Source organism: Xyrauchen texanus, chromosome 1 (assembly GCF_025860055.1).
Source record: "Xyrauchen texanus isolate HMW12.3.18 chromosome 1, RBS_HiC_50CHRs, whole genome shotgun sequence".
NCBI lineage: Eukaryota > Metazoa > Chordata > Actinopteri > Cypriniformes > Catostomidae > Xyrauchen > Xyrauchen texanus.
In genome coordinates this window covers 60,459,902-60,531,990 of record NC_068276.1, presented here as the reverse complement: position 1 = coordinate 60,531,990, position 72,089 = coordinate 60,459,902, and the positions used below count along the sequence as shown (strand labels likewise).

Here is a 72,089-nt window from a genome sequence, read left to right as displayed (position 1 = left end):
GAATGCCACTTTGGTGAATTAAAATACCAGTTTCCTTCTGAAACAGCAAAATCTGTAAATGGTTCCAAACTTTTGGCCTTGAGTGTATATGTGGTCTACTCTGAGTAACAGTATACACAAAAGTGTTCGTAAGTGAAACCAAATTCCCAAATCACCTTGTCCACATGAGAGAACCCTGGCTTTGGACGAAAGAGCACGTACATACCCTTCACATATCACTATGTTCTTCACGCCCCCTCCCGAGTGTGTTTTATAAATACACTCTCAAGAGTTCAGATATGAGTGTAGGGCAGCTAAAGTGATCCAACTTAAGACTGGGGTATGACAAAAGCAATATCCTCCCAGTTTCAATACACCACATTTAGCAAAGAAGGTTGGTAACAAATAAAACTGGATGGAATGATTAATGGAGCGGAGACAGAGACTAGCATCTGTGCAAACCTGCCATCTGCTAAACCTCATATCCTGCTTGACAGTGTCGTATATCATGCTCTATTGAATACTGTAGCCTATGTCTCAATGAAATTCAAACACGGAGGTAAAGTTGATCATTTTGTGCTCTACATTATGTATAATGATGCTCCTTTTCACTCAATTGTTTCCCTGCAATGTGCAAATATACACCGACCAGCGACAACATTAATACCACCTGCCTCATATTGTGTAGGTCCCCCTCGTTCCGCCAAAACAGCACCAACCCACATCACAGAATAGCATTCAGCGATGACATCATTCTCACCACAATTGTACAGAGTGGTTATCTGAGTTACTACAGACTTTATCAGTTCACACCAGTCTGGCTATTCTCTGTTTGCCTCTCTCATCAACAAGGCATTTCCAAAACAAAACAAAAATACATCCAGTGAGCTGAACATTCAGGAACGTTTTAAACTGTGCAATACAATCCTGCGCCAAATTCAGAACCTGTTATAAAAAACATAACAAGATAACTTTTATAACATAAAAAGCTAGTATGTAATGCTAGTATATTTGGGCTTATAACAATGATGTTAATTCTCTTTAATTGACTGGGCCAGTTCTTAATGGCAAAACTGGCCCGACCAAATAAACAGTGAAGGAAGAATAATGAATTTAAGCTGCTATACCGAGAAGCCCCCTCTGTTGGTCAAAATAAGCAACACACGGTAGGCTTTGCTGCTCTTGCTTTCTTGCAATATAATATTTCGCTCTGAACAATGTCTTGAATGATCAGGAAAAATAGCAAAATATCTGGGGACAGGCCAACAGAAACCAGGACTGTCCCTGGAAAATGGGGACGTCTCGTCACCCTAGCTTAAAAACCCTTTAGAGCACAACGCATAAAAGAGGGATCTATCCATGCTAAAAAATTAATGTTTCAACAAGTCATACCCGTTCATGTGTGTTTATCGGAGAAGAATTTACAGCATTAATAAAGATCACAACAACAACACAAAACTAAACTGTTATGCAACGGTTTTCTGATTGAGTTTGGGTCAGCATAAATAAAATGCAGTATAACAAATACTACCATTATGCATAAAGACATTACAAATTAAATAATGTACCTGTGAGATTCACATATATCTCACATACATGCACACCAGTGAAATGGCAATATAAATATGGTCCTGCTTAGGTTCTAATGGCTTCAACAACCTGTTTTCAGTCCTCAATGAGCACAATATTTAAGCCCCAGTTATTTACATTAATCTAAACTTTTCCCCACCCCAAGATGAGATCATTACTGTAAGCAACAGAACCAGATCTACTTATGTAGTCTCTATAAATACACTGATTTATAGTAAGGTGTGAAACAGAGGTAAAGAAAGCAAGAAGACCAATTCAATCATTCCTGAGCCTTCAAAGATGTTCAATTTCTAAGATACCTTAGAAGGTTACCGTTACTTCAGTGCCCTAACAACCTTACATTCTGACATTTAGAGATACCCAATAAGCCTAAGCTCACATGACCAGACAAAGAAGCTCCTTCTTACTAGTAGGTCATTCCCACCAAGTTTGGGACCTCTATATAGTCTCTGACGCCCAGACGCTTTTTGGCAGAAAAAGAATAATAAGAACATCAGTATCCATCAATCCATCCATCGTCAACCGCTTATCCTGTGTACAGGGTCGCGGGGGGCTGGAGCCTATCCCAGCTAACATTGGGCGAAAGGCGGGGGACACCCTGGACAGGTCGCCAGTCCATCGCAGGGCCACACATAGACAGACATACATTCACACTCACCTCCACATCCACATCCACACCTAGGGCAATTTTTTTGGAGACACCAATTAACCTAGCCTGCATGTCTTTTGGATGGTGGGAGGAAGCCGGAGTACCCGGAGAGAACCCACGCAGACACGGGGAGAACATGCAAACTCCACACAGAAAGGCCGGGGCAAAGAACATCAGTAAAAATACAATAATAATTTCAGCACCTTTAGTTTTTGGACCCTTAATGATGCATTCCAGAACTCTACAGATGTACATTTCTGAAATCCAAAAACTAGGTATAGGTCTATATTATTGCACTAAATAAAGAGCCACGCGTGTCGCTTAGTCTTAATATGGTGTATTTTTTTACTCGTCAAGATTTTGACCAAATTTTTTGGTCAATATATTTAAGGTAAATTTCTAGTTTCAACAATATTTCTACTTCAGACCTTCGTTTTGTTGTATAAGAAAAACTAGCCCCATACCACGTGACTGATATTTGGTTTTCGACCATTGAAAATTGGAAAAAAATGAGCATGGGGCCAAATTTAGAGCCCCATATCTCTGGGATTTAACTATATCGGGCCTTAAATATGAGGATACCAAAAGAAAAGTTTGTTCTGAACCAGAATCTAAAAGGAAATGAACATATCTGTAATACTTCTGGAGTTATAGGCACTCCAACTTTGGAAAAAGCTAAAAAAAGGTGTTTTATTTTCCATTTTTTGGACTCGCACCAATGGCATATAGTGTAACAAGGGATGCTGAAGTCAACTTATTTTAGCAATAGACCTACCAATCTCTATGTAAAAATAAAATAATGATGCTGCCACCTTTATAACCTGTAGTTTTTTTCCAAATCCTAGGTGAAAATTGTCAAATTGTCATTTTGACCTCTACAAAACAATGGATTACTAAATAAATATGAATCCATGGCATTTAATATTTGGGCTTTCATCCTCATTTATGTTTACCTTTCTTCAGAAAAAATCATTAACAAAATCAAAACGTACATTTTCTGAAATTTGGTTGATTTGACAACGATTACCTCGCAAATCGAATAGATCGCAAACTCTTCTGTAATTACGACATGATTTGGTCAGAATAGCATGCATGTGATACCTAATATCCCGTGCCAAGGGCCACATAACCAGAGAGACATTCAAGCAAATATAGGCATGGATCCAAACCTCAGAAAGTTATCAAGTGAACCACAGAGAAGCTTGAATCAAAGGTGCACAAAGTGCAAATCTTAGATAAACCGTCAGCTCCTACAGTCCGTAATGGAAACTCAACTCAAATACAGCCAGATCGCAAACGTTTACACAAGTATAGCAAAACCTACCCACAAGGAAATACCAATATGCCAAAGCTAAATTCATTGGCAACATTTAAAGTAGAGGTAAAGAGCTAAATGTAAGCCAATTAGCCATATATAAACCAAAGAACATTATAATCGTATCAGCATCTGCAGGAAAAGGCATTATTCAGTGTGCATGCAAAATTCACATACAGGTTGCATGGTTTAAAGTTGCATTAGGATGAGTGGGAGAGAGATTAGCTATATATGGAAAAAGGAATGGCAACAGGGGAAGAAGTAGTTGCTACATTTTGTTTATTTGAAGATTAAGTGTATTATGAGGGAAACAGCTGACTGCTAGAATCAGTTGAGGTTATGGGATTGGGTCTGGGGTATCATGGACCAAATGATTGATCTCTCTTACCCCTTGGTGCTTTTGGTATAACTGCTTGAGCTCTGCTGGTATTGGCTGACCGCAGACTCGGTCTCCCGGCTACGGTAGCCACGATCATAGTGACGGTGGTGTTTCTGGTAGAATGGTAATGATCCCGACATTGTGTCCTCTTTAGATCAGACACTATCCTCTGCTCTGAAGCTCTCTTAGTCTGAAGTTTCAAAACTTTCTATTGACAAATTAAATAAATTACACCAGGTGATTTATCAGCAAATAAGCCTTACAAGAATTGCAGCAATTGCATCCAATGGCAATACCATGATACTCCAAGGTACTTCAAAGAATACCATGAAATAACTTAACAGATATGACAGGCACGTTATATATATTTTTAAGACTCTTTAATGAATTATTCAGTGATGTGATGTATGGGTGTTGCTTATATCAAAATGGTGCCTTTCTACCAATAATCTAAATAGTCATCACATGTCTCGAATGTAAGTTTTTTTTTTGTTGTTGATTGCAACACGCTCTGAATGTGGTCGTATTCATGGTTGGGCTGGTAATCTAGCATACCGGGCATTTTCCCGGTGGGTCGATGCACTTTGGGGCCGATCAGTGGTGGACTGGCCATCGAGAGAACCGAACGGGCCGGTGGGTCGTTTTTTTTTTGGATTGCAACAAGCTCCGAATATGGTCGTATTCATGGCTGGGCTGGTAATCTGGCATACCGGGCATTTTCCCGGTGGGTCGATGCACTTTGGAGCCGATCAGTGGTGGACTGGCCACCGAGAGAACCGAACGTGCCGGCGGGTAATTTTTTTTTTGATTGCAACAAGCTCTGAATATGGTCGTATTCATGGCTGGGCTGGTAATCTGGCATACCGGGCATTTTCCCGGTGGCCCGACGCACTTTGGGGCCGATCAGGGGTGGACTGGCCATCTAGAGAACCGAGCAGGCCGGTGGGTCGGCCCCGAAACGGGCCAAATGGGCTGCGATAAGCTAAAACGAGCCACCGCGTTATGCAGGACGGACCACAAATCGGCGCTGCAACATGCAGAACAGGACAGTGAACATCTAGTCGCTATGTAAAATCCCGGGCCAATTTCTCTTCCCAGTCCAGCCCTGGTCGTATTTGTGGTTAAGACACTGCATTTGATATTACATACCTATAAGTCCAGTGGTTATAAACCTTTTATACAACAATATAAGCGTCACAATCATCAAGTCAAGGCTGAAGTAGGAGAGACTGGGGCTAGTTGTCACATGGGGCTATATCTCAGTAATGATGTGTTTGAGTCCAGGTGCACAAATGCTTCTCTGGTACTCCTCTCAGAAACAATGGTACTGTTTAAGGTACAGCAGCTGTCATTGGGGTGGTACCCTTAAGGAGACAAAAATAGGTACACAGTAGGTCTTTATGGTGCATTTATGTACCCAAAACGAGTTAAAACATTTAATTAGAGGTACAGAAAAGGTTGACCCCAATGATGGCCCATGTACCATTTTTCTGAGAGAGCTGATTTGGGATCATTTTGTGAATTATTTTGTTAAATGCCAATATCATCTCAATTGTTTCTACACAAGTGAGGACAATAAAACCACACTGGTATAAATGCAGGCGAGAGACATCTATATAATGAAGGTGTTGAACTGTGTTCTTAGAACAAAAATATTATATTTATGTCTTATTCACTTTTTATTTGTATTTTATTTAATTTTAGTCTTGTTGTTGCATTGTTTGTGCACTGGAAACTTCCGTCACCAAGATAAATTCCTTGCATGTGTCAGCATACTTGGCAATAAAGCTCATTCTGATCCTAATTCTGAACAGGTATTTTTCATAAATGTCAAGTCGGGGTAAGTTGTCACGTGTTTTATAGGTTGTGGTATGATGCAACTAATTCATTACTATTTATTTTTGGCTAAAACTACGGTTTGATCATTTTGCTGGTTGCAGTTTTATGAAGTATTTTGCTCTTTAAATGGTTTACAAGTGAAATCTTTTCAATGCAAAGCCAAAAATGAGTTTATAACACATTTGAACCCTTTTAGATCATGAGTCCATATGGACATCACTGTTCTCTGGTGTTTAAGGTTTTTATAATTTGGTGCCACCCAAATTACAAATAATGATTATGTTAGATGCTGCGAACTAAGAATGTCATATCACACATTGTTGTAAAAAAAATATTATTATTATTATTTAAAAAACATTTTTACAACAATGTGTGATATGACATTCTTAGTTCGCAGCATCTAACATAATCATTATTTGTAATATAATAAAAATAAAAAAGGCTTTCACCTGGCCGAACTCATGCGTTCTTGCTGCTGATCGTCTCACCTTGCCAAACTGCGAACAGCGGAGAGCCGGAGCGGAGAGAGCAGCGCGTCCGGAAGACTGAAATCCACACGCGCACTGTGTCGGTGCACGGGAGCTGCTGTCCACACAACAGGAATAATATTGGCGCTGGCCGGAATGTCCGAGCGACTCTCACGACCTTTTATGGCGAGAGGGGCCGATAAATATAGACGTCTCACGTTATCTGCGCTTTACTGCCTGACCCTGGAGGAGTTAAAACGTCTCGTTTATGTTGTAGTTTAACCACAACAGTCGTTCAAGACCAATAAAACAAACGTAAATACAAACAAACACATTTTTTATTTTTTTGTATTTTTTTTTTTTTATAAATTTGAATGGAAAACAAATGATAAGTACAAATTAGCCATGTTTTTTGAGGGGTGAAATAATAATAATTATAATAATAATATTAATATTAATACAAATTTACGTTTACCAACAATGCATTAAACCTATTGCGCTGGATTAATTCATGTCTTAATTAGTTAAAATAAATATTTAATTCATAGCAATCCTAAATAACAACCTTTTTATCATTATGCTTATGGGAGGAAGTCCCATGATTAATTTGACCTATTTCAAGAATGAGGAAAAATACTTATTTGTCGATACAACTTTCTATTTATTTCTGTATTTCACACATTTCTATTACTACTACTAATAATAATATTTGTGCTAGTTTTATTAGTAGCTACTTTGTTACTTTAAACTGGCAAAATGTCTCTACACAACAGCATTAACTCATAGTTTTTATGCTTTTGATTTTTAAATTAAAATAATATCCCATACAGAAATCTAATATATATGGCAGTATATGCAGACTATGCTCATATGTTTTATTTTTTACTGATATATATAACAAATATCTATAACTTACATATATGTAACATTTCGAAATAGTACAAAAATGTAACAAATATGGAATTTGAATGTGTGCAAATATGTATGTGTTTACAGTATGTGAGATCAGTCTGGTGTATATGGCCGTATGTTATTTAATTATAATGATGTCCTTAGCAGGGGCAAAAATAATAGGGGCTTGGGGCAAAAATGCCACTTAAACTGGCAAAAATGCCCCTAAAAATAAAAATTAATATTTTCTTATTTTGATATATTTCCTCACATTTTATTCAAAGTCTAAATCTTATAACAAAATATAAGTTGATGCTGATTTTAACTAATAGGCTTTAATAAAATGATCAGGCATTTATTTGAATAAATGGACTGAATTATTATTTTATAATAATTATACTATATCACTACTTCATTATAGTTTATCATTTAATATTTAAAATCTTATTTTATTAGTATTGTACATACAAATACAACACACAGTGTATTTTATGCCCTCATATGGGTACAAAAAATATCTATTTGATTAGCATATTAGCAAATATTGCCCTAAAATAAAAAAAAGTACATTTCTAATTCTGATCTATAGTCCATATTCTGTATGGCAGGACTAACAATAATTAATCAGACCATTTATACTATTCCATGTCTGACTATTCGAAAGCATGCGGTATTCACTTGTGTACATTGCAGTTTGACTTTTTGCCATCTGATAGTGAGTGACTGCATCTGCAATTGTAGAATGACCCCTGTGTGTTTAGGATTCACCAACAAGCTAAAGCGTCATATGTTTCTGTTCTGTAAAGGAGATCTAGTTAGTGTGCCTTCATAAGACCCCCTGCTTTGAGCCTATAGTTATCAGCCTTTCAGGGGCCTACATATCAGCTGTGGTCAACACTAACAATAGCCATGCTATTGTTATCCCGGTGACACACATCACATACCAGCAACAGTGCATGCATGTTATTGTGTTCAGTTTCTTCTCTTGGCAGTCTGGCACCAGCTCTGCATATCTGTTAGACCTGAATGAGACATTGCAACATGCATGCCACCAAGTAGGCCTGCCAGTCGGTTGTTGTTAAAAATAGCCTACACGGGTTTTTTTAACTTAAAGCTGAAGAATGTAACTTTTTGGTGTTAAAATACTTTCTTCTATCCCATTTGAATATGCATTCATAGGATCATTTTCTCAAAACTGTAAACACTGTGTCTCTGTGGTTTGTTTAGAGCGACCCGCTTAGACCCGCCCCAACAATGTTATTCAACCAATGGCTTGAGTTGGGGGGCGGGACTATCTGACTGTTTGAACCACTGCAAGCGAGGGGTGTATTCAAAACGCTGTTTTGAATATAATAAATGTTTTTGCAATTCCGTTCAGAGGCGCTAGTTTTGGAGAAATTACACCCTTCAGCTTTAAGGTGTTTCTTGCAGCTGGACCCTGCACAATATACCCAAAACTATCACCCCTGGAGTCATGAGTCTGAATCCAGGGCGTGCGGAGTGACTCCAGCCAGGTCTCCTAATCAACCAAATTGGCCCCGTTGCTAGGGAGGGTAGAGTCACATGGGGTAACCTCCTCGTGGTCACTATAATGTGGTTCTCGCTCTCGGTGGGGCGCGTGGCGAGTTGTGCGTGGATGTCGCAGGGAATAGGGTGAAGCCTCCACACGCACTATGTCTCCATGGCAACGCACTCAACAAGCCACGTGATGAGATGCGCGAATTGACGGTCTCAGACGTGGAGGAGAAAACGCCATGTTTTCCACACTATTTGTCTCTTTGATGACCAAGGAATGATGATATATAATAATTGTACAATTTACATATGCTACACCAATAGAACAATACCAGCATACTACAGCAAAATGTAGTATGTAGTCATTCAATCAGATTTATGGGTCGATTCATTGAACAGACTGTTACCAAATCATGGAAACGATCAGTTTGAACTGACTCACAAGAAGGCATCAATCTCATTGACTCTAATGCAGTGGTGTAACCAAGGGAGGGCAGGGGTGGTTCTGGCCCACCCAAATTAGACCCAGGCCCACCCAGAATATTGGAGATTATTCTTCGACTTCAAATATATATATATACATACTAGTTTAATAAAATGCATAAATTCTGATTTCTGAAAGTGTGAAAGGACTGTTTGAATGTGCCGCTACACTGTTGTCAAGGAAAATTTGGTAAAAAAAAAAAATGGGGTGAAAACTTGGCCCATCCATTTTTATTGAGGCCCACCCAAACGTAATTTCCTGGCTACGCCCTTCTGCCATGTTTGCTTCTTAACTTAATGGAGATGCCTGACACTTTCAAAACATCTCTGTTTTAACGTGTCATACTCTTGAGTCGCGAGATATTCCAATACATCTCTGAGATGTCTGTTTAAGAGTGTTTGCATTTGCAAAGCATCGCACTTAAATTAAAATCTGCTAAACATCTTAAAAGATCAGATTTACCAGCACGTTCTCACACCCAAGGCATCAAAGGCTGATGCTCAGCACGCCAATCTACAGACGCCAAAAGCACCCTCTGGCAAGTGCAGTCTTTTCAACGAGAAACCTTTAACGTCAACTGACTGACGCACTGGGCATTCGAATTTTACCATTGTTTAATTAGACGTTGGGGTACAATTATGTCATCGTGACTTATGCTGGGGGAATGATTTTCATTTCATTTGATATCAGCAACATTTATTCACAGTGGTTGATATTGAATCTGTTCATCTGTCTATTTAATCTGTCTGTGCACATCCTGCACTGCTGAAATTACCCATTTCATTCCGGGTGTATTTCCAGTCTTACAATCATGTGAAGAACAAACATAAATGTAGGTTTTAATCACCGATTACAGTCACCCGGCGTCCACCACAACACCTCCTGCACAAGTTTAGTTCCTTTTAAAAAAATCAATTAAAACCTTCAGTTTCACTCTGCTACTACTCACACAATAGTGCTTGAAATATAGTGCATTTTTTAAATAAATGATCATGACTGTACTTTATCTTCTTGTTACTTCTTTTCTATTGTTGAAAACTGGTTAGGTTTTGGCATAAATGTGTGGTTGGGTCCTTAAAAATATCTCTAAATTGTTTAAAGGTGCCCTCCGTAACTTTGGTCTGTGTGCCATCTTGGACTTACACTGACACATAGCGGCTTGGATGCAGCATCATTTAAATCAATAATTTTAGAAATGTGGTATTCACAGTCAGCCATGATTACTTTAATCAAGTGTGAAAGACTGAACGTTTCAAATAACAGGACAGTTACTGAGATTTACCCTTTGCATTTGCATTTTTATGCATTTATGCATTTGGTAGACGCTTTTATCCAAAGCAACTTACAGAGCCCTTCTTACAGGGACAACCCCCCCAGAGCAACCTGGAGTTAAGTGCCTTACTCAAGGACACAATGGTGGTGACTGTGGGGATCGAACCAGCGTCCTTCTGATTACCAGTTTACCAGTTATGTGGTTTAGATAACTACACCACCACCACTCATTTGTGGGACCTTTTGGACATTTTTGTCTATTTCATTTTTTTTTTTTTCAATCATTTTGGCTGTGTTAATGCCAATGCATAAATTTTGTCAAAAGTGTGTGTTTTTTGGGGAATTTTAATATTTCAATCTCAGTTCCTATAAAACATCTATAATACACTGTGTACACAAAATAGTTACACTCAGGAACTTCAGGACAAAAATGTCCCGATTGAAACCCATTAAAACGGCAATATTTGATCCCAGTGACATTAAAACATAAAATCATGAATTCTGTGATATTCATTACGGAGCCCTGGCTTCAAAAGTTAAAGAAAATTATTTTCCACCAGATGGCGCCATTTTCTCATGTTTAGCCTATGGAGCAAATACATGCTTTTGTCCTATTTTCTGTTAGCTTTATTATAGGGCACTGCAGGATAATTCAATAAATGATGCAGCTAAAATTGTGTGGGTGTGTTGGTATGGATGTCAGACTGTGTTTTGTGTGTGTGTCACTTTGAAAAATTTATCACTTTGAGGGTAGCAAATGTCCCCATAAAGATAGTAAAACCTGACATTTTTTACCTTGTGGGGACATTTTGTCAGTCCCCATGAGGAAAACAGCTTATAAATCATATTAAATGATGTTTTGTGTGTGTGTGTGTGTGTGTGTGTGTGTGTGTGTGTGTGTGTGTGTGTGTGTGTGTGTGTGTGTGTGTGTGTGTGTGTAAAAACAACAGTGGCATTATAAACAAACTGGCATTTATATAAAATTGCCTTTATAAAGTTAATGATATGACTGGAGTCTTAATTTTAATGTGAGTGGTCATAATTTCCTACATATGTTGCAAAATTGCAATTAATTTAGGTGTTAAACGTTTTTAATGTGGAAATATTTACTAAGTGCACCTTTAGTGTATATTAAATTGTATGTATCTAAGTGTCTCTTTCCAGTGGCAGGTCTGTGACGGAAGTTTCGGAGGAGGCATATACAAATTATTATCGAAAGATCCAACCAATAAAAGATTAGAGTGGGTCTAAATATAAATTATTATTTTTATATTTAATTTATTGGCTGGTATTTATACTCCTATGCCGATGATGTCCTCTCACTGATATCTTAAAACAGTCTTGATAACTACAGATAACTCTTTCCGATCACCAACAATACAAACACATTAAATATGCATAGCAGATATAAGTAAACAGTGAAATAAGAATAAAAAAAACAAGATACAACAGACAAATATATTGAGTAAACTACAGTAGTTATGTGCAATGTGATTTAATGTGTTGTGCAGAATAGGTAGGATATGTCAAATAAATATAAATGGAATATAAATATGAATGAATAGGTGAATATGCACATGACTGTATTGCCACAAAGGAGAGCATTGGGGGCAGTTTTAACTGTTCATAAGTTGGATGGCCTGAGGAAAGAAACTGTTCTTGTGCCTGACGGTTCAGGTACTCAGAGCTCTGAAGCGCCGGCCAGAGGGCATCTGTTCGAAAATGTAGTGGGCTGGGTGAATGGGGTCAAGAGTGATTTTTCATTTAGCCTTTTTCATCCCTCTGGATATGTACAGATCTAGCAGGGTGGATAGGGGAGTGCCAATAATCCTTTCAACAGTCCAAAATATCCTTTGAAGTCTTCTGATGTCTGACTTGATATCTGAACCAAACCAGACCATTACAGAAGTGCAGAGGACAGACTCAATGACTGCTGAGTAGAACTGGATAATTAGCGCCTGTGGCAGGTTGAACTCCTTCAGCTGGCAAAGGAAGGACAAACTCTGCTGGGCCAATGTGGGTCTCCCACTTCAGGTCCTGTGAGATGGTAGTGCTCAGGAACCTGAATGACTCCACTCTTGCCACAGAGCTGTTTAGAATGGTGAGCGGGATCAATGCTGGGGTTGTCCTTCTAAAGTCCACTGTCATCTCCACTGTTTTAAGCGTGTTCAGCTCCAGGTTGTTTTGACTGCACCAGTGAGCCAGCCGTATAACCTCTCTTCTGTAAGCAGACTTGCTGTCATCCTGGATGAGGCAGATTGACTGCATCATCCACCGACCTGTTAGCTCGAAAGGCAGACTGCAGCGAATCCAGAAATAGTCCTGTGATGTCCTTCAGGTGGGTCAATACCAGTCTCTCAAATGACTTCCTGACCACAGACGTCAGGATTACAGGTCTATAGTCATTAAGTCCTGCAATCTTGGGTTTCTTTGGGACAGGGATGATGGTGGAGCATTTTAAGCAGATGGGAACTTCACACAGCTCCAGTGATCTGTTGAAGATCTGTGTGAAGATCTGGGCCAGCTGGTCAGCACAGGATTTAAGTCATGTAGGTGAAACACCATCTGGGCCCTGTGCTTTCCTCTCTTCTGTTTCTGGAAGACCTGGCACACACAGATCTTGCAGGAGGGGGAGGAGGATGGTTGCAGGAGGTGTTGCTGTTTGTTTGAATTTAAGGTCCGAGTGGGTGTGGGGTGTGAGACTGGGCTTCTCAAATCTACAGTAAAACACATTCAGGTCATCTGCCAGTTGTTGATTCCCTAAAGTGTTGGGGGATGGTGTCTTGTAGTTGGTAATGACTTTCAGGCCACTCCACACTGATGCAGGGTCATTAGCTGAAAACCTGTTTTCCAGCTTTTCAGAGTAACTTCTTATAGCCACTCTCTTCTCCTTTGTCAGTGTGTTGTAATGTCATGTAATGTGCTGTCTGTATTTGGGCAGTTCATGTGTGAGATTTGCTTTTTAAAATCCCCAAGAATAATAATAAGTGAGCAAGTGTTGTTGCTTCGTGTTTGTGATCTGATCAGCCAGCTGTTGCAGCGCTGCATTCAAGCACGCTTGTGGAGGAATGTAAACACTCACCAGAATAAACGTGGAAAACTCCTGTGGCGAGTCAAAAGGCTTATAGTTGAGGAAAAGTGCTTCAAAATTAGGACAGCACATCTTCAATGCTGTTACATCTGTACACCAACTTGCATTGATGTAAAAGCATGTTCCACCGCCTCTCGTTTTCCCTGATACCTCAGTGATGGGATCCACTTGCCTGGCAGATGTAATGTACTGTCCAGAACGGTTTCACTCAGCCAGGTTTTCTCATTGAAAACAATGGGGTTTCTCACCGCATCAATGAGACGACGCCAGGAGGCACCTTTGGTGTCATTCTGCAGACACAGATGGCTTCTGCACAAATCATAAACATCTCATTTGATGACTGTCTTATTGTCATCCAAGAGGAAACGTCTTACAGATGTATTGCAGATGAGCAAACAACCTTATATAATATGTCTTCCAGATGTATAAACACATATCAAATGCGAGACAAAATGCATATAAATAATATGCGTTTTAACATGATTTTAGTGCGATAAAATCGCTACCTAACCATTTCTGTTTAAAGTTATATCCAATTAGACAACGTTGTTGCCATGACGACATAACGTCAATTGTAAGTGCCTCACTGTAACCTCAATTTTTGCTTTTTTTAAAGAAAAGGATAGACTAATCGAAAAAATGTTTGTGGCAATCAACATTATGCCACAAAAGTTGTCGATTGAGCTGAACATGCACAGTAGTCGTTTTTCATTCTTAGCCATTTACAGTGTTGCATGGCTTGCACCGGTCAGTTTAGTAAAGATCATCTCTTAAACTGTAAAACAAAAGTTTAGGTTGGGATTATCTCCATTGCACCTTAGATTAGGAGGTAATTCATATATTTCAGTTACGATGTTGTCAATCAAACCAAGAGCAAATCTCTGGAAAGTGTGTGTGTGTGTTTGCATATTCAAACTAGCTGCCTGAGTTTATGAGACCCTGATGTTGTCATGAGCTTGTGTATTTTTGTCCCTCATCAAAGAAGCTTTGTAATACTGGAAAAGCACATGTTTGGCTGACCCTGGGAAGTAGCATGGGTTTACACACAGCTGCTGTGCTGCATAGTACACTAATAAACTAACCACAGGCACAGATACTTACTGCTCCATTCTCCTGCAGAATATATGCACCACATTTGAAATTATAAACCTTATCATCATACTATACGTTGCATACTTATGTCACGTTCACTGTTGTCTCTTGTTTTTGTACTGTTATTTTGAAGTTTAGTTTAGTTCCTGTTTCCCGTTTTGGATTTTGTAGTCCTTAGTAGTTTATTTTATGCTGTCATGTTCCCTGTTGTCTTTTGTTTTTGTACCATTATTTTGAAGTTTAGTTTAGTTCCTGTTTCCTGTTTGGTTTTTGTAGTCCTCTGGTGTTCCCCTGATTGGTTATCTTTCCCTGATTGTTTCCTCCAGGTATCCCTCATTCCCTTGTTTGTTCCCTCCTGTATTTAAACCTGGTTCTTTGTTCAGTCTTTGTCGATCGTGGTTGAATGTTGACGTTTCTTGCTCTCCGTGTTCGCTGTCTTCGTTCGAGGTTTCCCTGTCTTCTGTGGATGTTTCCCCAACCTGTTTAGCCCCTTTATGTTTTCCTCATGTAGTTTATTTTTCCCATCGTGGACTTTTCGTTTGTCCCTGAGTTTGTTTTTGTTTGTGCTTGCTAATAAAAGCTGTGTGTGGATCCGAACCTGCCGTCTTCCTTCTCCTGATTTTCCAGATCGTAACAACTTAAGCCTCATTATACCTTATATATAGTTGTCTCCAGTTTTTCAGACAACTTTGCCATTTTCAGAGTTATTCAGAGTGTTATAATGAGCTGTTCAACAATGGGACACTATGACAAACTGTATATGCACATGGGCCCAGCTCCAGCTCTAAGATGTAAGGTGGCCGATAGGACCCTCTGGGTGGGCCAAACAGTTGGAGGGGTGGGTGGGGGTGTGGTTGCCATGGTGGGCCAAGCTCAAACCCACACAGACCCTCTGTGGAGCCATGCCTATAAAAAAGTGAATAGCCAACAGTAGAGTTAAACTCTGGTTAGGGTTATGTATCACTAGGATTAAGTTAGATTTAGAGTGAGATTAAAGGTTACGGTTAGGGTTTTGTATCACTAGGATTAAGTTAGATTTAGAGTGAGATTAAAGGTTACGGTTAGGGTTATGTATCACTAGGATTAAGTTAGATTTAGAGTGAGATTAAAGGTTACGGTTAGAGTTACGTATCACTAGGATTAAGTTAGATTTAGAGTGAGATTAAAGGTTACGGTTAGGGTTACGTATCACTAGGATTAAGTTAGATTTAGAGTGAGATTAAAGGTTATGGTTAGGGTTTTGTATCACTAGGATTAAGTTAGATTTAGAGTGAGATTAAAGGTTATGGTTAGAGTTACGTATCACTAGGATTAAGTTAGATTTAGAGTGAGATTAAAGGTTACGGTTAGGGTTACGTATCACTAGGATTAAGTTAGATTTAGAGTGAGATTAAAGGTTAGGGTTAGAGTTACGTATCACTAGGATTAAGTTAGATTTAGAGTGAGATTAAAGGTTACGGTTAGGGTTTTGTATCACTAGGATTAAGTTAGATTTAGAGTGAGATTAAAGGTTATGGTTAGGGTTACGTATCACTAGGATTAAGTTAGATTTAGAGTGAGATTAAAGGTTAGGGTTAGGGTTACGTATCACTAGGATTAAATTAAATTTAGAGTGAGATTAAAGGTTAGGGTTAGGGTTACGTATCACTAGGATTAAGTTAGATTTAGAGTGAGATTAAAGGTTATGGTTAGGGTTACGTATCACTAGGATTAAGTTAGATTTAGAGTGAGATTAAAGGTTATGGTTAGGGTTACGTATCACTAGGATTAAGTTAGATTTAGAGTGAGATTAAAGGTTAGGGTTAGGGTTACGTATCACTAGGATTAAGTTAGATTTAGCGTGAGATTAAAGGTTAGGGTTAGGGTTACGTATCACTAGGATTAAGTTAGATTTAGAGTGAGATTAAAGGTTATGGTTAGGGTTTTGTATCACTAGGATTAAGTTAGATTTAGAGTGAGATTAAAGGTTATGGTTAGAGTTACGTATCACTAGGATTAAGTTAGATTTAGAGTGAGATTAAAGGTTATGGTTAGGGTTACGTATCACTAGGATTAAGTTAGATTTAGAGTGAGATTAAAGGTTATGGTTAGGGTTTTGTATCACTAGGATTAAGTTAGATTTAGAGTGAGATTAAAGGTTATGGTTAGGGTTACGTATCACTAGGATTAAGTTAGATTTAGAGTGAGATTAAAGGTTACGGTTAGGGTTACGTATCACTAGGATTAAGTTAGATTTAGAGTGAGATTAAAGGTTATGGTTAGAGTTACGTATCACTAGGATTAAGTTAGATTTAGAGTGAGATTAAAGGTTACGGTTAGGGTTTTGTATCACTAGGATTAAGTTAGATTTAGAGTGAGATTAAAGGTTATGGTTAGGGTTACGTTTCAATAGGATTAAGTTAGATTTAGAGTGAGATTTAAAGGTTATGGTTAGAGTTACGTATCACTAGGATTAAGTTAGATTTAGAGTGAGATTAAAGGTTAGGGTTAGGGTTACGTATCACTAGGATTAAGTTAGATTTTGAGTAAGATTAAAGGTTAGGGTTAGGGTTACGTATCACTAGGATTAAGTTAGATTTAGAGTGAGATTAAAGGTTATGGTTAGGGTTACGTATCACTAGGATTAAGTTAGATTTAGAGTGAGATTAAAGGTTATGGTTAGAGTTACGTATCACTAGGATTAAGTTAGATTTAGAGTGAGATTAAAGGTTAGGGTTAGGGTTATGTATCACTAGGATTAAGTTAGATTTAGAGTGAGATTAAAGGTTATGGTTAGGGTTTGTATCACTAGGATTAAGTTAGATTTAGAGTGAGATTAAAGGTTATGGTTAGAGTTACGTATCACTAGGATTAAGTTAGATTTAGAGTGAGATTAAAGGTTATGGTTAGGGTTACTTATCACTAGGATTAAGTTAGATTTAGAGTGAGATTAAAGGTTATGGTTAGGGTTTTGTATCACTAGGATTAAGTTAGATTTAGAGTGAGATTAAAGGTTATGGTTAGGGTTACGTATCACTAGGATTAAGTTAGATTTAGAGTGAGATTAAAGGTTAGGGTTAGGGTTACGTATCACTAGGATTAAGTTAGATTTAGAGTGAGATTAAAGGTTATGGTTAGAGTTACGTATCACTAGGATTAAGTTAGATTTAGAGTGAGATTAAAGGTTACGGTTAGGGTTTTGTATCACTAGGATTAAGTTAGATTTAGAGTGAGATTAAAGGTTATGGTTAGGGTTACGTTTCAATAGGATTAAGTTAGATTTAGAGTGAGATTTAAAGGTTATGGTTAGAGTTACGTATCACTAGGATTAAGTTAGATTTAGAGTGAGATTAAAGGTTAGGGTTAGGGTTACGTATCACTAGGATTAAGTTAGATTTTGAGTGAGATTAAAGGTTAGGGTTAGGGTTACGTATCACTAGGATTAAGTTAGATTTAGAGTGAGATTAAAGGTTATGGTTAGAGTTACGTATCACTAGGATTAAGTTAGATTTAGAGTGAGATTAAAGGTTATGGTTAGGGTTACGTATCACTAGGATTAAGTTAGATTTAGAGTGAGATTAAAGGTTAGGGTTAGGGTTACGTATCACTAGGATTAAGTTAGATTTTGAGTAAGATTAAAGGTTAGGGTTAGGGTTACGTATCACTAGGATTAAGTTAGATTTAGAGTGAGATTAAAGGTTATGGTTAGGGTTTTGTATCACTAGGATTAAGTTAGATTTAGAGTGAGATTAAAGGTTATGGTTAGAGTTACGTATCACTAGGATTAAGTTAGATTTAGAGTGAGATTAAAGGTTATGGTTAGGGTTACGTATCACTAGGATTAAGTTAGATTTAGAGTGAGATTAAAGGTTATGGTTAGGGTTACGTATCACTAGGATTAAGTTAGATTTAGAGTGAGATTAAAGGTTATGGTTAGGGTTACGTATCACTAGGATTAAGTTAGATTTAGAGTGAGATTAAAGGTTATGGTTAGAGTTACGTATCACTAGGATTAAGTTAGATTTAGAGTGAGATTAAAGGTTAGGGTTAGGGTTATGTATCACTAGGATTAAGTTAGATTTAGAGTGAGATTAAAGGTTAGGGTTAGAGTTACGTATCACTAGGATTAAGTTAGATTTAGAGTGAGATTAAAGGTTACGGTTAGGGTTACGTATCACTAGGATTAAGTTAGATTTAGAGTGAGATTAAAGGTTATGGTTAGGGTTACGTATCACTAGGATTAAGTTAGATTTAGAGTGAGATTAAAGGTTATGGTTAGGGTTACGTATCACTAGGGTTAAGTTAGATTTAGAGTGAGATTAAAGGTTATGGTTAGAGGTACGTATCACTAGGATTAAGTTAGATTTAGAGTGAGATTAAAGGTTACGGTTAGGGTTTTGTATCACTAGGATTAAGTTAGATTTAGAGTGAGATTAAAGGTTACGGTTAGGGTTTTGTATCACTAGGATTAAGTTAGATTTAGAGTGAGATTAAAGGTTACGGTTAGGGTTACGTATCACTAGGATTAAGTTAGATTTAGAGTGAGATTAAAGGTTAGGGTTAGGGTTACGTATCACTAGGATTAAGTTAGATTTAGAGTGAGATTAAAGGTTATGGTTAGGGTTTTGTATCACTAGGATTAAGTTAGATTTAGAGTGAGATTAAAGGTTAGGGTTAGGGTTACGTATCACTAGGATTAAGTTAGATTTAGAGTGAGATTAAAGGTTATGGTTAGAGTTACGTATCACTAGGATTAAGTTAGATTTAGAGTGAGATTAAAGGTTACGGTTAGGGTTACGTATCACTAGGATTAAGTTAGATTTAGAGTGAGATTAAAGGTTATGGTTAGGGTTACGTATCACTAGGATTAAGTTAGATTTAGAGTGAGATTAAAGGTTATGGTTAGGGTTACGTATCACTAGGATTAAGTTAGATTTAGAGTGAGATTAAAGGTTACGGTTAGGGTTTTGTATCACTAGGATTAAGTTAGATTTAGAGTGAGATTAAAGGTTATGGTTAGAGTAAGGGTAGGCTTTTAGTTATGTAGGGTAAAATTAATACAAAAGATATTCTGGTTTAAATACTTTTACTTTTATTAAAACATAGAATCTGCACCATATTACTCTTGATTTTTGTTTTTTTTACTACAGCATGATAAATTACCAGCCATAATAAATGCAAAAATTAGTAAGTGCTATAAAATATTTAACTCCCACATGAAAACTGTTTAAAATAACATCACACAGTGAATAAGAGAAGACACTCCATTCATGAAAGTGATTTTATTAACAAGTAATTTCTCATTCTGTAGACAAAGTACAAAGTAAAAAACAAATCACAAAAATCTAACTAAAATAATTGATACAGGGGAAATATCTCATTATTAAACAAATATTTTTCTCCAAAACGCATTGGCAATAATTATTGGCACCTTTTTATTCATTAGTTTTTGTAACTTCTCTTTGCCAAGATAACAGCTCTGATCTTCTCTTATAATACCTAATGTCATTGGAGAACATCTAGCGAAGGATCTGAGACCTCCATAGAGAATCTCTCCAGATCCTTCAAATTCAGATTTCCATGTTGGTGGACTCTCCTCTTCAGTTCATCACAACAATTGTCTATGGGTTTCAGGGGACTGAGATGCTCATGGCAGAACCTTGACTTTGTGGTCAGAGAACCATTTTTGTGTTGATTTTTTAATGTTTCTTTTGAATCATTGTCCTGCTGGAAGATCCAACTAGGGCCCATTTTTTATCTGTTGGTATATGATAGAGTCCATGATGCCATATATCCAAACAAGATGTCCAGGATTTCTGGCAGAAAAACAGCCCCACACAACATTCAAGTTCCAGCAACACATTTAACCATGGTCATTGGATATTTCTTCATCTCTGTGTTCACCAAACCGATCTCTGGTGTTTGCTGCCAAGAAGCTCTTTTTTTGTTTCATCTGACCACAGAACTTTCTGACCCAAAGACCCAACTAATTTCTGCAATTCTCCAGCTGTGATCCTTGGAGATTCTTTGGCCTCTTGAACCATCCTCCTCACCATGCGTGGTGACAATATAGACACACATGCTCTTCCAGGCCAATTTGTAATATCTCCAGTTTATTGGAACTTCTTAATTATTGCCCTGATGGTGAAAATGGGCATTTTCAATGCTTTGACTATTTTCTTACAGCCACTTCCCATTTTGTGAAGCTCAACAACCATTTGCTGCACATCTATATTCTTTAGTCTAACCCGCTGTGATTGACGATTAAGGTAATTTGGCCTCTGTCTTACCTCATATTTATTCCCCTGTGAAACAGGAAGTCATGAATGCTGAACAATTTCATGTTCCTAGTCACACAGGTGCACTAAAACATGTAAAATACGATTGGGAATATACTTCAGATATTTACTCATAAGAATTTCTAGGGGTGCCAGTAATTGTGGCCAATGTGTTTTGGAGAAAAATATTTATTTAATAATGAAATATTTCTCTGTCTTTCAATTGTTTATCTTCAATTAAAGGTTCGATTTTTGTGAATTTTTTGAATGAAAGATCAAAAGGATAAATATGGCAGTTTTTTTTTCTTCATATACTTCTTTGCTGTATTTACCAAGGGTGCCTATATTTTTGGCCAACACTGTATGTCTAACTGAAAATAACATAATAGAGAAACCACAGTTAGCTTCTTATTAATATAAACCTTTTAAAAAATAATGAAATTATAAATATAAAAATACATAAATATGTTCACACACAATATAATAAAATCATGGGTTTTATTAAAAGTATTCATTCAAAAAAATATTTATAAATAATTAGCTTATTTTTTAAGATTTACACATTTAAGTTTAATAAAAAAAAAACTCCATCAAATTAAATAGTGTAAATAATTCAATAATTTTAATTTAAATTAAAATAAAATGTATTTAATAAAATTTACATGATTTCGTTTTTTTATTATTATTAATTTTTACTAAAGATTACTTATTAATTGTTTATGAAATTTACGTAAATATACAAATAGCTTTTATAAAGTATCTAGAATATTTGTACTTTTAAAAACCATTAGCCATTCACGGGACATTTAAAAGTGATGGCAAAACGCATTTTGAACAAAACTCTTTATGTTGATAAAGAAAAAGAAAACAGGCCTACGTGGACATTATCCGTATACTATCCACACGTGATTGCAAATTAAATGTTTAAACCGAGGTATTTTCATAATTCAAACGTCGATTTGCTCTAATTGCAACTATCGTCACATTTCTCTATTTGCGCAGGATGAAAAACATTATTTCAGCCCTCATATGGTAACGTTAAAAAACAATTACGTAGGCAGAAGGGGGCGTGTCTGGATAAACTAACGTGGAAGAAAGGGGGGTTTCATAGTCAACTTAGTTGATTAATGAATAGGACCTCTTGAGAAAAGTACAGATATTACATAAAGAATGTTTTAATTTAAATGCCTTACGGTTTACTGTGTGTTGCGTTTCATTTTTGCTAATCGCAGTCTTTCATCTATGACCCCCATACTGTTGTAATGGTCTGGTCCGAGGAGGATCGCAGAAGCGCCGCTGAAATCCGGAAGTTTGGGCGGTGGTTGAACACAGCGGAAGACACAGCTGTCGATCTCGTTTGGAAGGTGAGACGTTTATTCGTATGTTGTTAATCTGTTTTCACGCGTTTTTGTTTTATTTATTAAACATATACGAATTATATACTTACGTAAAACATGCGCGCAGGGTGAATAATCGAGTTACTTTATGTGCTTCCACGTGTCTGAAATGGTCTTGGTTTTATTATTTATTTATTTAATCAATTTTTAAATCCTAGCATGTTATTCAGTTGCGGTATTTAACGATTCAACGTGTTTGAAATAGAAATTCAGCATGTTATTCATTGTGGCAGTGCAGTTTTTTTGTTTGCTTTTTTGGGTTGGGGCTTCCTGTGTTATCCTTATGGTGTGTTTGTTAGCGTTTAATCGTTTAAAATATGTTAAAAGTTGTTATAATTAATCATTATTATTTAGGCCACATGATTGGGATCTGCCCTCATTAAATTAAAGGTTCTATAAATACATAAAATGGGTCGCAGATGTAGGTTATGATTAGCGTCAGTGTAGTGCACCCTCGGTCACTGGTCAAATGTTTGTTGAGTTTATTGCGATTATTAGATGGGATTAATCCGTTTTTGTTCCTTTTATAATCGGGCTATGTTTAAGTAAGCCTTTGTAACTTGTGTGTTTTTTATTTTCTAACTTTAAAAGACTCAAAAAAAATTTTTAGCGATGTATTTTTGTATATGTGTGTGTGTATATATATATATATATTACACATTGCTGGCCAAAAGTTTGGAATAATGTACAGATTTTGCTGTTTCAGAAGGTAATTGTTACTTTAATTCACCAAAGTGGTATTCAACTGATCACAGAGTATATTCGGGACTAGGGCTGCAACTAACGACTATTTTAATAGTCGACTAGTCACCGACTATTGAAACGATTAGTCGACTAATCGAAAAATTATTAATTTTTTTTTTAAATTTAGCATGAGATTGCTTTAATTCTGTGGAAAATGATAGTAAACACAAGAAAGAAGGGGGTACTTCAATGAAAAATGCATATTTTATTGAACTTTGCTGCTGATAGTCCGATTCATACTAAAAGTAAATAAACTGGGCTATCATTTGTTGAAACCCAGCACCATCGACCATGGAGAGCGGCCTCATATCATAGATCAGCATCTGCAATACTGACTCAGTGAGGGCATTCGCCTGTTGTGGGGTGCACGTCTGATTCTTTTGCAGAAAGGGGTCCATGGTGGCTCTCTTCTTCAGACTGCATGCATTTAATTTAAAATACTTTTGTCAGGCACAGTTGGGCATAACGTTAAATCCTTTTTTTTTTTTACCGAAAATATGCTTATAAAATGTACAATGTATATCCAAAACAAAACGTATTAGCTTCCATGTTATTTAAATCTTACCGAGGCGAGTCAAACTCCGTTTCATTCAACTGTCCGACGTGCTTTCTCTTTAAATGTTCGTGCATCACCGAGGTGCTGCCGTGATACGCAAGGACTGCTTTGCAAACCATGCAGGTAATCTTTTTATTCGCTGTATCCAGGCTAAAATGCTCCCAAACTTTAGATGTTTTGGTACGCGCAGCTGCTGCGTTGGACCCCGCCATTTCTGTATGTTATCACTCAGCAGAGAAGCTAATGCGCATGTGCGACTCTCGGCAGAGATTGTAATGAAGAGAGGTGCCTCGGTCGGAAAACAACTTTGACAATGAAATTCATTGTCGACTATTTCTATTATCGATTTTTGTCGACAACGTCGACGAATCGTTGCAGCCCTATTCGGGACATTACTGATGTAAAGCACCATCACTATTTGAAAAAGTAATTTTTGATCAAATCTAGACAGCAGCATCACTCCAACACCTTATCCTTCAGTAATCATGATAAATTTATAATTTGGTTCTAGAAAATCACTTGCCATTATATCAAACACAGCTGAAAGATATTTGGTTCATTAAATGAAGCTGAACATTGTGTTTGTGTTTGTTTTTGAGTTGCCACAGTATGCAATAGACTGGCATGTCTTAAGGTCAATATTAGGTCAAATAAGAAACAACTTTGTCTAGAAACTCGTCAGTCAATCATTGTTTTGAGGAATGAAGGCTGTACAATGCTTGAAATTGCCAAAAAACTGCAGATTTCATCCAAAGGTGCACAATACAGTCTTCAAAGACAAAGCACAACTGTCTCTAACAAGGACAGAAAGAGATGTGGAAGATCAGATGTGCAACTAAACAAGAGGATAAGTACATCAGAGTCTCTAGTTTGAGAAATAGACGCCTCACATGTCCTCCGCTGACAGCTTCATTGAATTCTACCCGCTCAACACCAGTTTCATGTACAACAGTAAAGAGAAGACTCAGGAGGACTTATGGGAAGAATTGCAAAGAAAGACACTTTTGAAACAGGAAAACAAAAAGAAAAGGTTCGAGTGGGCAAAGAAACACAGACACTGGACAACAGATAATTGGAAAAGAGTGTTACGGATCTGAACCCCATTGAGCTTTTGTGGGATCAGCTAGACTGTAAGGTGCGTGAGAAGTGCCCGACAAGACAGACACATCTATGGCAAGTGCTACAGGAAGTGTGGGGTGAAAGGTCAAGTGTTACAGGAAGTGTGGGGTGAAAGGTCACCTGATTATCTGGACAAACTGACCGCTAGAATAACAAGGATCTGCAAAACTGTCTTTGCTGCACATGGAGGATTTTTTCACGAGAACTCTGAAGTAGTTTAAGACGTTCTGAAATTTTTTTCACATTGTAATAGTAAATATTCACATTATTAATGTCCTGACTAACATTGTGATCAGTTGAATGCCACTTTCTTTCCATAAGAGCAAAATCTGTACATTATTCCAAACTTTTGGGTGCCAGTGTATACATCAGATAAAGGGTTTTGGACCCATAAGAAAAGAGGAATTTAATAAAAATACTATCAGCTTCGATTTTTGCAGATAACCAATAGTTCAAAAAAAGCTACTATCGGCACCGATATATCGGTAGACCATTAATGTTAACCAGCTTGATATATTTGTGACATGTTTACATCTGCAGAATATGCAGCAATTCACATAAACCCAAATTAGGTTTGCAGGGCATTAAAATGCATGCACCTGGGCTGCGTTTCCCAAAAACATCGCAAGCATAAGTTGATCGTAACTAAAAAACTAAAATTTACTAGCCAATGATGATTCTTTCTCCAACATGATCGTAGAGGGTTGTCTTTCCTCACCGTAACGGGCACAGACATTGAAGCTACAAGAGTCCAAAATTAATAAAATCCCAGCTGTTGTTTGTGCAACCAAAGTCCCAAAAATAATGATTGAAAAATGAAGATTTGGTGCATAATACTGGACTTATAACTATAAACAGGACCCCAGAATACACTTGCATATTTTGAAATGGAGGCTTGGCTCATTACAGTTCTCTATATTTAAGCATTTACCAAATTAAGCTTTTTCTAACCTACATTCACTAGATTAAAACTAATGGCAACTATCGGCACCGATTAATCGGTAAAACCGATATATTGGTCTACCTCTACGTTGTACACATTTGCTTTTACCAAACCATCGGCAGCATCACATGAAATTATTAGATTTCCTGTCTTTTAATTTTGTGTTTGTATGTTGCTGAATGCCCAATTCAAGCTGCCCAAACTCTTTTCTGTCCTGTAAAATTCAGAAATGATTAGTGTTTGAGCTTGTTTGACATGTCCCTTGTTTCTTTAGCTCGCAGGTAAAGCCAAACTCAGCTAAAATGTCGAGCAAATGTCGCGCCAAGGGAAAGGCCACCAAGAAGCGCCCTCAGCGCGCCACCTCCAATGTCTTTGCCATGTTCGACCAGTCACAGATTCAGGAATTTAAAGAAGCTTTCAACATGATTGACCAGAACCGGGACGGTTTTGTAGATAAGGAGGATCTGCACGACATGCTGGCGTCTCTCGGTAAGGTTTCATCTGTTGCCTTAAAGGGGAAGTTTGAATTCTGTCATTTACTCACCTTCAAGTTGTTCCAAACCCATTTTCTTCCTTCTGTTAAGTCTAAAACGAGATGTTGGGCAGAATTGAACAGGCTGACAGCCTCAGTAACAATTGACGCACGAATGATGTACAAATGACACGTTTTCATTTTAGGGTGGACTAACCCTTTCAGTATATCAGTTATAATCCGTTATAAATAATGTTTTGTTCACAGAATGGTTAAATTCATCTGTTGTTCATTCCACTTTTTCACTTCAGGAAAGAACCCAGCAGATGATTATTTGGAGGCGATGATGACTGAAGCTCCCGGGCCGATAAATTTCACCATGTTCCTCACTATGTTCGGAGAGAAGCTCAATGGTACAGACCCAGAGGAAGTCATTCGTAATGCTTTTGCTTGCTTTGACGAGGAAGGAACAGGTACAAACTTGTCTTGACCCCATGTGGGCCGTTGACATTGGGCTTTCCAAATTGGGGAGAAAATAAAATAAGTAGCCATTTTAGAGGAAACCATGCTTTTACTATAGTAAGTAACCTTGATTGTAGTAACCAGTTGTACTGTACTATGGTTTCACTTCAGTAATATGTAGTCTGTAACCATCTTGTTTTTACTATAGTAATAATGTAAACATGACTGTAGTAGGCTAACCCCCCATGGTTTTAGTACAGTATACTGCATCCATGGTCCTCTTATAGATAAACCATGGTTAATATTGTGGTTCCTTACTATTGCATTGCTACAAATACTATGGTTCAACTATGACATCTGTAGTAAAACCCTACTAACCAAAAAAATATGATTTTTATTGCCAATGTCTTTGTTTTCCTGTATTATTACCATGGTTTCCTGTATTAGTACCATGATTAGAATATGGTTACTGAGGTAAAGCCATGGTATATTTATTGCGAGGGAACACAAAACCCCGCCCTGTCCTCTAGAGGGCGCTTTAGGTTACATCACCTGACTTTGATTTGTTGTGCAAGTTTTAAAAAATATTAATAAATAATATGGCCATATTCAAGAATTTTTAGCTTCTAATGAGACTTCTATTTCTTTTTTTAATGTCTCTATGGTTACGCCATTTTTTTTATTTTTTTTATTTAATCCCCTGAAAAATATCAAAATGACTTTTTAAAAATAAAATAAACATGTTTATCATAGTAGCGGTGTAATCAAGTAATTGTTTGGTGTGAACTGCATTATTCATTATTAATTGCATTATAACTATATATTTTTTTTTATTGCATTTGCAAGAAAAATAGCGTCACGTCAGTTTATGCTGCACCTATTGCATCACTGAATCTGTTTACAATTTATCACCACATATGACCGCAGTCTCCTAAAATAAATTATGCATGGAAAATATGAATTCACCTTTTGACGATATGATATTTATGAATTAATATGCATGTATGGAACGTTTGATTCCTTCCCTCAGGCTTCATTCAGGAGGACTACTTGCGAGAGCTTCTGACCACCATGGGCGATCGCTTCACAGATGAAGAAGTCGATGAGCTCTTCAGAGAAGCACCCATTGATAAAAAGAGCAACTTCAACTATGTGGAGTTCACCCGTATTCTCAAACATGGAGCCAAAGACAAGGATGATTAAACTGCAAACAAGCCCCGGTCATCTTGCTTTTAAAATCCCCTTTTAGGCTAGAGGAATTCTGCGCTGTCCCATGGGAACCTGACCTGAGCTTTATTATTGCATGTATGTGTATGTGAGAATTAAAGGAGCATTCTGTAGAAATCTCTTGGATAAGACCTAATATATGAATGAGTTATGATGCTGAATCAAGACAACGGTTTGGGAAAAGGTTGAGTCACTCTATTACCAAAATCCACCATTGAACTGTGCACCATTTTGTTTTTCTCTTTGTGGTGTTTGAATTTGGTTACGGTGCAACGTTGACATTTCAGTGTTTATTGTTTTTTTGATATATGCAAATTGTAACATTCCAGTGTAATTGTTAGGCCTCATGGTTAATAGGTGAAGGTAGTTGTATGGGTCTGATGGATCATAACTTTTTCATATATTTTGTCCATGTCTAGTCTATAATGGAGTGTAACTTTAGTTTACTTCTTGTTAGTCGGTAAGTTGTACGATCTCAAACCTCTAAGACAGGGTCTCATTTCTCTTTGTTAAAGACTAAAAACAAAAATAAATGTGAAAGTGTTACGTTTTAGGTGCATTCAAGGCCTGAGCTAACTGTATTTTTACATTTCATAATAAACGATATTTTGAATAAATGACTTATTAAACAATGTTTCTTGTGGGCTTTGCTTAGTTGATGTTAACATTGTAATTATGTTCACCAGATGTTTTGTGAAGGTTAGTAACTATGGTCTACTACATCTATTTAAAAGCACATCTTGAGAGAAAATGTTAATGCATCAAAAAGCAAAGCCATGCGCCCTATTGAAAAACTCAAAACTTGCAACACCCGTCCATTTGGATTTAAGACTGATGTGCTGCTTTCTTACATGCTCTCATCATTGTGTCTGTTTTCTTACTTTTACTCTCTCAATTTGAATCTTGATTTTCTGTCTAGAGCATTTAGACCTTTCAGAAACATGTTGAATTATTATTTGTCAATTCATGCTTGTACAATGAAGATAAACTGTAATAAAATTTGGCATAAATAATACTGAATTATTATAAACTGCTTAAAATAGCCATGGGTGAAACGACAATAACAAGAATATTTATTAATTATAATATAATTAAACAATTATAGTTATGAATATGTTAGTAATAAAAGAAATTATACAATCAATATTATACATTACATTATTTAAAACAATATTACTGCATTCTATATAAAATAATATATGACATATATGATTATAAGTCATTTATGAATATATGTTCAACAACACTGGCTAACATCAAAAACAAGAATGGTCATTATAGTATATAGTAATAAAAATGATTATTCATAATATATAAATAATAATATAATTTAACAAATTGGTAATATAATTTAACATTTAATATAAACTATAAAATACATTAATTCTATAAATTGTTGTATTATAAATAAAATAAATGATATAATATATATTAATTATTTATGAAATAATATAAATCAATGATGAATATGAAATATAAAAAGCATATTTCATTATTATAATTCTAATTTACATATGACATTTTTGGTCATCTCAATGTTTAATACAGAGTAAACAGCTATCTAAAATCTGAAACATTTGTTTTTTATTAAAATAAAATAAAGAATTCTTGCGTAAGTCAAAACAGCGGCAAAACGTGGGCGGAGTTTTGCTACCCTCTTTCTCCGCCCATGAAGACGGAATGACCAATCACAATTCAGCTTTTAGTGTTCATGCGCAGTTGTTACAGAACCATGCCGGGTTTGTGTAATCTGCACTGGACTGTTTCTGAGGTAACTGTTTTTCATTTCACCTCATTGTTCTGTATTTGTGTTTTTCATCATGACGCTTTGGTACTTACTTTGTCCCTTAATTGCCTCGTTGAATTGTGACTAGTTTATTTTCGATGTCACGCGCACTTTGCTATATAACATGCTATGTAACCGCTTGAGGTACAAGGGCAAAGCGTGTTTGATGCAACTTTAAGGATACTTTTTCTAATTCTTTTGCTATGTAAAATCCGCACGCCATGCCAAACTCAGTATAGTTATTGCATTATAGTAATTCATGAGATTTGGGAGGTGGAAAGTTGAATTGTCATGAAATTAAAAATAAAATCTAAAGGGTCCTAAAAAGTGCTTTATTATTTTTGCCAATAATAATAATACTAATAATAATAATAATAATAATAATAATAATATTCTGTCTTTGTCTGTGACATGCTTTTTGAGATTCACACAGCTGCTCTCGTCTTATTGAAAAAGGATTTGCAATACAGAGAGGATGTTGTGTTTCAAGAGTGGCACTCTTTTAGTTAAATCCTGCTGCATGTTGTAAAATTTATATAATTGATAGTAATCTTACTGATGTCTTGAAGCAATCACTGGAGACTCTTTTCACCATTTGTGTTCATCTTTAAAGGTGCAGTCAGTATTTTTTTCTTATAAAAACAGTTGTACTCCTCATGAAATTATAAGGGTAACTAAACCCTAAACCAACTTTTTTTAGTTAATGATCTGTAAGCATGGGGCTTTATTAGTACTGGTCATTGATTCAAGTAATTTTTTTGACATCTGTGTATAAAGTGTTTTAATTCTACAATATATGGTGTAAAAACGTCTGAGTGCTGCCCTCTTCAGGTTGAACGGTGGCTACTGCAGTTGAATTTTCCTATTGGCTGTTGCGGTACTTCGTGACGTAAGCGGTGACAGCTGACGTAAGCAGGTTCCAGCTCACCACGCCAGATTCATGTACATGTCGTCTTGCGACCGTGTGAGGAATAATAATAACATAGAGTCTGACAGCAGCTGTCAATTAATCCGTCACTACGAGTCTCAGCTGGTATTGTTGATTGTGTTAATAAGTTTTCCAGAGCGTTGCATTTCTGAAATCCTGAAAGCTAGATTTAGATATTGACTAACCGAAGAGCCACATGCGTCACTTATTTCTAGAATTAGCATAACTATTGTTTTTATGTGAATCAATAAAGGGACATATCTAGTTTTAGCATTATTTGTACTTGATACCTTTTTATTGTTGGACAAGTCAAAATAGCCTTTGGTTTTCAACCTCAGAAAATGGGTAAAATTTAACAAACTACAGATGGAGCCACATTGAGAGTCCCAAATCTCTGGGATTTAAGCATATAGGGCCTTAAAATTTAAGATACACTAAGAAAAGTTTGTTCTGAACCAGAATGTAGAATCATTTTAAGATATCTTTCATAATTCTGGAGTTATAGGCACTCCAACTTTGGAAATCAAGAAAAAAAAAGTGCCATTTACTCTCTACAAAATAATTGATTACTCCGTAAATATTGATCCATGGCATTTAATCTTTTGGCTTTTGTCGTCGTTTATGTTTATTTTTCACCAGTAAAAGAAAATGACCCATTAACCATGTTCTGTCTTTTGTTGTGACTAGATTAAGGATGTTGTAGCACTTTCCAATGGCCAAAACACTGGCACTGCTGCATTTGCTTAAGAATTTGGGAGCCCAAGTCCTTCCATCGCTTGTAGTGTGTCCGGGTAAGCGTCTATGCTTTCCCTGTCTTAGGACGTCCAGTGTTTACTCTCTCAGTCAAAGAGTATGTAACACAACACGAGACCCACTTTTCCTTGTCGCTGGACCCGTTCGCCCTTATCAAGAGCTCCTAGCCAGTGGAAGATGTCTTTCTTGGTTGCCCCACCTGACTTCCGATGAGGATCGGACATTTACAAACCGCTTGTCCTTCTGTACAACATCCCAGCAAGTTCTACGTCTTCTGCAATCTCACCCTGAGATCTCGGGTGCAGCATCAGCTTCTGTCCTGCACCAATTGGCTGACTTGGAACAGGATGGTGCCTGTGGTCTTAGGAACCCACAAGTCCTGCTGTCAGACGTGGCTTTGAACAAACTTTGTCACAAACTTGAGCATGAGTCTACCACGTTGGAGGATGAAGTGGTGGTTCGAGCTCTGCTGGGCTGCACACGACTCTACATTGACCCTTGGAGTCGCCTGGTGGTAAGGCTGGTGTCCGAGAGTCAGGAGAGGCTGGACTCGGGACGGTTAAGTGTTGAAGCACTCTGTGGGTTAGCGAGGGCTTTATTTGCAATGGAAGGGCCTGACTGTGGAATGCTAAAACAGGCTATGACGCAGCTTCAATATAAAGACCCAGCACGATGGAACACAACACAGCTAGTGGCTGTTTATTGCACGCTAGCGTCTGGTTTGGGTGAGGATAGACGCTACTTGGAGCTTCTGAATGAAATGAATGTTCAAGCACTCCGATTAGCACACAGGATGGACTCGGTTGCGGTTAGTGAGATTTTAGGCGCTCTAGTCAAGCTGGGAGAGACGCAAGCAGTGCCACTAGTTATTGCGCTCTGCAAGCAAGCTGTCCGTCATGTGCAAAACTTTGCAGATGCAGAACTGACTGTAGTTTTGTCTGCACTTATGCACTACGGACACAGCGATCACTTTCTCGTGGAAGCTCTTGAGCGCCACGTGCCTAAGATCACCTTCAATGCTCAAGCAGAAACAGTAACCAAGGTGATGCAGTTTTTTGGGCGACGACGCATTTTTTCTCCGCCTGTTTTCAATGCAGTGGCTGAGAGTTTCATGTACCGTGCGGAGGAGTATTCAACGTGGCAGGTGTCACAACAAATAGTAGCTCTTGGAGTTTTGGGATACGTGCCGCCTGACGCGGGGAGATTATTCCGAAAGGTGGAGTCTGTATTGCACGCCCGATTTTCGCAATTTCAGCCCAAAGCTCTTCTAGATCTACTGCATGCCTGTACTCTGCTACAGAGGTACCCGTTGAACTTCGTCTCAAAAGTCTTCAGCCCTTACTTCATGCAGCAGCTACAGGGTAAGGAAGCAAACATGTCTTCGTTTATACAGTACCATTTCATAAAAACTTTCGAAAACGGATTTAATAATAACTTTCTACTTCCCATTACACAGCTGAACAGGGCAGCGGAATGGATCGCACAGTGCTCGCTCAGCTCACCCAACTCTACATGACTGTGAAGCTGGAGTGTCCGTTCTATAATGTGAGTGAAAATGCATTGTTTACATTAAAGGGCCGTTCACCCAAAAAGTTTGCCAAGCCTTCGGACACCGCAAACACGAACCTTCATAGAATATTCTTGCATATATGAGTATAATGAGGCTTTTCCACTGCACGGTACAACTCGACTCAACTCTACTCTGCTCGCTTTTTTGGGGTTTTCCACTGTGGATAGTACCTGTTACTTTTAACCTCGGTCGAGGTTCTAGTGAGCCGAGCCGATACTAAATGTGACGTCAAAATCCTGCAGATCACTGATTGGTCAGAGAGAATCGTCGCTACCAGCGTCACTGGATTTCCGACACGTGACATCAACCCGCTAGTTTTAAAGTTAGCAACAGCGATAGTAGTATAATTTGTTCACGCAACTTTCGAATTGTGAAAAAATAAATGGATGTGTGCAAAATCACGCCATGGTCAATAAACGAGGTACAGACGGTCCATTCGTTAGCGATGAGCGAAACGAAAAAGTCTCTCAGGAAGTGTCTCGGCTGTTGGCCGCACACGGCTGCCACCGGGCCTACCAACAGTGTAGGGAAAAGTAAATTTTTTTTTAAAGTGACTACAGAACCATGAAGGAAATGTGGAAGTGGTTCCACCAAATGGACGCTATCTAAACCGGCGAGTAATGTGAGGGAGAGTGCCACGATGGAGGATGGTACGTTTTGTTATGTTAACTCTATACTCTGCTTGAAAGCTTCACTTTATTTAGTTGACCGGCTACTGGAAGCTTCTAAAACAACCAGTCCAATTTAACGGTTACACTTGAGTAAAATCACCATGCTACAACTGCTTTATGCAGCACAATGAGCTAGCAGCTAACAGCTAGCAGTCGTGTTATTGTTTTGGTCAGTTTGTGTTGTGTTTAAGATGATGTCACGGCAGTAGAGGCGGTGTAACTATGACGATCAGCCTATAATCCCACCCACGTTGATGCGGCACTAAACTGCAGTGGAAAATGCAAGCTCAGAAAAGTAAAGTGAGTAGAGTTTAGGTGAGTCGAACCGTAACGTGCGGTGGAAAAGTGCCATAAGTAAATGGAACACAAAATCACTTTACGGCCCCAAACATATTCTACACAAGTATAAAAATGCTTCTAGCTATGCAAGCTCGATGAATGTGTCAGTGGATTCCGAAATTCATAATGCAATACAAGGTCATGTTGCGTTATCAGCGTTGCAACAAATGGCACTATAGAGAGCAACAGTGCCTGTCCAGTTTTTTAGCCGTCTTGGATCCAGAACAGAGGTGCAAAAACTATATATGCAAGGTATGCAATGCATTGGGGCGCCCCGTAAATGAAACGCTCGACAGATAGATGGGGCTCAAAATGAATGCTTATAATGGACAACACTCCAGCCCCCACCCCCCCACACCCCGCTCAACAGATACATGGGGCGCACAAGTTAGTTTTGCATATACACTGGGTAGCTGTGCCCCTGTTCCAGAAGGTTTTCCTTCATAAGAGTTTTAAGCCATGATCCAAACCAACCAGATCAGAGGTGAATCACAACATTGCATAAAAAAGTCAAAGGTACAAGACTTTGTACTTAACGTCTTTAATGAGGGAATGAACAACAATCCTGTAAAGCATTGCAAATTATGTAATCGACTGTAAAAGTATATCCATTTTTTTGGGATTATGAGTATAGAAGCAACATATTCAGGTAAATACAAATATAAAAGTAGCTTTGAGATTGAGGGAGATGACTTGATTGTGTCATTCACAGTGCATCATGGGAGTGGGCGGTCGCTGCAGAGCTCGTTTTGCACAAATCGTTTGCTCTGATTGGTGGATGCTTTCTATTCAGGATCATGGGTAGTGTAGTTCTTTACCAGAAATTCTGCTATTAAAGGATTAGTTCACACAAAAGTTTTAATTATCTCAGGATTTACTTTCACCAGAACTGAAATGAAGATTTTTATAAGCACATTTCATCTCTGTTTGTCCATACAATGCAAGTAAACGGATGCCATCAGTCTGCTGGCTGTTTGACGGTGCAAAAGGCATATATAAGCAGCATTAAAGTAATCCACATGACTCCAGTCGATTAATTACCGTCTTAATTAAGGTTTAAAGTAGGGCTGTCGATTTAATGCATTAAGTCAGTGCGATTTACTTATATAAAAAATACCTCATTAAACAAATGAATGCACTTATTCATGTCCCTGGACAGCTATATGGAATATTCCAACCATCGGAGCAATTCAAGCTTGTACCACCTGTTTTCAGCATGGGGCAGTAAGCGAAACGCCAGCTGTTTAGGCAACGCGCAGCTGTGCAGAGGACAAACCGCACTCAGGCTTGCGTGACACTAGCGACTAGGGCGTGTACTTGCGTTCAAAGTGCACAGCTGAACAGAGCACAATTCTGAAAACTGGATCGAGTGTTTCTCTAAGATTTTATCTATGACACAGCGACCAAAAAACACTGTGTTTATGACGTGAAGCAACCAAAGCGCTCTTAAAGCATCCCTCTGATACATGTTTACATTGATGCATCCACAGAAAAGTCCCTAATATATCAATCTCGGACAGATTGACGAATTCAATTTGCAAAATGGATTGCTGTGGACTGTATAGGTAAATGATAGGCTTATGTTCAATAATATAAAGACACTTTTTGTATTGTCTTATCAATCAGATGTGCTACTGTCATGGTGGAACAGTTGGAAGGAAATTTTGTTGACATGCTTATAGCTAACTAGCTGAATAATAATATGGCCATTTAAGGGCAGAGGCATTTGAAGATGAGTCGATCACCCCCTAGAGTACTGAGGTTTGTTACCATGCCAGTAACGCAAGAATGCATGTACAACCGACCACAAACTTGCAATGCGTTGGCACATTTGTGTCTGCATTGGCGAGCTTGTGTTGAGTATATTTCTGTCCATGATATATTCATGTTGCTTGTTTACTCATAACCAACAATGTTTGCTTACAAAATGCCTATACGTGTTTGAAGGGTCCACGTCTGTCGCACAAGTTTCGTGTGAAGTCATTTTTGGCCCCAGGAGAGTCTCTGGAGACTCCGGTGGAACCTCAACTGGACAACGCTGTGAAATCTGGACTAGTGGATCTGCTGGGAGCTCGATCTTACTTTGCTTCTAGAGTACTCACTTCGTATTGCTATTCAATAGGTATACCATAAATCCTGCAGGTGAAGTTTGGTTATAAAAGTCTATTACAGAACTGCTCGCGCTAACACAGTTTGACAATTTGTCCTTGTACACTACCTACTCATTCTTTTTGCCAATTTTCCACATTTTATTCTACAGAATGTATTACAAGCATTAGGGTTAGCCTAAGGCCCTAGATCTGGTAATGAATCTCTGTGATTGCATATGACCGATTGTTCTGAATCGTCTGTCTCTCCTCAGATGTTGAGATAAAACTAGACGAGGAAGGATTTGTGCTGCCTGCTCGCCATATAGATGAAGCCTGCAAGAGGTAATGCATGTCTGGCTATTTGCTTTTAAAGCTTGTAGTGAAGAGGCACTGATATTTATGGTGTGTGAGAATGTTTGCATGCACTTAACTTAATGCATGCATTTGTGAATCATCAGAATCGCTGTCTGTATTGATGGGCCAAAGCGCTTTGCTGCGAATGCAAAACAGCTTCTGGGAAAGGAATCTATTAAGCAACGACATCTGAGGATTCTGGGATATGATGTTGTCCAGGTAAAACAACCATTGAGTGTGTACGCATGGTTTAACCCATTACTTTTACTTTCTTAAAGCAATAGTTGAACCTACTGTCCATTTAGTAGGTTCAAACCCAGTGCATTTGCCAATACAGTCTGTTTTTGTCCCCTCTAGATTCCTTATTATGAGTTTGAGAAACTCAAGGACAGGAAAGAAGTTGTGGAATATCTTCACAAGAAGATCTTCCCTCACAGCTACAGACTCAGCTGGTGACTACTGGATCACCAAATCCTATCCCACATCTAACTTCTATTTCTCCTGCATTCAGCGGACTCAACAGGTCGAACTTTTTCTCCAGAAACAAAAACATTTGAGTTTTAGATTTATTTTTAGCTTTTTAAATCCCGAGGCAGTTGCACAGTTGTTTGAAATGTGAATTATCATAATAAAAGCAATACATATTCTTTTGATTGGCCGTTTCTCCAAACAAACTGCTCACATTTCTTCTCATACTTTTCAGATTGGCATTATTCCATTTACGAGTCAATTTGTTGCCAAATTTCAACCATATTGCAGCATTATGAAATGATAATTCCACTGTAAATGATCGTTAAATAAATTATCATCCACAATGTTCCATTTGTAAATTCAGTCCTCAAACATTCATCAAATATATAATAATTTATTATACTTGCTTTGAGTAAGCAACACTGTATTGCAGTACAAAGTAAACCAATGCCGGTGTACATCCTTTAGAAAACAGCATAGATCATAGCAACAGTCTCTCAACAGAAAATAATCAAACCTCAGAGCCCAATGATTTTTTAAGAAACCTGACTATGAAGGACACATTTCCTTATGAAGCAATAAAAGATTACAATCAAGACCAAGATTGTAGGCAGGATAGTTTTGAATCTCTGTCCCGGTGTTTCATTGTAAAGTACGTGTGTACATATTTATCCAAGTCTTTTGAGGGGTTGGGTAGAGTTGTTTTTCTATTATGTAGCTGGAATCTGAGGAAGGCCAAATTCGTCCACCAGTACTCCGTCCTGTTTGTACAAAAAAGAAAAGATACTTATAATAATAATAGTTACCCAAAATCGGATCTTCAGAGACATTTATGTGAACATGACACCAGTGCATTGGTCAGTTTAGTCTATTTTTGTCCCTCTCTCTAGACTCCATATTATGAGTTTGAGAAACTCAAAGAAAAGAAGTTCACAAGAAGATCTTCCCTCATCTAAAGCAAAACAATTCAGTGTGTTCGGAATGGCATACAAATGCTACAGTACATCCTGTAGGCAGAATACTATATTTTAAAATAGTATTTGATACAGTATGCATAAGTAAATGATCCCTCGCTTCATATGTACATCTAAGAGAGGTTAAATGATGTCCGCAAATTTAGATGGCCATTTTCAATCTTTGTTTTTTTCCATTAAAATCTCTATATAATGCTATATATCGTTATTGACCAACATTTTAGTTTTGTTTATATCACCAACCCCTAAAAAAATACTATGGTAGTGTGCCATTCTGAACATACTGATAGTTCCAGCTTGTAACTTCTTCCATTAGGTGCACTTACCCGATTGGTGCTTTTGTCTCCTGGTACTCCGTCGGGTATAGCTGGAGCTGAGGAGGCCTCGTCCAGATACGAGTTGTCATCGTCCAATAGGAGTTCATCACCAAGTGCATCCAGTTCTAATAATGCAAACAAATTAAATTTTTGAAGCCACGGTTATGATGCCTTACAATAGAACAAGTCATAAGAAATGCACATTCAGAGGTGAAGGACAAAAAAGAAAAGCATATCAAAGCATAAAATGCTACCAAAAGCAGTCCAAGGAAGGACAACCTGTGAACCGGCGACAGGGCCATGGGTGCCCAATGCTCATTGATGCTCATGGGGAGCGAAAGCTACCCCGTCTGGTCTGATTAATTGCTGAAATGCGTAATGCTGGCCATGATAGATAGGTGTCAGAACACAGCTTGCTGCGTATGGGGCTGTGGAGCAGCAGACTGGTCAGTGCCTATGCTGACCCCTGTCCACCGCTGAAAGCTCCTACAATGGGCATGTGAACATCAGAACTGGACCATGGAGCAATGGAAGAAGGTGGCCTGGTCTGATGAATCATGTTTTCTTATAGAAAATGTGGACAGGTGCGTGTGCGTCGTTTACCTATGGAACAGATGGCAACAGGATGCACTGTGGGAAGAAGGCAGGCTGGCGGAGACAGTGTGATGCTCTGGGCAATGTTCTGCTGGGAAACTTTGGGTCCTGGCATTCATGTGGATGTTACTTTGACACGTACCACCTACCTAAAGATTGTTGCAGTCACATACACCCCTTCATGACAATGGTATTCCCTGATGGCAGTGGCCTCTTTCAGCAGGATAATGCGCCCTGCCACACTCAAAGTTGTTCAGGAATGGTTTGAGGAACACGATGAAGAGTTCAAGGTGTTGACTTGGCCTCCAAATTCCCCAGATCACAAGCTGATTGAGCATCTATGGGATGTGCTGGACCAACAAGTCTGATCCATGGAAGCCCCACCTCGCAACTTACTGGACTTAAAGGATCTGCTGCTAACATCTTGGTGCCAGATACTGCAGGACACCTTCAGAGGTCTTGAGAAGTCCATGCCTTAATGGGTCAGAGCTGTTTTGGTGGCACGAATGGGACCCGCATGATATAAGGCAGGTGGTTTTAATGTTGTGGCTGATCGGGGTATAATATATACACACACACACACACACACACACACACACAGTTATTGAAGTCAGAAGTTTACATGCACTTAGGTTGAAGTCATTAAAAACTTTTAACCACTCCACAGATTTCACATTAGTAAACTAGTTTTGGCAAGACGTTTAGGACATCTACTTTGTGCATGACATGATTCACAATTCCAGTCAAGCCTTTAGGCAATTAGCCAATCAGAAGCTAATTGGAGGTGTTCCTGTGGATGTATTTTACGGCCTACCTTCAAACTAGGGCTGAACGATTAATTGCATTTGCGATAATGTCGCTATATGATAAAACAAGATTTTTTAACCGCAAAGGCTGCGATTACACACTGGTCACGTGACACACGAGAGTAAACCAGTCTGCTGAGGAAGCGTCAACCTTGTAAGCTAAGCTGTACCTTAGTGTTGTACAAAGTCTTCAGGCTCGACTGAACCTGACACTGTTGAAACTTTAGTGTCAAAGAGGAACAGTATGTCAGTTGTGTGGGACTATTTTGGCTTTACCAAAGAAGATGCTGTGCAGCATCAGGTAAAACCTGCCTTGCTAACATTGCTACCTCAATGTCTCCACACCGGAGCTACACAAAAAAAACAAAAACAAAGGAGTTTTTCGCTGCTTCAACTGACATGTGGTCAAGCCGTACAGCGGAGCCCGATCAGAGTCTTGCGGTGCATTTAATTACTGAAGACTTCGACCTCAAAGCTTGCTGCCTTCAATCGGCTTACTTCCCAGATGACCACACAGGGGAAAATATTGCAGCTGGCCTGAGAGAGGAGCTTGTCAGCTGGGATCTCTGTTTATTACAGTGACTTTGAATTATTTGTATAATACAAGATAGGAGATTTGTTTTTATATTTCTGAAATCTGCACATTAGCTTGTGTGATTTGTGAAGTTTGGAGTTCAACAAATCAGTCAATGTACTTCTGTGATTGTCATGTTTTTATTTAACTACTTCATATCAATACATGCATCACCTGCATTCATAATAACACATAGGCCTGGCCTAAAGGAAAGAACAGTTTATGTTTAATCTAATGTTGTGTTCATACTGTACAATGATTTATTGCTTGTCTTTGTTGAATAATACAGAAGATAAAGAGCTTTAAAAATAATCGCGTATTAAATACGATAGAATTCGAAATGTTGGAGAAATGACATTGTGGTGGGAATTTTTATGACTTTCAGAAAAATGCCAAACATTAGCAATTAAAAAATAAAAAAAAAGTGAAAAAAAGCATACATTACTTTCCAGAAGTCCACAAATCTAAAACTGCCCGAAGTTGAAGAAACATATCAAATGTGTCCAAAATGCCCAGAGACTCGCTAGGTTTTGTGAATGCAACTTACTAGCCAGACTGCTCAACTGAGAAAAACAAAACATGTTTTAACTAACCTGCTTCCAGGTCGTCTTCATCGATGTCTGGTGTCCCGTAGCTGCGGCTCATAGCCTCCTGCACCTCATTAGCGTCTTCCATCATGTCTTCCAACTGATCCTGCAGATCCTGCAGAATACACAGCAAAGCAATTTCTCCAATCAATTTCTGCAACTGTGTTTTACATCACAAACTGTATTGGGGGGGTCCCATATCAGTATATCGGTACTTTCACATAAACAGACATTTGAAGGGCTGAAAAGGAATCTTACCTCAATCTGATCAATTTTAACATTCTTGTATGCTTTCTTCATTTCTTTGGCTCCGATTTTCATTGCATCCACCTGTTTTAAACATTAACCAGCATACAAATGATTATTTTTGGTTCACAGGACAATACTAATGATTATTACGAAATATGCTTGAAGGTAATCTTTGGTAACACTTTGAAAAATACTTTTATGGCATTTAGTGCATATATAGTGCATCATTAGTCAACGATACCCAATGGATTGTATAGTTAATATTTCCTTTTTTCATAATAAATTCAGCAGGATTTTGTTTCGATCTGAGGTTGCGAGTACACTGCAAACCGAGTATACTGTATTCTTACAGTGGTTTTGGTGTCTTTAAGGGTCTGGATGGTGTAGTTCGCCTGCTCCATGTTGAACGACTGCTGCATCAACTGATCTTTCTGCCCTTCATACCTGGACATTCAAGAATGATCTTAAATATTGTACAGTCAAATTAAAAATATTCAGTAGTGACAGATAAATGTACAGCACATTTCAGTAAGCTTTAGAAAACAATAAGGCCAATCAGATTTCCTCTATGTAAAGCACTTAATAATACAAAACTACATGAAAGAGAAGTACATGAAGTTCTCATTTTAGAGCTTAGTAGGGTCGAATAACCTTAAAGGGATAGTTCCTCCTAAAATTGACAATTCTGTCATCATCTACTCACCTTAATGTTGTTCTAATCCCATATGAGAGCCTCAGTCACCATTCACATTCATTGCATAATTTTTCCAAACAATGAAAGTGAATGGTGACTAAGGCCGTCTAACATCTGAGGTTCAGCCTAACATCTCCTCTTTTGTTCAGAACAACATGAGGGTGAATAAATGATGACATTGCATTCATTAATTCATTCATTGCACGCATTCATATTCAAGTGCATTATTAAGATTAAGATTCAACTTTATTGTCATTGTGCAGAGTACAGGGCCAATGAAATGCAGTTGTTTTCGCATATCCTAACTCAGCTGGGGTCAGAGTGCAGGGTCAGCCATGAAACAGCGCCCCTGGAGCAGATAGGGTCAAGGGACTTGCTCAAGGGCCCAACAGTGGTATCTTGACGGTGCTGGGGCTTGAACCCCCGATCTTTCGGTCAGTAACCCAGAGCCTTACAGCAATCTGAGATTATATTCTTCTCACCACAATTATACAGAGCGGTTATCCGAGTTACCGTAGACTTTGTCAGTCTGAACCAGTCTGGCCATTCTCTGTTGACCTCTCATCAACAAGACATTTCCAGGGCTCGACATTAAGCTGTCATTCACTTGTCCGAGTAAAAAGTTACTTGTCCGGAGACAAAAACAAAAGGATGTAAGATATAAAAAAAGTAAAGCCTCCATCGTCATCATTTACACCTAATAGGGATGAAGAGCACAGTGCAGAAAGACGGTAAATCATTACTCACCCTCAAGCCTGTATGACTTTCTCTCTTCTGAGGAACACAAAATTAGATTTGTGCCAGAATGTTTGTCACAGTCACTGCATCTTTTCTTCCATAACATAAAAGTGAATTGAGACTGAAACTGACATTCTCCCTAACACCTCCTTTTGAGATCCACAGAAGTCAGACAGGTTTGGAACAACATGAAGGCGAGTAATGATGACAGAACACTTTACAATAAGGTTCCATTCATTAACATGAGATAATGCATTAGCTATCATGAACTAACAATGAACAGCATTTATCAATCTTAGTTAATGTTCGTGTGGAGCGGAGGAGGGCGGGGCCGGGCTGGAACGACACACACACGGTCCCCAAACAGCCTGATGGGGCGCACGAGGGATAAAGGCAGCCGGTGACGACAGTTAGAGAGAGAGAGAGTATTACGGGCAGCTGCCCTGTATGTGTTTGTGTGTGTCTTTTTATTTAATTAAACATTATTTATATTGTTTAAGACGGTTCTCGCCGCCTACTTCCCCTTTAAACCCCTTACAGTTAGTTACTAATAAACACAATTGTTCAAGGTTAGTTCATAGTGCACTAATGTTAACACATACACATACTTAACTATTTTAATGCAAACGTATTAATATACTTGTGGCAAGGTGGAGGGTGGGGCCGGGTCGTGATCCTACACACCCGGTCCCGTATTCGGCTAATTATGCATCCGTGAGGTTTAAAGGCTGACTGCGGAGGGCCGTGCGGGAGAGAGAGATCGTTAGCCTAATACGGGACCGGGTGTGTAGGATCACGACCCGGCCCCGCCCTCCACCCTGCCACAATACTGTATGTTGGAATTAACATTAACCAAGATTAATCAATTGTATAAAAGTGGTGTTTATTGTTAGTTCATGTTAACTGATGTAGTTATCTAACATTAACAAATGGAACATTTTAGTAAAGTGTTACCCAATTTTCACTTTGAGTGTACAAGCCAATTCTCACCAGTTGCATTAAAAACGGCTGTTTAATATTGACAAAATCTATTGAAAATGAACCTTGTTGCTAATCAATTATGTTGCATATCAAAACAGATACGCATTTTAAAGATAGATATGTTTTAATTGTGTGTAATTGATTAATGTTACAGTATTCATATTATTATTATAAAGTATATTGTTATATACTTTACTTATTAAAATGGACTGATTCACATGGTAGAGGAAATACCTCGGATACATACATTAGATGGAGCTCTAGACAGAGGAGATGCAACGGGTGCATTAGTCTGTTTTAAGCATTTCTCTTCACTCTACAGATGGTATTTTTTACACAAAGCTTTTTTGCAATTTCTGCCTTTTCTTGTTGTATTATGAGGGAGCGCCACAATGTGACGAGGCAAATTTAGACCTCTCTAACTTCGCAAGCTTGCGCTGAAGACCGCTTTGTTGACATGGTACAACACCATTCGCAGGTCCAGTTAACAGGTTTATACCCGTTTATATATGTAAAGTTTAAAGTTCAGTAAATATGTGCTTCCCCACTGCTCGCACTCATAAGCTGCTGAACTGCACCATGAGTGAAGGCGAGAGGGAGAGAGCACGATAGAGGGAATTCCCCACATTTTTAAAGTGAAACATTTACTGAGTGCTACTGAGCTAACATTCGTTATTCAGATTTTAATCAGGCTACTTGTCTGGTCGGGCAAGTCAAATTCTCTTTAACTTGCCCATTCAAAATTAAACTCGTCCCGGACACGCATTAAGGTCGAGCCCTGATTTCCATCTGCAGAACTGGATGTTTATAATGCAGGACTTTGAACTGTAAATATGATTTGTGATCGCTGATGATCTACTACTGATGAATGATAAGCTACTGATGAAGAATTAATGCTTATACACCGATCAGCCACAACATTAAAACCACCGGCCTAATATTATGTAGGCTTCAGTTAATGTTCAAATCAACCATCAGAATGGGGAACATTTTTTATCTCAGTGATTTAGACCGTGACATGATTGTTGGCGCCAGGTGGGCTGGTTTGAGTATTTCTGTGATTTTCACGCACAACAGTCTCTAGAATTTACTCTGAATGGTGCCAAAAACAAAAAACATCCAGTGATGGGCAGTTCTGTGGATGGAAATGTCTTGATGATGAGAGAGGTCAACAGACAAAGTCTATGGTAACTCAGATAACCTCTCTGTACAATTGCGTTCATCAAATGAACATCATCTCTGAATGCTAATCTGAGATGCGGGTTGGCGCTGTTTTGGTGGCATGAGGAGGACCTACACAATATTAGGCAGGTGGTTTTAATGTTGTGGCTGATTGTTGTACATTTACAGTTTAAAGTCCTGAATTATGGACAAAAATCTTTGTTCTAGTTTTATGGTTATTATTGGGATTTTAATTGCAAAATAAACTTTGTTTCATTTTGGACTCTTGTAACCTCTATGTCTGTGCCCGTCACACTAATGAAAGACTAAGAAGTTAAATCGATTTAAAAGCTATCGCCCGATTAAATGGTTAGCAGCCTTTTCCGTCAGCTACATTATTGGTAATTGGCAAAATCCACTATCAGTCAGCCTCTACCACTTACATTCTCTTCTGTTTGAGGACCCGCATAGCTTTCTGTTTCACCATGTTCTACAAAACAAGCAGAGAAAACACAATATGATGCCTAAATCCTCAACCACCAACACACGGTTGCATAAGCAAAGATATTTACTATATTCTTATTTAATAAAAAATTAGATTTGCAAAGAAATCGTATTACAATGTTTTGAGATGGTGTCTAAGCCAAATTTTACCTTTGATGGTCCATCCCTCATTTTCTTCATCTGATCTTTGTATTTCATTAGTTCTGCATCGAGCCTGGCGATCTTCTTATCGACGGACTCTGCTCGTGAGTCGACCTGCAGTTCAGTATATAAGATATCAGCATTCACACATAAATAATACATACACAAGGCTGGGCAACAAGGATGCCCTTAGGTCAAGGTGAGCGAGAATGGTCCGATGTCACAAAACCTCACATTTGTTTATCTTGTGCATGTGCTTTTTTTTTTTTAGATCGACGGATTAAAATGTGTCAGCAAGACAAAGTTATATAGTCGTCTATAGAGGTTTTGTTGACATTGTAAAGATGATTGGTTATAGTCTACCCTTCCTGTCTAAAACTCTTGAGAGGGTCGTATTCAAGCAGTTGTCTGCTTTTCTCTCACATAACAACCTACTGGAGTGGTGGTGTGGTGGCGTAGTGTGTAGAATGGGTTGAAAATGATAAACAAATCACTGTTTTCCATTGTTTTTTTTTTACAAGAAGTGTGCATTTGTATCGGTCATGGATCGACACTGCAGTGGTTGAATTTCAAGCTATACTTCTGGATTAAAAACAAAATAAATTAGTTGTTTTAACTTATTAGAAACAGAAAGCTTAACATTTATTGCTATATGTACAAACATTATTGTGTTTATTGTTGTTATATGGGTTTATTGTTGAGTTCATAAATAAATAAATAGAGCAGATAACATACTCGATTATCTTCCTAATTTAGGTAAAATGCAGAAAAACGCAACTGATGACAAGTTATTGATGTGTAATAAACCAGCAGGACTGGTTTACAACACAAGCCTCTCTCTTTTCCCAGAAACACTACTTACAAACTGAATGTTGTTCATTCAATAAAAACACAAACATGTCACTTCAGTAAAATAAGCAAACTAATGTCTAACACAATGACAACCACAAAACAACCAAGTACACTCGTCGTACTGTTTATCTATATGGACAGTGTTTGTTTTGACTTTGAGGCACAGTAGAACATATTCAAATGATCACATCGCTATCAAAATGACTAGAAATATAATATATCAGTTTTCAGTCTTAATAAATGAAGAAACTGTATCGTGAATGAGAGACTCCAGCAGCAGTGACGCTAATGCAGCTGTCAGGACAAAGTTCCTTTGTTTGTCCGTCACCAGACCGTCTATAACGCTGCAAATAACAAATACGTACAGTTGAAATGCAGTCCGTGAGGTTCGGAGGCGGTCCTTTGGGTTTTCCTCGTCCGAAAATGCGATTCATCTCGAGACTTTTCTACAATTAACACGTTGAAAAGAACAACACACCCGACCGACCAAACGCAGCCTGAAAAATCCCGGAAGCACTGACGTCATGACGTCACATGGCTGTCACGCGTTCAAACACGTCATTAGCGCGAGAGAAAAAAAAAACTCAATTGGCGTTGGGTGTGTCGCGTTATTAGTTGCGACTAAATGTAGTTTTTCTTGTTCACAAGTCGCAGTTAAGCTTGATCTTTTTAAATGCTTTTTGGTGTAACTTCCCCCTGTAGGTCTGAGGCCAGTGTTGGGTGTAATGCATTACCAAGTAATTAATTACTGTAATTAAACTACTTTTTTCATAGAGAAAAAAAGGGATAAACAAAGGGATTACTCTTAAATTTTCAATAATTTAATTACAGTTACTTTCAATGTAATTGTATTAAATACTGTATAGTCTATAGGGAAACTCTATAACAATGGTGAATTTAAAATCTAAATTTAAAGTCTAATGTAAAAATATATGTTTTCTAATTTAACGCTGCCCCTTTAAATTCTTTGGCAAGTTCATGATTCATAATTTTATTTGATTTTATATGGTTTATTTGAAAGAATTAAAAGTTTTCCGTCTATGCTTGTATTTGTCATCACAGTAATTAGTCATAAATAGGCTAATGAAATTACTTTTAAGAAAGAGTAATTAGTAATTAGTACAGTTATCTAGAACAGAGTTTACAGGGTTTACAGTGTTACGTCGTCATGGCAACAAAGGTGCAAAATTGGATCCATCCGACTCCAGTGGTTAAATCCATGTCTTCAAAAGCGATTTAATAGGTGAGGGTGAGAAACAGATCAATATTTAAGTAATTTTTTATCATAAATCTTCACCGTTACTTTCACCTTTAGTTCTTTTGTTTTTGGCGATACACATTTTTCATGCATGTTGCCACCTACTGGGCATAGAGAAGAATTTATAATAAACATTGTCTTAAATATTGAACTGTTTCTCACCCACACCTATCATATCACTTCTGAAGACATGGATTAAACCACTGGAGTCTGTATGGATTACTTTTATGCTGCCTTTATGTGCTTTTTGGAGCTTCAATGTTCTGGTCACCATTCACTTGTATTATAAGGACCAACAGAGCTGAGATATTCTCCTAAACATCTTCATTTGTGTTCAGCAGAAGACAGAAAGTCACACATCTGCGATGGCATGAGGTTGAGCAAATGATGAGAGAATTTACATTTTTGGGTGTACTGTCCCTTTAACTTGAATTAAACCAGGAATATATAAGTCAAATTAAAATGTTGGAAGTGTGCACAATAATGATTGTTTTATAGCTTTGCAATATAAGTCATCATAACAAAGTAGCCTATGTACATGCATGAATAAGCTACTATATGCATGTTTCTATAGAACATGCTAGAAATATGTAAAAGGGGGTGCAACAGTTTAACAGTAGTACACAAAACTAAACTAATCAAATAACTGCTAATGAATCCTCTTTAGTAACGATGTTAAAGGCAACAGATTTCAAAGCTAGGGGGAGCTCTTCGCCAATTGATCATGCACTCAGGACACCGATATTGATATGATCAGATACTGTAGGTATAGGGTACCAATGAAGTATGTTTAAAATCATAGTTGCTGCAGGTATACTCCAGATTGATGGGGGTTGCTTTAAATCACGCAAGGATGCAGGATAAGCCAGGACTGTAGGGATAAACTGGAAAAGTTCCTGGTCAACAATAATATCAACTCACAGGTTGTGCCATATGTCAGATTGGGACAATTCAGGGGCATTGAGGTGTGTTCACATGTTGACTGAGCAGATGTTAATGAGAGAACTAACAACTCCCATGATATTAGACTCATTTGAATTCACATTATTCACAGTAACTCACACTTTCATGTCTTAACTATTTTAATAGCAGAGCACTCACTCACAGAGATGTACGTACAGCACAGAGAAAGCATGTTGCAAGTCTGAGAAGGCGTACACACAAATACACAAAACACAAGTCCATGGACATACACAATCGTTCATACGTATTCACAAACACCTTTAAGCTCAAATGCACACTCTCGCATAGCCCTCACGACAATCAGCATAGCCATAAATTCATTTGTAATCACATTGGTTCCAGTTCTCCATTACATAAGAATTGGTTGAGATTTAAGGCGTATAATACAGACAGGGAAGAATACAAATAATGATGATTTTCCACATATTTCTAGCAGTTATTTACATGAAGGCTATAGGAAAACATACATGTATAGTACAAAACACTCTCTGTCCACCAGAGAAACAAATGTGTATATACATTTACATAACATATATTTCTTTTTACGGTAGTGATATGAACATACAGGACAACATCTGTAAATCTCTTTAAATCAGCACAAACAGGACATTAATTGTACATTAACTGTGCATCGTTTTAACTCAAGTGTTGTTTTGATAGTTCCATAAACCCATGCAGAAAGACCATCACAATGCCAAGAGTATTACGATATAAGCTCAAAGTATGCATCGAAGTAGAGACAGTGCATTAGTATTTAGGATTTGCACAATCCAACAGAGGAACACCCAGATTATGAGCAGTTTACTAGAAGTCATGCAATTGCTATGTTTCCGTGTATGAACCTACAGCCCTGGGGGGCACATTAGTGTCAGGCCAAATCTGTGCATCGATTTGCGTAGTCCATGTGTTATGTTAGAGAAACACGACATGATTCAGTCTTTTGCCTTTCCACCATTAATCAATTAGACATAGATAGATGAACCAGAATTAACTGTAGTTAACTTGCTGGGATGCACAAAGAATATTTCCACTAATTAGATTTAAATAAACACAGCGCTACTCTCATTTCCTGAGACATACATTATTTACAATGACCAGCTTCGTTCACTCTTTTTAAATCCTCTTCTTCAGCGAAAAGGGAAATGCTTCTTCAACACAGATCCTTGTACTGCCCCCCCCAAACTACTGTATGTGAATCACTCATCGGAGCAAGCATAGGTAAGCAGAAATCAATGGACATAAACCAGTAAATAACTTCTCTGTCCTGCAGTTATTAGTCATTAGTTGTCAGCCTGTCTCACTGCACCCAGTTTTAGGTTGAATACGGGTAAAGTAGGACACTTTCTGATAGTTTGTCATTGCGGTTGTTTTTAAAATGTGATTCAGATCGCTACATTTATATATTTAAAAAACCGAGCAAGCTCAAAAGAGCTTATCTGAGCATTAATGATGGTCACCAATTCGTTTTATTGAAAGGCAATACCAGGGGCGTAGAGTCTAGGGGGGATATTCATATTCATGGTGTGAAGAGACATGAGGGGTGTAGAATAAGTGGGAGGCCCCGGGGCCCTGGTGAAACACCACAACTCTTATCGTTTCCTCACTTACCCGGTGTGGCAGGAAGGCGAGCCCCTGGCGCGAGAAGGCCGGACGGAAGGAGCCAGAGAGCGTGGCAGAGGCGGGAGTGGTGGCGTCCCCCCGCCAGAGGCTAACCCGCCCGCAGCGGTTCGTCCTCACTGAGCAAGGTCACCCGTCACCCCCCAACCAAATAATCAAAACAAGCAAGTGACCATGGGTGAGCATTTGCGCTCTCTGTGGGTGTATGCGCACAAACTGTGGGTGTATACTGTCATTTAAGATAATATTTTAACATTGCGCTAAGACAAAAGCAGGTCTGTTTTTAGCTTAAAGTCAAAAACTCGGTTTGTAGATTCCACCAAAAGTTGGTAATAAAATGTCCAAACTATCTATAGGCCATGGTTTATTTATCATTTATTTGTATTATTTTTATATTTACAATTGTTCTTACAGTATGATCTAATTTGTATTGGTATTGTTCCACCTGTTGTCGTAAAGTGACTCATAAGTCACTGCAAAAGAGGCCGATGGAAGAAGTTGGAGAGGGTAAAATGTTTGGATTTTTTATGATGTTTTCGACCACATTGCTTTTTTTTTATTTATTATATTTTCTCAGTGGTTAAGGCTCTGGGTTACTGACCAGAAGGTCGGGGGTTCAAGCCCCAACACTGCCAAGACACCACTGTTGGGCCCTTGAGCAAGGCCCTTGACCCTATCTGCTCCAGGGTTGCTGTCATGGCTGACCCTGCACTCTGACCCCAGCTTAGCTGGGATATGTGAAAAATAAATAATTTCACTGTATATATGCAGAAATGTATGTATAATGTGTGACAATTGATCAGTTTATATTTTGATATTTATATTTAAAGAATGTCCACATTTCTATTCTTCTAATTCAATGCATTGTCCATTTACGCGATGTATGTGCTGTCTTTGTTTATATCGCTGGTGCTTTACAGGGAATGGACTACAGAATAAAATAGGAGGCATGCAGTGCAATAACCGCAGAAGAACCTCAGAATTAAATTGCACTTGACCCAGCCCATTAGCACTATGCATGCAATTTCGACCAAACCCATTTGTGCCTAGAGTTAGTGCTTGCTTGCACGAAAATACCAAAACCTCATGGCCATGCCCACTTACTTTGTGCTCATGGCTTCTATTCACCCACTGTCTGAAACGCTCTGTTTTAGCTGCTGTCTTTTTAAAGTCCCCCTTTCCGAAAAGCCCAGTCTGCACTGATTGGTCAGCTGGCCCAGTCTGTTGATTGTGATTGGTCAACTGCTTAGAGCATGTGGCGGAAAAGTAATGGCCCTAAGCAGCCCTTAGACGGGCATTATGCAAATGTGTTACATAGTGAAATAGCTAAGTCACGGAAGTAATGGCTGGACTGCAAACCAGCGTTTCGGGCAGTTCAGTAGCAGTGTTTTCTGTGGGAGAGAGTAACTCCCTTTAGCGTCGACTTTGTGCTTTGTAAATTTGCAGACCTTTTACATGCACAAACATCTATATTACACACTAAAGGAAAGGTAAAATCCTAAAAAGCATAGTAGGGCCATTCTTACAAAAACAGACATTTGTTCTGCTTCTGTTTCCTGAATAAGCCCTTTAGTAAATATGAGTGCTTTTGCATGGGGAAAAACAAATCCCAGTAACCATAGCTACCCCGTTAATGCTGAAACATACTTCATGCTAGTACATGAACACGGACGTTTCTAGCTACGCAAGCTCAATTAGTGCGTAGTTGTGACCACATTTCTTAACGCAACGCAAGTATGCATTGCAGTCTCAACGTTGCCACAAGGGGCACTATAGCGAGATTCGTGTGAACTGTCCTCGTATACAGTGAGTTTTCTCTTTCAGGCATGGCGGAGCAACAGTTTGAAGAGAATATTGCTGAGCATGTTTAAGTTAATAGATTCATGGCAATGTACTTATGTAGGAACATATCTAGATTAATGGCACACACTGATGAAGGTAACTCTATCGCCCCCTTGAGGCCACAGAAACGCAAGAATGCATGTTACGCAAGTTCAACCAGACAGCACGTTGTCAATGCATTTGCCAAGCTCGCTTCTTCATACGCATAGGCATGTGATTCTGGCCTTACACAAATGGTGAAAATCTAACATTTTTGGCTATTTTTTAAAAGAAAACAAAATAAGGAACGTTCCTACAGTACCATCTGACATATTCAAGGTTGATGCACCATCTAGATGTGGCAGGACGGGGCAGTCAGCACAACTCCAGCTGTACAGGCAACATGCTTCGCCAAAGATGCCGGTTGTACAAAGGTGCCTCAGTTTGTTCCTGGGAGGCAGCAGATGTCCTAGCCCCACCCCCACCCTAATTATAACCATATGGATCCTGTAAGGCTGAGTAGCCTGCCAGGAACAATGCATGGCACCTTTCACCCATTGCGGCCTTCCACCGACACGCTTTTATGATGTGATACATGCGTTTAATTTGATTAGTTAATCTGCGCATCATGTAATTAACTTAATGTCAATTTAATCAATTGACAGCCCTAATAATTTTCTATTTTGGAAAGATGCTGCTGTGGTTTTAGGCTTTATAAGGCTTTTTTTTTTGCCTTTAATTTCCACGAAAGTCGTGTCAGGAGACGGGAGAGCAGGATTAGGATGAATGTCGGATTCAAACCTGCATCCCCGTGAGGACTGTACGTGTTGCGAGCCCATTCACTACTCACTATGCCACAGCTTTGACCATCTTTAATTCTCTTAAGTCTTTCCTTCTTTTCCTCAGCCCAATAAAGATGATGACGTGCCCCCCTCACTTTTTACATCGTCCCTGTGCCCCTGGATGCACCACGATCAAAGCGCAGAAGAAACCTGCGTCAATCCTAATGTGTTGGAGTCCTCCTTCCCGGCCTGCGTTATGGAGGACAGTTCCACTGCTAGTCATGCCGGCTTTGCTGCTCTGGGTGGAGTCTCTGCGATCTGGGGAAGTTCCCTGGATGCCATGACCCTTCCTCCAATTACCCCCAAGCCACCTCCAGCCTGTCCTCTCATGGGTAAACAAAAGTCCCTGAAACATCTCTTGAAGTTCTCGTCCAGGAACGCGTAAAGAACAGGGTTCAGGCTGCTGTTGGTGTAACCCAGCGCGACGCACAGGAAGTAGGCAGCCATGACGGATGTTGTTTCCGGAACAGTGACTAGGGCTTTGAGTAAGATGAATATGTGAATGGGTGTCCAGCAGATGATGAAGGCAGCTACGACCACGAGGACGAGACGAGTGATACGACGAAGGTTGCGGTCTTTCTCTCGAGAGCCTGAGAGTAAACGGACACTGCGTAGACGGAGCAGCATGAGCGAGTAGCAGACGCTGATGATGAGGACAGGCGCAACGAAAGCAAAGACGAAGACGCAAATCTTCATGAGGGTGTCCCAGTATTCGTATGGATCAGGGAACTGGAGGGCGCATTCAGTGGTGCCTGAGAAAAAAGAAATTGAAGAAAATGAGGAATAAAAGAGGACAGAGTAGAAATTAAAAGCATCATCACATCAAACTTTGAATAGTGGCGTGACAAAGCCTCGTATGAATGTTTAATTAAAACAGTCTGAAGACTAGTTTGAAGGTGATATAAGCCTTATGTAGTTTTAATAGACAGTTTGAATAGAGATTTTAAGTATTTAGGCCTTGAAATGCTGCTAAATAGTTGCTAAGGTGTCCTTAGCAGTTTCGAGGCAGTTACTAATGGTCAATTTAGTAACTCTAGGCAGTTACTTAAGGGCGTAGGCTACATAGGGTTGACACCCATCCCATAAAATACAGGATCATCCTGTATTTAAAGATGAAATGATGTTCCCTTCAATACAGGATGCGATTTGTCCCATATTTAAGCTGGTCAGACAGCGAAATCGTTCCAGATTGTTAACTTAATAATGATAACGTTGGGGACCGTCTGAAAAGTCCATACATTGTGCTAAAACATGCTAATACTGTGGAGGGTGTGGTAAGGGACCGTCTGAAAAGTCCATACATTATGCTAAAACATGCTAATACTGTGGAGGGTGTGGTAAGGGACCGTCTGAAAAGTCCACACATTATGCTAAAACATGCTAATTCTGTGGAGGGTGTGGTAAGGGACTGTCTGAAAAGTCCACACATTATGCTAAAACATGCTAATACTGTGGAGGGTGTGGTAAGGGACCGTCTGAAAAGTCCACACATTGTGCTAAAACATGCTAATACTGTGGAGGGTGTGGTAAGGGACCATCTGAAAAGTCCACACATTATGCTAAAACATGCTAATACTGTGGAGGGTGTGGTAAGGGACCGTCTGAAAAGTCCACACATTATGCTAAAACATGCTAATACTGTGAAGGGTGTGGTAAGGGACCGTCTGAAAAGTCCACACATTATGCTAAAACATGCTAATACTGTGGAGGGTGTGGTAAGGGACCGTCTGAAAAGTCCACACATTGTTTTAAAACATGCTAATACTGTGGAGGGTGTGGTAAGGGACCGTCTGAAAAGTCCACACATTGTTTTAAAACATGCTAATACTGTGGAGGGTGTGGTAAGGGACCATCTGAAAAGTCCATACATTATGCTAAAACATGCTAATACTGTGGAGGGTGTGGTAAGGGACCGTCTGAAAAGTCCACACATTGTGCTAAAACATGCTAATACTGTGGAGGGTGTGGTAAGGGACCGTCTGAAAAGTCCATACATTATGCTAAAACATGCTAATACTGTTGAGGGTGTGGTAAGAGACCATCCGAAAAGTCTGTACATTATGCTAAAACATGCTAATACTGTGGAGGGTGTGGTAAGGGACCGTCTGAAAAGTCCACACATTGTGCTAAAACATGCTAATACTGTGGAGGGTGTGGTAAGGGACCGTCTGAAAAGTCCATACATTATGCTAAAACATGCTAATACTGTTGAGGGTGTGGTAAGAGACCATCTGAAAAGTCTGTACATTATGCTAAAACATGCTAATACTGTGGAGGGTGTGGTAAGGGACTGTCTGAATCATCTGCACATTATGCTAAAACATGCTAATACTGTGGTGGGTGTGGTAAGGGACCGTCTGAATAGTCCGCACATTATGCTAAAACATGCTAATACTGTGGAGGGTGTGGTAAGGGACCGTCTGAAAAGTCCACACATTGTGCTAAAACATGCTAATACTGTGGAGGGTGTGGTAAGGGACCGTCTGAAAAGTCCACACATTGTGCTAAAACATGCTAATACTGTGGAGGGTGTGGTAAGGGACCGTCTGAAATGTCCATACATTATGCTAAAACATGCTAATACTGTTGAGGGTGTGGTAAGGGACCATCTGAAAAGTCTGTACATTATGCTAAAACATGCTAATACTGTGGAGGGTGTGGTAAGGGACCGTCTGAAAAGTCCACACATTGTGCTAAAACATGCTAATACTGTGGAGGGTGTGGTAAGGGACCGTCTGAAAAGTCCACACATTGTGCTAAAACATGCTAATACTGTGGAGGGTGTGGTAAGGGACCGTCTGAAAAGTCCACACATTGTGCTAAAACATGCTGATACTGTGGAGGGTGTGGTAAGGGACCGTCTGAAAAGTCCACACATTGTGCTAAAACATGCTAATACTGTGTAGGGTGTGGTAAGGAACCGTCTGAAAAGTCCATACATTGTGCTAAAACATGCTAATACTGTGGAGGGTGTGGTAAGGGACCGTCTGAAAAGTCCATACATTGTGCTAAAACATGCTGATACTGTGGAGGGTGTGGTAAGGAACCGTCTGAAAAGTCCACACATTGTGCTAAAACATGCTAATACTGTGTAGGGTGTGGTAAGGAACCGTCTGAAAAGTCCATACATAATGCTAAAACTAGGGATGTCAGTCACTAAGACAGTGACTCAAAGTGATTATCAAAAGCTGCTATTTAATTTTATAAGTATGTGCTCTGTATATGCCTCGTGCTACAACGTGAATTTGCACTGTTTACTGTCATCTGCTACAAACAGAGCGTGCGATGCTCATGATGGCGTTTGCCCTGTAAGAGCCTTGGAAGAGCGCAACACTGTCTCCACACATTCACAAGTGCTCACATTTGAAGCACACGGCATATGTAAACTGTTTATTTATCTCATTAAATTGCAGCTTTTGCGGTTAAATAATCACACTAGGACATAATGTGATTTTAATTTGTGGGGTGAATGTTTAGGTAATGACATTAGCATGTCAGATGGTATCGTTGTTTGGTATCGGATCATTTTTACGAGCACGATACCAGTATCGGTATCAGGACTTCCCTATCTAAAACTGTGGCTTTTTTTTCATTGATAAACAGAAGGTGCGAAATACTTGATAAAGACAAGAAGTACAGGTGAAGGAAAAATAATACATAAATAAAATAAAGCTGCTGTAAGCGATTTTGGCTGTTCTAGAATTTCCACAAGATGAGCCGTTGAATAAGCCACACCCCCTCTTTCCAAAACCCCGCCTTCTAACGAAACCAAACGAGCGTTATTGAGACCGTCACGAGCAGAAATGTTTGTCCAAAACAACAGCCGCAAAATAGCGCCCTAAACTGACATCAAATCGCATTTAAGCCTCAATAATTCGCTGCAACTACAATACTTTGATAACGAGAAAAATGATCTACAGACTGAAAGCGTCAGAGACCGTTGGTTGGCTGTTTATAGACTCTAAAGCTGTCCTAGGGAACGGTGAGATATCTCAGGACACTTATTTCATTCATATCTTTCAGCGAGTAGGATACATCTGACACTGGGACCATTCTCAAAGAACAACGCAAACACAACAATAAATGCAAACCACCACGTTGGCCACTATGTGGAGCCGATGTCATAGGTTCGACACAGAGGCACACTGTAAATGGGCCTTAAAGTTTTTTAAGTGGTTGCTAGGAAGTTGCTCATGTGTCCTGACTGTTGGTATATGGCTACTACGGTTTTCTAAGAAGTTGCTAGGGCATGGCAAGGTGGTTTTCAAGGGTACTCTGAGTGGGTGTTATGCAGTTGCTAATGTGTTCTAAGTGGTTGCTAGGATATTGCTTAGATGGTTTTAGTGGTTGCTAGAGTGTTATTAAATAGATGCTACAGTTTTCTGAGTGATTACATGATAGTTGTTAGGCCACTGTTGAGTGGTGGCTAAGCGGTTGTTTACGAGAGACATGCAGAGTTTCAGTTCCTGTAGAAGCTTTTAATGGAAGTCTATTGAATTGTTGATTGTCAGCTAAGTTTGGTGGATGTACGGAAAAAGCCCAAGTTTGTCAAGGAAGCATACTAAGGATATGACTCTGCAAGCCTGGATGGACAATCGGTACATAAATGAAAGATTTTACATAGATCATACGGTGAGATCCGTAAGCAAAGTTACTGGCGTCATTTTTACTCATACCATTATTAGTCTGCGTCCCTCCCAGTACCATGGCTGGAATTCCTGCTGCTGATGATAGTACCCATATTCCCACATTGATGCCCTTGGCGTTGAGTGGAGTGCGGAAATCCAGGGCTTTAACAGGATGGCACACTGCCACATATCGATCCACACTCATCATAGTGAGAGTGAAGATACTAGTAAACATGTTGTAGTAGTCAATGGAGATGAAGACTTTGCACAAGACTTCACCGAACGGCCACGAGTTCAGCAGGTAGTTGGCGCTCTGGAAAGGCATCGTGGTGGTGACCAAAGCATCGGCTAATGCCAGGTTGAATATGTAGATGTTGGTGGCTGTTTTCATCTTGGTGTACCTGTGGAGGGTAAAATGTGAAATTTAGGGTTTTATAAGAAGTGACAAGTCTCCAAGCGTGCTAATTAATGGTGACACCTGGGGGTGTAGATGCAGCATTGTGCAAAATCGTATGAGCAAGCAATAACGTTCGGGATTATCGTGATGAAGCGGGTAATATTCGGCTGGTCACAACATGTCGGCCCTTATAAGATGCCCCACTTCATGTAATATAAAGTGCTGCAAGTGATGTATTTTTTCTTATGGAGTAGCACACAGAAATGGGACAGTTACTACATGTGTACACTGATTCAGGACGTTGGGGAATTGTTTTCTTACCTTGTGTGTGCATTAGGAGTGATCAAAAGCTATCGCAGGGATCGCAGGCTTCAGCATAAGAAGAGTTATTCATATTGGATTACATTATTTTTGCTTTGTGGAATTTCATCCCGTCATTCTAAATCAGTTTCATGAAAGAACAGGTTGATTTGCGCATCAACATTACTAAAAAAAAAAAAAAAAAGGAAAAAAAAATAATAATTTGGACCCAAACATCGAGGTTACAGTGAGACACGTACAATGGAAGTAAATGGGGACAATTTTTGGAGGGTTTAAAGGGATAGTTCACCCAAAATTGAAAAGTTTCTCATCATTTACTCACCCTCATGCCATCCCAGATGTGTGTGACTTTATTTCTTCAGCAGAACACAAACAAAGATGTTTAGAAGAATATTTCAGCTCTGTAGGTCCTTACAATGCAAGACTTTTGTAGCTCCAAAAACACATAAAGGAACAATAAAACTCCAGTGATTAAATCCATGTCTTAAGAAGCTATAAAATAGGTTTTTATTTTACTGTCAATCTCCACTTTAACTTTCACTTTCAGATAAGAAAGTTCAGCTAAACAGGCACCACATGTGACTTTCAGATGTAAAAGTGAAAGTGGAGATTTAAAGTTAAAAAGGACTTAAATCTTGATCTGTTTCTCACCCAGAGCTACTAAATCACTTCTGTAGACATGGATTAAACCACTGGAGTCGTATGGATTACTTTCTATGTTTCCTTTATGTGATTTTTGGAGCTACAAAGTTCTGGTCATCATTCACTTGTATTGTGTTTATTACTTTAGGCCCGTTTAGCGGATGACCAACTGGCCCGCTCAGTTCTCCCCATGGCTAATCCACCGCTGAACGGCCCCAAAGTGCGTCGGCCCACCGGGAAAATGCCCGGTATGCCAGATTACCAGTCCAACCCTGCTTGCATTGTATGAAACTACAGAGCTGAGATATTTGTCTAAAAATCTTAATTTCAGTTCAGCAGATGACAGAAAGTCAAACACATTTGGGATGGCATGAGGGTGAATAAATGAGGCGAGAATTTTCATTTTTGGGTGAACTGTCCTCGATATATGAAGCTCATAATTTCATAGAAGCACTTACATTAATTCCTGTTAAAGCTCATGAATTTATTCTTTACATAGTCATTTTTAAGGTTGTTTTATGGTTTACGGTGTTACGTCTCCATGGCAACGAAGTTGTAAAATTAAATGGAGAGCAAATTGAGGCTTTTACTGAAGTCTCTGGCTTATTCGGAGAAAAAGACCCCAGTAATCTCGCACGTGTCTCGTCTACAGTTTCAGAACAGATCTCAACAACTGTCTGTTGTCGGATTTGCCAAGAGACCAAAGTCTGCAATTTAATCATCAGATTTTTACAAGATCAAATTATCTAGGCTATAATGTCCAGTTTGAGCTCTATGCTCAACAGAAGCCTTTATTTTGGTCACACATTATACATACAGTTTTGCATATATACAGTGAAATACAGTATTTGTTTTCATATATCCCAACTAAGCTGGGGTCAGAGTGCAGGGTCAGCCATGATACAGCCCCTGGAGCTGATAGGGTCAAGGGCCTTGCTCAAGGGCCCAACAGTGGCATCTTGGTCATGCTGGGGCTTGGTGCTGGTCAGTAATAATAGTGCATAATGTCTAATAATACATCTTATAATATGTCATAAACAATTGTAACCACAATTATAATACATTATAAAACTGACCTATTCATTGTTATACCTTAGAGTATAATGCATTATAACACCAGTGACATCCACATTTTATCTGCAAAAGTTATAATATTTTATATACTGTATATAGGCATGCTTTAGATAAAGTGACAAAAGCAATGTCTTATAAACATCCATAAGAGATTTGCAATTGGTTTTAAGACATTACACATGCACATAATACAAAATAACGTAAAATTTGGGATATCATGAAACATATGTGTAAAGCTATAAGGTTAAAACATATCAGAAACTCTAAATATGTCATGTTGATCACACAAGTAGCCAATCGTCTAGGGTGTAAACATAACATAAAATTGGAAGTGGCTTGTGTTATAATGCATTATACTCTTAAGTATAACTATGAATGGGCCTGGGTAGCTCAGCGAGTATTGACGCTGAGTAGCACCCCTGGAGTCATGAGTTTGAATCCAGGGTGTGCTGAGTGACTCCTGCCAGATCTCCTAAGCAACCAAATTGGCCCGGTTGCTAGGGAGGGTAGAGTCACATGGGGTAACCTCCTCATGGTAGTGTTTAGGGGTTCTCGCTCTCAATGGAGCGTGTGGTGAGTTGTGTGTGGATTGTGAAGAGTAGCATGAGTCTCCACATGCTTTGAGGCTCCGCGGTGTCATGCACAACGAGTCACGTGATAAGATGTGCGGATTGACTCTCAGAAGTGGAGGCAACTGAGACTTGTCCTCTGCCACACGGATTCAGGTGAGTAACCGCACCACCACGAGGACCTGCTAAGTAGTGAGTATTGACTACTTATGAGAAGTTATTTATGAGACATTATGGATGCAATATTATGCATGTATAATGTCTTAACAATGCATTATAAATATGGGCTTCATAAAAAGTGTTACCAAAAAATGTTCGCTGGGCACACGCATCCCATTGTGGTATTTTCCCATCCATCTCTCTTATCGCCGCAGCTCCCGTCCACACACATACTTGCAGAGTTTTGATTTATCAGACACTAGTGACATAAATAGAGTTCTAGCTGCAGGGAACTACAGCAGTGCTATTAAACATCACTGAGTCAGCATTCAGAGACTTACAGGCTAGAGAATCACGGCATGAAAACATAATTAATGCCACACAAATGTACAAGACTGCATGTTGGCCGATGTACAGCGGGCTAACACTACATGTACACAAACATGCAGCTCACAACTTTAAGCAGCACTAGATTATGACCGCTCACGTTAAACCTAAGCCTTTAATTCATGTTTTTCAACCGACAAGACAAATCTGTAATTCCGTAAATCTGTAAGTCACTGAAATTAATAAAAAGAAAAGGGGGAAATCCATCCTGACTTTCATCCGTGAAATGAAAAGGGAAATCTCTTGGGAGGAAAAATGAGATTTCAAAGAATCTGTCATCTGAATACTGGTCTACATACATGTACAGACCCTTAAAACATGGAGGGATTGAAAGAGAGGAAATGTAAATGTGGCCGGTTAAAGCTCTTCACTGGGTGGATATCTGGCAGCACATTAAACAACAACAACAACAACAACAAAAACGGCAATAAATAAATAATTATAAAGACAGAACTTGGGAATATCTTTGGTTTATGGTATACTATGTGATGACTTGTATTTCAGGTAACTGATTAAGGCTGTTCTTCAACTTTAGACAATTTTGTATTATAAAAATGATTATTTTTGCTTTATGATGTCACATTGAAACTTTTACTCCGCCTTTGTTTATTTCTGCAACTTTTCAATAGCCTAGAACCCCCTTCACAATAAATATTTCAATATTTATTGTGTAAGGTTGCATTTGTTAACATCAGTTAATGCAAAACTCGCAGGTAACAATAAACGACATGTTTGCAGCATTTATTAATCTTCGTTAATGTCGATTTCTACATGATACATTTGCACATTAAAAGTTGCATATGTTAACATTATCTAATGCATTGTGAACTAATATGAACAAATAATGAACAATAGTATTGTGATCCATTAACATACATTACCCAAGATTGATGCATCCTGTTCAAAATCATTTTTCATTGTTAGTTCATGATACGTAACTAATGTAAACCAATAGAAATTACTGTAAAGTGTTTCCATCATTTTTAACAGACTTTAGTGTACTTGTTAGCCAAGCAGACAACAGGGTCAGTGAAGAGCAAAGTTTGAAGGTAAAGATCACTTGCGCACCGAATATTTTGTGTGTTATTTTCCAATCAAGTTGTGATTTTGTCCAAATCGGCAAAAAGTATGAAAGATTATTTCGTTGTGTGTATTGAGAGTAAAATGCTACAGCGGGCCAATGAGCTTTACCGAGTGACAAAGGAGTCTGTCATTTTTATGCCATTAATGTTTAAAATGTTATTAAACAATATCAATATTAAATGTGAGGAAATATTATATAAAATTTTACATAAGTGATGCATGTATTTCGGACACTGTTAGTAGACAAATTCACTAACCTAGTGAGAGTGTGAATTAATGTTTTAAAGGGACAGTACACCCAAAAATGAAAATTCTCTCATCATTTACTCACCCTCATGCCATCCCAGATGTGACTTTCTTTATTCTGCTGAACACAAATGAAGATATTTAGAAGAATATTTCAGCTCTGTAGGTCCTTACAATGCAAGTGAATGGTGACCAGAACTTTGAACGGTCCATAAAGCACATAAAGGCAGCATAAAAGTAATTTATACGACTCCAGTGGTTTAATTCATGTCTTCTGAAGTGATATAAGTGTGGGTGAGAAACAGATCAATATTTAATATTTTATAATAAATATTTACTTCCACATTCTTCTTTTGTTTTTAGTGGTTCACATTGGGCAGATAGGAGAATGTATAGTAAACAAGGACATAAATATTGATCTGTTTCTGACCCAAAGCTATCATATCACTTCTGGAGACATGGATTAAACCACTGGAGTCGTGTGGATGACTTCAATGTGTGACTTTTGGAGATTCAAAGTTCTGGTCACCATTCACTTGCATTGTATGGACCTACAGAGCTGAGATATTCTTCTAAACATCTTCTTTTGTGTTTTGCTGAAGAAAGAAAGTCAAACACATCTGGGGTGGCATGAGGGTGAATAAATGATGAGAGAATTTTCCCTTTATATGAGTTTCCTTTCTAAAAGTCCTAAAGTGCCCATAAGTTGAAGAAAATCACTTTTTAGGGGTGCTGCTTGTCAGGAAAACAGAATTGGATACTGTACCTGATAATGACGTACATAACGAGACAGTTTCCTACGAGCCCAACCACGAACACCATCGAGTAAACTGCCGTGATGACCGGAATCAACGGCGACATGCCCTCATGCATCAAACCCCCGCCGAACGTCGCGTTATTACGCGCGTCAGTGTCACCCGCCAGAGACGCGTTGAGTCCGCAGTCATCTAGCATGGACTGGCACTTTTCCTCTTTAAATATTTCCACCACATTTGAGTCCATGTTTGTGTGTGGAGAGAGCCTGAAGGCAGGAGAGAAATTAAAAGGCGTGAGAAAGACGTCAAGTCAGAATACTTAAACAAACAGCCCATATTAAAATAAATAAATAAAACAAATGGGCTTTGAGTACAAATAAAACTAACACACACACACACACGCGCGACACACACGAGCGCGCGCGCGCACTCGCTCTCTCTCTCTCTGGGAAATATTTTATGGACGTTTACAAAACATAAATATAACGTTCTTATAACTAAAAATCAGAAAAAAAGGAATACATTGGAGAGAAAAAAATTAATTCAGTTTATTTAGTGGTATCTCATTTGATTAACAGAGGACTATTCTTTGATCAAATGAGATACCATTTTAATTTGAGATTAAATTCCATTTGCATTCTTTCCTTCCTTTCAAGATTCCAAAAATTCTTCAACTTGGTTCAATTTCTTACTAAAATGTATCATTTAAAAATATATATATATATATTAATATATATATATATAAATATTGCTCTGTCTTCCACAAAACATTAAATGTTAAAATATATCAAATATCATTTGAAACATAATTTTCAAACTTGATAAGTATCACTGGGGGTGTTAACACAGGACGCGTTCTTGAGTTCACAAACAGCTGTACGGAGCGCAACAGAAAAGACGCGAGACCCGTTTTTATAAGATGAACTGTTTTACAGTACGCTGAATTAACAATGAGACGCGACGCAGCAGACAAAGTCTTCCGTAAGACGCATGTTTAGTTAGACAATTAAAAACAGCGTAGACTGAACGTAAGAACGCGTCCTGTGTGAACGACCCTTTAGATCTTAAACAAGTGCACTTACTTGACAACAGAACGACAGTAATGTTGCGCTCGAGGCTCCTCGCGTGCGGCGGACTGACACCCGGTAAACTTCTGCCGTTAGTGGACGACCCTCGACGCGACAGTCTCAAGATTTCCCTCTCTCTCTCCCCCCTCCCTCTCTTCATTCTTTTCCAACATGACATCAGTACCCACAACTATCACCGCAGAAAAGCGCTCATCTCTCGAGATGAGTCAAAATACACTAGACATCAAGTGCGTAATCACCCACAAATAAACAATGAGAGAAAAAGTGGTATAGCTGTACACATAAAGCATCCTCACAATAGATGAGTGTTCATGGCGTTATCCAACCCATCTGAGTGCTGCTGTATGGGAATGGACATTTTAAATGCATATGAGCAGAGAGTAATGTCAGAATGAATTTAATAGAATAGAACAGAACAGATCAGAATAGAATAGAATGGCTTAATCTAGAATAAAATGACATGACTGAAATAGAATGACCAAAATAGAACAGAATAGAATTAGAATAGAATAACCATAAAAAAAAACAATAGAACAGAATATAAGGACCAAAAGAGTACAGAATAGAATTGTGCCATTATGTCATGAATGAAATAGAATATAACATAATAGACCAGAAAGAACAGAAAATAATTAGAACAGAATGACCAAAAAATGGAACATAATGACACAACTGAAATAGAACAGAATAGAATAGAATAGAATAGAATAGAATGACCAAAATAGAAAATATTATAATTAGAATAGAAGGACCAAGATTGAATATAATGGCATGACTGAAATAGAATAGAATACAAAAGTTTAGAATATAATCAAATAGAATGAGCAAAACAGAAAAGAAAAGAATTACCAAAATAAAATAAAGTGACATGAATGAAATAGAATATAGTTTGAATAGAAGGTCCAAAATAGAATAAAACAGAATGACCAATATAGAACAGAAATTTATTTAATATAGGACCAAAATAGAATAGAAGGACATGACTGAAATAGAATAGAATAAAACAGAATAGTATTTGGATAGAAGGATCAAAATAGCATAGAATGGAATGTCTGAATAGATAAGAACAGAATAGAATAACATAGCAATTCCAAAATAGACCAGAAAAGAATTAGAATAGAATGAGCAAAATAGAATAGAATGACACGACTGAAACAGAATAAAACAAAACAGAATACTATTTGAATAGAAAGATCCAAATAGAATAGAATAACATAGAAAGAGCAAAATAGAATAGAAAATAATTTGAATAGAATGAGCAAAATAGAATATCATGACAGGACTAAAAATTAATAGAAGAAAACAGAATGCAATGTGTATAGAAGGACCAAAATAGAATAGAATGGCATGTTGGAAATAGAGCTGAATAGATAAGAACAGAATAGAATAAAACAAAAAGACCAAAATAGACCAGAAAAGAATGATAATAGAATGACCAAAAAAGAATAGAATGACACGACTGAAATAGAATAGAATAAAACTTGAATAGATAGATCAAAATAGAATAGAATAACATAGAAAGACCAAAATAGAACAGAAAAGAATTATAATAGAATGACCAAAAAAGAATAGAATGACACGACTGAAATAGAATAGAATAAAACTTGAATAGATAGATCAAAATAGAATAGAATTACATAGAAAGACCAAAATAGAACAGAAAAGAATTATAATAGAATGACCAAAAAAAGAATAGAATGAAACAAATTAAATAGAATAAAACTTGAATAGATAGATCAAAATAGAACAGAATAACATAGAAAGACCAAAATAGAACAGAAAAGAATTATAATAGAATGACCAAAAAAAGAATAGAATGACACGACTGAAATAGAATAGAATAAAACTTGAATAGATAGATCAAAATAGAATAGAATAACATAGAAAGACCAAAATAGAACAGAAAAGAATTATAATAGAATGACCAAAAAAGAATAGAATGAAACGAATTAAATAGAATAAAACTTGAATAGATAGATCAAAATAGAATAGAATAACATAGAAAGACCAAAATAGAACAGAAAAGAATTATAATAGAATGACCAAAAAAAGAATAGAATGACACGACTGAAATAGAATAGAATAAAACTTGAATAGATAGATCAAAATAGAATAGAATAACATAGAAAGACCAAAATAGAACAGAAAAGAATTATAATAGAATGACCAAAAAATAAGAATAGAATAAAACTTGAATAGATAGATCAAAATAGAATAGAATAACATAGAAAGACCAAAATAGACCAGAAAAGAATTATAATAGAATGACCAAAAAAGAATAGAATGAAACGAATTAAATAGAATAAAACTTGAATAGATAGATCAAAATAGAATAGAATAACATAGAAAGACCAAAATAGAACAGAAAAGAATTATAATAGAATGACCAAAAAATTATAGAATGACATGACAGAAATAGAATAGAATAAAGCAGAATGCTATTTGAATAGAAAGATCCAAACAGAATAGAATAAAATAGAAAGATCAAAATAGAATAGAAAAGAATTTGAATAGAATGAGCAAAATAGAATAGAATGACACGACTGAACAAGAATAGAATAAAACAGAATACAGGTGAAACTCGAAAAATTAGAATATCGTGCAAAAGTTCATTAATTTCAGTAATTCCACTTAAAAGGTGAAACTAATATATTATATAGACTCATTACAAGCAAAGTAAGATATTTCAAGCCTTTATTTGATATAATTTTGATGATTATGGCTTACAGCTTATGAAAACCCCAAATTCAGAATCTCAGAAAATTAGAATATTGTGAAAAGGTTCAGTATTGTAGCTCAAAGTGTCACACTCTAATCAGCTAAACACCTGCAAAGGGTTCCTGAGCCTTTAAATGGTCTCTCAGTCTGGTTCAGTTGAATTCACAATCATGGGGAAGACTGCTGACCTGACAGTTGTGCAGAAAACCATCATTGACACCCTCCACAAGGAGGGAAAGCCTCAAAAGGTAATTGCAAAAGAAGTTGGATGTTCTCAAAGTGCTGTATCAAAGCACATTAATAGAAAGTTAAGTGGAAGGGAAAAGTGTGGAAGAAAAAGGTGCACAAGCAGCAGGGATGACCGTAGCCTGGAGAGGATTGTCAGGAAAAGGCCATTCAAATGTGTGGGGAGCTTCACAAGGAGTGGACTGAGGCTGGAGTTACTGCATCAAGAGCCACCACACACAGACGGGTCCTGGACATGGGCTTCAAATGTCAAACGTCTTACCTGGGCTAAAGAAAAAAAGAACTGGTCTGTTGCTCAGTGGTCCAAAGTCCTCTTTTCTGATGAGAGCAAATTTTGCATCTCATTTGGAAACCAAGGTCCCAGAGTCTGGAGGAAGAATGGAGAGGCACACAATCCAAGATGCTTGAAGTCCAGTGTGAAGTTTCCACAGTCTGTGTTGGTTTGGGGAGCCATGTCATTGGCTGGTGTTGGTCCACTGTGCTTTATTAAGTCCAGAGTCAACGCAGCCGTCTACCGGGACATTTTAGAGCACTTCATGCCAAAAGTACCAAAACGTGGTTCAATGACCATGGTATTACTGTGCTTGATTGGCCAGCAAACTCGCCTGACCTGTATTGCCAAGAGAAAGATGAGAGACATGAGACCAAACAATGCAGAAGAGCTGAAGGCCGCTATTGAAGCATCTTGGTCTTCCATAACACCTCAGCAGTGCCACAGGCTGATAGCATCCATGCCACGCCGCATTGAGGCAGTAATTAATGCAAAAGGGGCCCAAACCAAGTACTGAGTACATATGCATGATTATACTTTTCAGAGGGCCGACATTTCTGAAAAGAAATAGACTGAAATAGAGCTGAATAATGATTTAATTGTAGTAGACACTTAATCGTTTCACATTTCAAATTTGATTCATGCATATTTAGTGAGACGTGATCAATGGCACCTCCAAGATTAACTTGCCATAATTCCAGAGCATTACAAAGACACATATTCATAAATACAAAAAGAGAAAGTGAGTGAAAAGGGACAGCGAGACCATGTTAACATCAATTATTCAGAGAACAAATCCTCTGCCGTGTTTCATGTTCAGTTACTGATGCACAAACTGCTTTTTTGGGTCATGCCAACCTACTGATAGTGTGTGAGAGAGACCGTGTGTCTGTACAAGTCTCTTTAGGCACCTTTGCACAACTGAGTTAAAGGGACAGTTCACCAAAAATGACAATTCTGTCATTTACTCCACCTCATTTCTAAGATATGGCTAGTTGGTCTTGTTGTTCCCTAACATTGTAATGTAGTCCTGAAACACAAATAAATGTAAAGCTTGTCTGTCATCTCACGCAACAAGACCCCTTTCCCTTGTTTTCTATCTTTGTGTGTGTGTGTGTGTGTGTGTGTGTGAGAGAGAGAGAGAGAGAGAGAGAGAGAGAGAGAGAGAGAGAGAGAGAGAGCTGCATTGGCTCAGTAGTAGAGTAAAACACTCACCAGGAGGGTAATGAGTTTAAATGAGGTTGTTTATTATTGTGGTCATGTTCAAATGATCTCCTTCAGTCACTCACACAGGAAACATATGACTTCTGACTCGCTGTCGTATCAGCATCTCTGATATTTGTATTTAGTTGTGGTCTCTTTAGTTAACCCTTATTCGAGTGTTAAAAATAAGACATAAATGTGAAGCTGACCAGTGGACATGTCCTGCGATGTGACATGCAATACTCCAAGACTGTTTTAAACAGCATTTTGCTCATTCTTTTACTATTCTCATGCATGCAACAACCGTTTGAAAAGTTTGCAATCACTATGAAATTTGTAGGTTTTTAAAAGGAAATGATCATATTAAATTCCCCGCCTTCTGCAGCACGTCCCATAGGTGTGATTGGTTTGTGGGTCACTATTTGCAGACCTCACGATCAGACTTCTCAGGCTATTTTATTCTTTAAAATCAGCAGAGCATGGAATAGCCTTCATCTCCGTATAAACAACAGAACACTGATGACTATCTTGGGGAAAGTGTTTCTTTCAAGCAATTTGATTAATTTAATTGTATAAAGCGACTTGTAAGTAATGCAAGTGCACTCAATACTTCCATACAGCAACTGAAAAAACACACTCAAGTTATTCAAGTGTTTTCAACTCTTCTAATGGCAATTGAATCTAATTTCTTGAGTACCATATTAGCATATTAGAATGATTTCTTAAGGATTACGTGGCACTTTGTCTTCTTAGTAGATTGGTGTATTGACCGCTAATAACTGAGCTTTGCCATCACAGGTCAAGATTTCATTTTAAAATAAAAATGTTAAACAGTTATTTGAAACTGCACTAATAAAGTGCAAAATTACTCATATTTTTGGCTGTATTTCTGACCAGCTTAAGGCATTCTTGTTAAAGCATAAAATTATTTTTTCAAAAACAAAAATATCTAAAGCTAATGTACATGCATACACAGTTTATACATACACAAACTAATATTGCAAACAATTATTAGAGTTAAAAGAAATCTTTGGCAGAGAAGCAGACCGTTAATATACTACTCAATATTATTTTATTCTTATATTCTTTTATGATGTCATACTACATGCAAATAAGAAGCTAGTGCATCGAATGCATACAAGTTTCATACAATAAAAACTCGTCATTATCAAGTGTAGTCTTCTTTTTTCCTGTAAGAACTAATGCAAGCTATAAAGGGACAGTTCACCCAAAAATGACAATTCTGTCATCATTTACTCACCCTCATGCCATCCCAGATGTGTGACTTTCTGTCTTCTGCACAACACAAATGAAGATTTTTAGAAGAATATCTCAGCTCTGTAGGTTCATACAATGCAAGTGAATGGTGACCAGAACTTTGAAGCTCCAAAAAGCACATAAAGGCAGCCTAAAATATCCATAAGACTCCAGTGGTTTAATCCATGTCTTCAGAAGAGACAGATCAATATTCAAGTCCCACTGTACTATTAATCAACACTTTCACTTCCACATTCTTCTTCTTTTGTTTTTCGGCGATTCGCCTTCGTTGTGCATGTCGCCACCTACTGGCCGGGCTGGTCAAAGGTGGAGATTAAACGTAATAAAGGACTGAAATATTGATCTGTTTCTCACCCACACTTATCATATCTCTTCTGAATATATGGATTAAACCACTGGAGTCATGTGGATTACTTTTATGCTGCCTTTATGTGCTTTTTGGAGCTTCAAAGTTCTGGTTGCCATTCACTTGCATTGTATGGACCAACAGAGCTGAAATATTCTCTGAAAATCTTAATTTGTGCTCTGCAGAAAAAGAATGGTATAGATGAATATGAAGAATAGTATTTATTGGCATGTGTGTGTGTTTGCACACTCAATCTGCTCTGCATTTGTAGCTCCTGGTCTCATATTCTTTATGTTTAGCATCTATTGATGTTTGTTACTCTGCTTAAGGCAGAAAATGTAAAATTATTAATGATTCAGAAGTTCTGTTTCGATGGAGAGGTGTGGGTTGCCTGTGGCTAACGCTTGTTTGCATTGAGGTGAATTGTTGGCTGTTGAATAATGCAACAATCAGAAACCGTGAGACAGAGGGAGAGTGGATTTAAGAAAAGATACTTTCCTTTTCTTGCCAGGTATTTTTTTTGTATGTGTTTACAAGGAGAAATGAGCCTTCCACATCACACAGTTATTATGTGTTTCTGTGGTTTGTGGGAGACTGTAAATGCCAGATCGCCATCTGTGACCGAAAGTCTGCCTGGGCCGATGAAATTTGTTCCCCATGGGCTTCCACAACCCCAGCTGCACCGTTACAGAAATATCATTGGCTTTCAGTGTCGAGTAATGTGTGTAGGTTAGCTGACAGTGAGTGATTCATGCTATCACTCCCCTCAACAATCTGTCACACAGACAAACACTGACGAGTCACACAAGGGTGGAGTTGTCAACCGGCAAAAAATAAAAAGACATGCAAAGAAAACAAAGAAATGTTGAAATGAATCGTGCCTAATGATGTATTTTCACTCACATTGGCTTATGTTTCTAGTAGATAATGTGATGTTTAGCATATTACATTTGTTAAGATTGCCAAAACAACATGTGGCTCCATAGTACCAATACTTTAAACCAGAGGTGTCCAAACTTTTTCTCCTGGGGGCCAGATGCAAACCAAAATAAGGGGTTGCAGGCCGCATCGTAAAAAACTAAAAAGGCTAGATGCAACTAGATTGCCACTATTGCATCATATTTATATTCCATGCATAATATTTTCCTCTTTCTAATCACATTTTGTATTAATAAAGGATATTTCTCTCAGCAAGAGACACTTGCAATGGATCAGTAATGCAGGGTCTGAAATTAAGGGGTGCTCGGGGCAAAAATATCTGATATACCATCCGATATTGTCCTTAAAATTCTAGTTTAAGAGTAGCGTTACACATTATGACATAAAATACATTTTTAATAAAAAAATGCCCTCATAAACATAAAAAATGCCCCTGAATATTAAATCCAGCCTGCAATTATTGGCCCCTTTATGGAACATTAACATTATTATACGAAACATTACACTGCTTGTTGCTTTCAATGCCCTTGGATGTTGTGTTTTAACTTTTTAAAGTCCATTCAGTGTCACTGCAAAGCACACAGAGCTGCTTCTGAGCAGTTGTGGCGCATCATAATAATCTGAATGAGTTCCTGCTATGACGTGATTCAAGGAATTACTCTTTATATATCAGGAATTCAATCAGGGGCGGTGCCAGGACTTTTTCACGGGGGGGTACCATGATCAGTCCGACCTGGCGAGGGGGTGGTACAAGTGTCTGGCCTGCTATGTGCCCCCACCCACCCCCCCTCCCCATGTTGGTCTATGGGGTTTATGTAGTTTATATAGTTTATGTTCTGTTGTTAAATCTGTTACAAAAACAATTAAAAATATATATATTTTAATTTGATCAAAACCTTTAACTGGGCGCACGCAGTACTGTGCTCTCTCTTTTGCCATAATTCTCAAATGCCGCTGGGAAGTCCGTGAATCATTTTTTTATGTTTCAATGAAACATCAGAATGAACCAAATCACTGCAATGAATTAAACTTCTCAGCGCTACACAGGACGTTACAGGAAAGCGTGCTCTGCTCGAGCGTCTCCGTGCATGCTCATAAAACTCGGTGCGGCCACTTGCACTGCACAAGCGTAGCTCTTCATAGATTGATGCGTGGTGGTATTGGGACGTTTTATTATCTAAAAGTGGTGTGGCGTCTCCCTAGTAGTTTGAAAAGTGCTGGGTCAAATCCCAGCCTGCCCCCGGTGCTCCAGTTGTGGCAACTATATAGAACTAGAGATTATTTAGCAGAGACGGGCCACTTCTATTAAAATAAATGGGAGAATTTGGAACGCCCTAAGAGCCCAACGGTCAACGGGTGTAGAA

The 72,089-nt window shown here is 38.3% G+C and overlaps 4 protein-coding genes and 1 pseudogene across 7 annotated transcripts in view; 2 read left to right on the top strand and 3 right to left on the bottom strand.

Annotated features, from left to right (window-relative positions):
* LOC127638099 (M-protein, striated muscle-like) overlaps window positions 1–6,383 on the bottom strand; it is a 65,682-nt gene extending 59,299 nt beyond the window's left edge. For 3 of the 4 annotated variants that reach the window (XM_052119486.1, XM_052119650.1, XM_052119734.1), the window contains exons 1-2: window positions 6,201–6,359; window positions 3,922–4,120 (exon numbers count right to left, since the gene is read on the bottom strand). In XM_052119486.1, coding sequence (XP_051975446.1) covers window positions 3,922–4,052 — 131 coding nt within the window. In that variant the 5' untranslated portion in view covers window positions 4,053–4,120; window positions 6,201–6,359. Of the gene's footprint in view, window positions 1–3,921; window positions 4,121–6,200 lie in introns of all 4 variants that reach the window. The other variant, XM_052119577.1, reaches the window with a different exon arrangement.
* A 15,729-nt stretch (window positions 6,384–22,112) lies between these two features.
* On the top strand, window positions 22,113–28,753 carry LOC127647360 (myosin regulatory light chain 2, smooth muscle minor isoform-like). The gene is made up of 4 exons (XM_052131554.1): window positions 22,113–22,184; window positions 25,854–26,068; window positions 26,363–26,524; window positions 27,544–28,753. Exons 2-4 carry the CDS (start codon window positions 25,882–25,884, stop codon window positions 27,714–27,716), a joined length of 522 nt encoding a protein of 173 aa, XP_051987514.1. The 5' UTR covers window positions 22,113–22,184; window positions 25,854–25,881; the 3' UTR covers window positions 27,717–28,753.
* Window positions 28,754–29,463: 710 nt separating this feature from the next.
* fastkd3 (FAST kinase domains 3) lies at window positions 29,464–36,929 on the top strand. The gene is made up of 7 exons (XM_052133642.1): window positions 29,464–29,511; window positions 31,142–32,568; window positions 32,664–32,752; window positions 35,735–35,909; window positions 36,150–36,219; window positions 36,336–36,450; window positions 36,589–36,929. Exons 2-7 carry the CDS (start codon window positions 31,167–31,169, stop codon window positions 36,685–36,687), a joined length of 1,950 nt encoding a protein of 649 aa, XP_051989602.1. The 5' UTR covers window positions 29,464–29,511; window positions 31,142–31,166; the 3' UTR covers window positions 36,688–36,929.
* A 151-nt stretch (window positions 36,930–37,080) lies between these two features.
* Window positions 37,081–46,392, bottom strand: chmp5b (charged multivesicular body protein 5b). Its single transcript, XM_052133654.1, has 8 exons — window positions 46,240–46,392; window positions 45,032–45,136; window positions 44,821–44,867; window positions 41,154–41,247; window positions 40,813–40,884; window positions 40,561–40,669; window positions 38,003–38,118; window positions 37,081–37,463 (listed from the first exon to the last, which is right to left on the bottom strand). Exons 1-8 carry the CDS (start codon window positions 46,306–46,308, stop codon window positions 37,413–37,415), a joined length of 663 nt encoding a protein of 220 aa, XP_051989614.1. The 5' UTR covers window positions 46,309–46,392; the 3' UTR covers window positions 37,081–37,412.
* Window positions 46,393–52,431: 6,039 nt separating this feature from the next.
* LOC127648832 (delta-type opioid receptor-like) lies at window positions 52,432–63,782 on the bottom strand (annotated as a pseudogene).
* Between the last annotated feature and the right edge of the window lie 8,307 nt (window positions 63,783–72,089).

Excerpts from the sequence above, each read along its gene's own strand:
- LOC127647360 (XM_052131554.1), top strand. The coding sequence starts at position 25,882 with ATGTCGAGCAAATGTCGCGCCAAGGGAAAGGCCACCAAGAAGCGCCCT. Across the intron at positions 26,069-26,362 it reads CGACATGCTGGCGTCTCTCG|GAAAGAACCCAGCAGATGAT; the intron begins GTAAGGTTTCAT and ends TTTTCACTTCAG. Across the intron at positions 26,525-27,543 it reads CTTTGACGAGGAAGGAACAG|GCTTCATTCAGGAGGACTAC; the intron begins GTACAAACTTGT and ends TCCTTCCCTCAG.
- fastkd3 (XM_052133642.1), top strand. The coding sequence starts at position 31,167 with ATGGCCAAAACACTGGCACTGCTGCATTTGCTTAAGAATTTGGGAGCC. Across the intron at positions 35,910-36,149 it reads TTCGTATTGCTATTCAATAG|ATGTTGAGATAAAACTAGAC; the intron begins GTATACCATAAA and ends GTCTCTCCTCAG. Across the intron at positions 36,220-36,335 it reads ATAGATGAAGCCTGCAAGAG|AATCGCTGTCTGTATTGATG; the intron begins GTAATGCATGTC and ends GTGAATCATCAG.
- chmp5b (XM_052133654.1), bottom strand. The coding sequence starts at position 46,308 with ATGAATCGCATTTTCGGACGAGGAAAACCCAAAGGACCGCCTCCGAAC. Across the intron at positions 44,868-45,031 it reads TGAGGGATGGACCATCAAAG|AACATGGTGAAACAGAAAGC; the intron begins GTAAAATTTGGC and ends CTTGTTTTGTAG. Across the intron at positions 40,670-40,812 it reads TTAAAATTGATCAGATTGAG|GATCTGCAGGATCAGTTGGA; the intron begins GTAAGATTCCTT and ends TGTATTCTGCAG.